At 43.5% G+C, this 72,089-nt stretch overlaps 2 protein-coding genes and 2 long non-coding RNA genes across 11 annotated transcripts; 2 read left to right on the top strand and 2 right to left on the bottom strand.

Moving 5' to 3' along the window:
- The first annotated feature begins 512 nt into the window (after positions 1–512).
- LOC138923571 (uncharacterized) lies at positions 513–6,918 on the top strand. Its single transcript, XR_011437329.1, has 3 exons — positions 513–651; positions 962–1,010; positions 6,778–6,918. It is a non-coding gene; the product is annotated as an uncharacterized lncRNA (long non-coding RNA).
- Positions 6,919–7,990: 1,072 nt separating this feature from the next.
- LOC111772767 (uncharacterized) lies at positions 7,991–10,423 on the bottom strand. The gene is made up of 3 exons (XR_011437330.1): positions 10,301–10,423; positions 9,191–9,689; positions 7,991–8,831 (listed from the first exon to the last, which is right to left on the bottom strand). It is a non-coding gene; the product is annotated as an uncharacterized lncRNA (long non-coding RNA).
- Positions 10,424–22,460: 12,037 nt separating this feature from the next.
- Positions 22,461–37,043, top strand: PRSS54 (serine protease 54). The gene is given in 6 exon segments (XM_014738469.2): positions 22,461–22,499; positions 22,501–22,549; positions 26,426–26,597; positions 31,967–32,225; positions 32,819–32,950; positions 36,285–37,043. Coding segments are annotated over 6 exon segments (1,188 nt in total). The 5' UTR covers positions 22,461–22,463; the 3' UTR covers positions 36,825–37,043.
- Positions 33,688–70,748, bottom strand: CFAP263 (cilia and flagella associated protein 263). Of its 8 annotated transcripts, none has more exons than XM_023637094.2 (9): positions 70,491–70,713; positions 68,748–68,874; positions 67,596–67,757; positions 58,883–59,038; positions 58,030–58,110; positions 55,518–55,673; positions 50,554–50,661; positions 38,354–38,509; positions 33,688–35,138 (listed from the first exon to the last, which is right to left on the bottom strand). In XM_023637094.2, the coding sequence occupies exons 1-9, from the start codon at positions 70,589–70,591 to the stop codon at positions 35,025–35,027; spliced, it is 1,161 nt and encodes a 386-aa protein (XP_023492862.1). In that variant the 5' UTR covers positions 70,592–70,713; the 3' UTR covers positions 33,688–35,024. The 8 variants fall into 8 exon arrangements, with proteins under 8 accessions (XP_023492862.1, XP_023492864.1, XP_023492866.1 ...); XM_023637096.2 differs by having other exon boundaries at positions 70,151–70,688; XM_001494465.7 differs by lacking the exon at positions 33,688–35,138 and adding an exon at positions 37,197–37,344 and having other exon boundaries at positions 70,491–70,748.
- Positions 70,749–72,089: the final 1,341 nt, after the last annotated feature.

Raw genomic sequence — 72,089 nt, 5'->3', positions numbered from 1 at the left:
TGCACAGTGGAGGAGAGCGAATGTGTATGTGATCGCCCCGGGAAAGAATGAGCGCTGCCAACTTGCCCGCTCGAGGAGAGAATGTTCCCATTTCTGTTGCAACTTTCCTGGAGTCCTCTAAGCCTCTGGAACAACTTGTCCAGAACAAATAATGTTTCACAAACTCATCTTGTGAAACAGAAGCTCCAAAAAGATGTACTTTTATTGATTTATGAGTTATTAAATTTTAAAGATCAACCTAACCCATAACTTCTTCACAAATCACGTCGCTCTGGGGGCCATAGGAATGACTAGACCCCTCGTCACAGGAAGTGGGACATCGCCAGTGGCCAGTTTCTACCCAGCACTGTTTGACTCAGTCCTGGGCTAGATGTCGTGAGCCACGAGGTCCCCCGGGTCCTTCGCCTCAAAGACTGCACAGTCTAGCAGTTAGCTTGCATCATGTTCTATTTTTTAAACACACCCAGTGAATATCTTTTTTAGATCCTTCTTGCCACTCTGGGTGGGTACAGCATCTGTGCAGATTACAGGTCATTTCTTTCCCGACATAGATTTTTCATGAGAATATTTGTAATTTAGAGCACACACTCTGAAGTCAGTGAGATCTGCGTTTGCATCCCAGCTCCGCTACCTACTAGCTGTGTGCCTTGGGTGAGTTGTTTAACCTCTCTGGGTCTCAGTCTTCTCATTTTTAAAATGTGGATAATAAATTCTGCCTCACATGGTAGCTGCGAGGATTAGATAAGATAATAATATGCGTCAACACATTGAGCAGAAAGTTTGGCCCATAGTAAAAATAAATAAGTGTTAGAAGTATTTCTGTATCCAGATGAAATGTATTAAACTGGCTTTGCTCCCTGACTTGTGGAGACAAGAGTATTTCTGAAAGTTTTGCCTTTTATTTTAAAGTGTTCGAGCACTTTAGCGCCACTTCAAAGTCTTTGCTTCTCCGGTTTTCCAGGTCTCGGGGAGGGACGTGGCTGCTGTCCCTGTGTAAGAGGTCACACCGGGTAAGTTTGTGAACGCTCACAGAGCTCCCGCGATGTCCTTGAATTTGACACTGGTGCCAGAATTGATACAATTTTGGTCTCCCTGAATAGCCAGTGCCTGAGGACTTTAATGTTTTGAAGGTGGAGAAGTGCCGTTTGAAAGCTGTTGGCAGTTGTCTGTGTCTGGAGGGTGAGGGGTCACGTTTGGCATAGTCTCTGCTTGGGGAAATCACCAGGATGGGCCTTCAGTCATGCACAGGACGGACAACTGTGTGGTCGCTTGTAAACAGGATATACCAACACCTCAGACCAGCATGTCCTGTGGAGCCAGGTGGATGGAGGGGGCATCTATAGCCCAAATATGTCCTCACAGAGTTAGAGGGCTTTGGGCCTTACATGTCGGTTTGGACTGCACTGTCTCTAGGCATGATGATTTGTTCTTAGGGGATGTGGGTGCCCAAGAATCACCCCCAGGAGATGGGGAGCAGAGGCTGGCCCAGGCAGGAAGGAGGAGGAGCATCTCGGCCTCACCTAGAGTGGGCTCCAGAAGAACCAGCGAGGGTCCTGGGGCCCTGAGCTGGGGAAGAGAGGGGCCTCTCTCAGAGGGAAAGGGGGTTCCTGGACGTTAGAAGCACAGATTGTCACAGGCACTCCTGAGCCGACAGGTAGGCTGGCCTGTCGATACAGAGGGAGGAGACACCAAGGAGGAGAGAGGGCCAGGGAAAGACTCCTTGAGTCTAAATCAAACTGTCCTGAGCAAGGCCTGGGAATCTGCTAAACCAGAACCACTGCCTGGGGACCACCGTTCCAGTTCTGTGGTTTGCAACCTTGGCTGCATGTTAGAATCATTGGGGGAGCTTTTCAAAAATATAGATGTCCAGTATATACCCAAAGGATTGAAAATAGATGTTAAACAAACACTTGTGTGTCTGAATGTTCATAGCAGCACTATTCACGTTAGCCAAAAGGTGGAAACAACTCATATGTCATTGACAGATGAAGAGATAAACAAATTATGGTATATCCATACAATGGAATATTATTCAGCCTTAAAAAGGAGTGAAGTCCTGATACATGCTACGACATGGATGAACTTTGAAAATATTACGCTATGTGAAAGAAGGCAGGCACACAAGGTCCCATTGTCTATGACTCCTTTTGTATGAAATATCCAGAATAGTTAAATCCACACAGACAGAAAGCTGAGTTGTGGGTACCAGGGGCTGGGGTAAGTGGGGATGGGGAGTGACTGTTTAATGCATCTAGGGTTTTATTTAGGGTGATAAAGATGTTTTGGAACCGAATAGTGGTGGTGGTTGCACGACACTGTGAGTGTATTAAATGCTACTTTAAAATGGTTAATTTTATGTTATGTGAATTTCATGTCAATAAAAAAATTATAATTATAATGATACTTAAAGAGTATATAAATGCCTAGGCCCCACGGCAGACCAACTAGACCTGAGCCTCTGGGGGTGGGACCAGACGCGGATGTGTTTCGAAGCTCCCAGGCAATCCCAGGCTGCAGCCCAGGCTGAGAACCACATTCGCAGGGGATTTGCCACCAATTTCTCAGACTGGTAGCACTTGGCTCACACCCGGTCTCTCTCTAGGTCTCAATCAGGTGTCCCTTCCTGCAGAAAGTCGTCTTCCAGGGTGCTCCCTCCTCCCGCCCCTGACCAGCAAGATGACAAGCTCTTTCCCCTGATGCTGCATGACACCCAGGACACATTTCTTCGAGAGCACTTTCTGGACTCGGTTGCTAGACTTCGAGCTTTCTGGGGGCAGGCACCAGGCCTTCCTTCTAGCTCAGTTTCCCCAGGGCCCAGCACAGGGTCTGGTACAGACAGGAGCCTAAGAGCTGTTGAGTGAATGAAGGAATGAGTGAGTGAACGAATGAACACTGAGTGGGTGAGTGAGGGAATGGGAGCCTGCTCACCTGTCGCTTGTGTTTCTTCCATGCACTTAGCTTGCCCAGAGCATTCGTGACAGGACCTCTGAGGGGTTCCTTTGGGAGCAGGACTTCCATCTCTCCTACAGGTTTATTCCGGCAACACTGAGTAGCTTCAATGCTGGAGGCTGGAAGATGTTTCGAACTTCTTGATTGTCAGCCTTCTCCGCCACGACATCCTGCACACTGGACTCACCTGGGGAACTTTAACCAGTGATTGAAGCTGATGCCTGAGTCCCACACCCAGCATCTGATTCAGCTGTTCTGGGTGGGACCAGGGCGTGGAGGTTTTTAAAGCCCCCAGATGCTTCTAATGTGCAGCCGAGGTCACAAACCACTGCACAAATGCTTGGTTGCAGCATTCCTGAGTAATTTTATTTCTAAAACTCACAAACCACTCAGACACTGACCATACTATTTCCTTACATGGAAACAGAAGGATGTTTAGCACAACCGTGATAGACCCCTTGACTTTGCTCTAGAATTTGAGGCCATCTCCTTGAGCGTTAGTGGCTCCAGGATCAGAGTGCCTCCGGGGGAGATGACTCGCGCCCGTCCACTGACTGACCCAGGCCATCCTGCGGGTGAGGGACTGAAGCAGCAGCTACTGAAGCAGCAGCTTGTTCTGTCACGTAGCTTAACGCTGCTGAGGGGAGAAATCTCGAGGGACTTGAAAAAGCTGGAGGATTATCTTTCTTTCCTAGCCTGTAAGTAAACAGCGAGAACAAGATGAAGGCAGCCTCATAACCTGACATTCAAAGCGTTTCATGTTCGCTCAGGTGGCATAGTCTATTAAGATGCGACAAAAGCACATTTCATATTTACAGCAAAAACATTTTTAACTCCATATGCTTGTTTTGTTAAGATGATTACACCTTGCTGTTGAAGAAACAAAATGCCTAAACTCCTTGTTTTAATTAAATAAGCTTAAATATTTGTTTTGGGTGATAATTTGCTGGTAGTGTTTGTTTCTCTTAATATAATGTGACAACAAATAATTCACTTAAATATTCATGACTCATTCTCAAGTTAGATACGATCCTGTCCAATGACTTCACAAATACTAGTTTCCCTTAGTTCAGATTTTTTTCTATTATTATGGTAAAGTACACAACCAAATTGGCCATTTAAACCATTTTAAAGTGTCCAGTTCAGTGGTGTTCAATAGATTCACAATGTTGTGCAACCATCTAGTTCCAGAACTTTGTCATCAGCCGCAAATCCATTAAGCATTCTCCATTCTCCCTCTCCACATATTGCAGGATTCCCTTTATATGAAATGTCCGGAACAGAACAATCCAGAGAGACAGAAAGCAGATTAGTGGTTGCCAGGGGCTGAGGGTGGGGTGTTGGGGAGAAATGGGGAGCTCCCAAAGGAAAACCATGCTCCCCAGCCCCGCTTCCTGGGTAAACTGGGTTGACGGCTGTGTTTTGTTTCTCTTTCTCATCCAGGAAAGAGCGTTGTAAGAGCAGGCATTTTCCTCTGAGTGCAGCTCTAGCTCTGTTCATTTTGATATGTAGTGTTTTCATCAGTATTATTTCCCACATAGTTTACAAATTTATTTTTTGTCCCACAGTAGTTTGATAGCACGTCTGGACATTCTCAAAGGGTCGACGTTTCGCTTCTACTTGATAGTTTATTTCTAGGTTTATGGTGTTCTGACCAGAGAATGTGACTTGTACTATTTCTAACTTGTTATGTATAGTGGGTTTTCCTTTGGCTTCATTTTTTGTTTTTTTTGAAAGATTGGCATCTCACCTAACGACAGTTGCCAATCTTCTTTTTTTTTGTTTTTCCCGAATCCCCCCAGTACATAGTTGCATATTTTTTAGTTGTGGATCCTTCTAATTGTGGCACGTGGGATGCCACCTCAGCCTGGCCTAACAAGCCGTGCAAGGTCTGCACCCAGGATCTGAACCAGGGAAACCCTGGGCCACCAAAGGGGAGCATGCGAACTTAACCACTCGGCCACGGGGCCGGCCCCTGGGTTCATTTTTATAACTTCTTCTATTCATGCTTGAAAAGAAGTCTACCCTTTTCAAAAGAGAGTTTAGAATATTGAGTTTATTGTTAATTATATTATTCTTTCAGTTTATTAATAAATATATTATTAATATATAATCTTTACATAATATTAAAATACTCTAATTATTTAAATAATTATAATATTAATTATATTATTGTTATCTTTAACATTCTTACTTTTTCCCCCCTACCTAGCCCCACAAAGACTGAAATCAGCGAGGAGAATCTGCCAGCACTGTTTTACTCCTGTTGGTTTCCCTTAGTTATTGCTGCAGTTTGTCTTTTTTTCTTTTTGAGGAAGATTAGCCCTGAGCTAACTACTGCCAATCCTCCTCTTTTTGCTGAGGAAGACTGGCCCTGAGCTAACATCCATGCCCATCTTCCTCTACTTTACATGTGGGACGCCTACCACAGCATGGCTTTTGCCAAGCGGTGCCGCGTCTGCACCCAGGATCCAAACTGGCAGACCTCAGGATGCCGAAGCAGAGCACGTGAACTTAACCGCTGCACCACGGGCCGGCCCCTGCAGTTTGTCTTTATATATGTAACAGGATGCTAGAATGAGACTCTCATTTCAGCTTCAGCAGAGGCACCAAAGTCGGGTGAGATCAAGGCAACATAAGCCAAGAACCCCATAACCTAAAGTGAGGGGCAAGACTGCCTACGCAGGACAGGCTAAGAGGCTGTAAAAATGTACGGTGTAGAAATTACACTTTAATTAATCTTACAATTAGGAATAGATGAGGTAAAGTATTAAAATAATTTATAGTACATTTATATATATATTTTTTTAAAGATTGGCACCTGAGCTAACATCTGTTACCAGTCTTCTTTTCTTCTTCTTCTTCTTCCCAAAGCCCCCCGGTACATAGTTGTATATTTTACTTGTGGGTTCTTCTGGTTGTGGCATGTGGGACGCCACCTCAGCGTGGCCTGATGAGCGGTGCCATGTCCGCGCCCAGGATCCAAACCGGCGAAACCCTGGGCCGCCGAAGTGGAGTGCGCAAACTTAACCACTCGGTCATGGGGATGGCCCCTGTATATGATATAACTTTATGCTATTGTTAAGATACTAACATATTTAAAATATTTTGATGAATAATGATATGGAAAAGATCATAACATGTTATTAATTCTAACTTTATGAAATAAACACATATACAGAAAAAAGATGGGAAAGAAACACCCTGAGATTCTAGGTACTTTTTCTTTTCTTGACATTTGCCTGAATTTTAGAAATTTTTTACAATGGATATATATTAGTTTCTTTTTTAATCCTTATTTTATTATTGGGAAAAAACAGTTGTTTTTTTTTTAAAGGATAATTCAAATGCCCAAGTAATCACCTTCTATGCTATTGCTCTCCAGCTTAAGACCAACACATGACTGAAAAGCACTTGATTTGGGGGTCCATCTTCCTGTCACTCAAGGCCCCAGAGGAGGGCGGGGCCATGGCCCGGCTTCACTAGCCGGCAGTTTTCAGAGCAGGTTCTATGGCTTGTTTTCCCAGGAAACGGCCGGAACATCCCAAGAGGATGTGGAAAGTTTGCCTACTTTCTCGTGTATTTATTTGGGCCTGATGCTGGGACTAATGCACTAGCTCTAGCTTTATGTTTAATCATGGCTCAGAAATCCAGTTACCATGGATACAGAGGGCCAAGATGATGTCACTGTTGCCATTTGTCTCATGAGCTGGTTTAAACTAACCTTTAAAACTTATGCTTAATTATCGTTACTGCCAAAATAGGCCCCGAGGGGACGTGCCTTAATCAATTCATATTTTGACGATCGTTTCCTACTGTCCTTATCAGGAAAACTGATTTCCTGGGTCTGCTACTGAATCCACACTGGGCCTCTCGGACTTGCACATTTTCCCAATCCACGTAAGACAAAAATCCTTATTTGCATCCTGCCTGCTACCTGGAGGGACGGAGTGAGAGGAGGTGCAGGAAGAGGTGGCCTAGTTCCTTCTCTTGGTCCTTCCACTCTCCCCTTCAGTGGATCACCGTCTGGAGCAAAAGAGGGGGTGAGACGGAGACTGTGCTGATTCAAGGCACGCCCCACTTCTTTCTGTTTCTCTCCTTAACACAGCAATATCTTTTTAAATAAATGCTCTGGAAAGTAAATTCTATAATGAAATTACATCTGGTTTAATTTTTTAAAAAGTAAATCCTCACAAATCACGCAAAGTGTCAGGCATGCGCCACGCTGCATGCCCACAGGCACAGCTGCGAAGCCTGCAGCCCACAGCTTCAGCTGGACACACATCTTCGTTATTCCTTCCTTGAACAAATGTCCTAGAAATTGAGGAACCAGCAGCGAACAAAAGAGACAAGGAAACAGCCTCATGGAGCTTTGAATGGGAAGGCCACAAGGAAACGAATACTCTCAAAAGTACCTCTACCATCCCCTGGTGTCAGGTGCCATGGGGGAGGACACGGGGTGCTATGAGAGCCTACTTCTGATCTACAGGGTGGAGTTGGGGACGGGAGGTTCAGGCAAAGTTTCCCTGAGGAAGTGACATTTGAACTAAGACCTGAACATTGGCCCTCCAGATTTTCCATAGACAGATGATTTAGGACGGTATTCATGTTAGAGAAAATGACAATTGCTCATGTCAGAGAAGAGGAGGTGATGAATAGTGCTCCTCCAAACACTCCTTTATCACCAGTACTGGACATGATGAATGAGGTAATCAATGGGAGCAAGTGCAAAGGCCCTGAGGTCAGTCTGCTAGTGGGACATGCAGATAAAAGATCTAAGCACAGATTATTATCATTGTAAACCAGTGGTTCTCAAACTTCTTGGCCTCAAAACCCTTTTACTCTATCAAAATTACTGGGGACTCCGAAGAGCTTTTGTTTATGTAGAGTCTACCTATCAAAATTAAACTACTATTAGAAATTAAAACAGAAGATTTAAAACTATTATTTAAATGCTAATTCTTCAAAAAATAATAAACCAATTACATGTTGACATAACACATTTTTGTGAAAAATAACTATATTTTCCAGAACAAACACATTTGGGAGAAGAGTGGCTTTATTGTACATTTTTGTAAATCTCTTTAAATATCTGGCTTAATAGGAGACAGCTGAATTCTCATATCTGCTTGTGTTCAAGCTGTTGCAATGTTATTTTTGTTGAAGTAGATGAAGAAAATTTGACCTCCCACAGATAAGCAGTTGGAAAAAGTAGGATATTGTAATGGCCTTTTTAGATAATTGTAGGCATCCTTCTTTGATCCTATACCAAAACTTAACAATTGATAGTTTTCCCTTAAAGGTTAGTTGCAGTGTGGAATCTGAAACTGTAACGATGAATTTTCTGTACTTTGTTATATTTCAATACATTTAAACATAAATGGATTGCTCTTTGCATGGATCTTTCACCCATCCATGATTTTGTAACACCATGTTTTGGTCATTTGGAAAATATTCTTTTTTTGCTTTTAGCAGAGTTTCCAAGTGTTTTCGTTATATAAGATTTAAAAATCATGTTCGTTAATATCACCACCAATGTCGTCAGAAAAGTATTCAAGTGTTGGGAAGCTGTCAAGCTCACAGTGCTCGATACAAGTTTTCCAACTGCTAATTTTCACTCGAAAGCTCAAATTTTATGATTGCCAACAAATATTTCAGCAGTTTTCCTTGAAGGGACAGGCTCCCTTCTTTTATTTTCAAGAAAATGTCTGCCAAACACTCAAGTCTGAATTACCACAGTCAGCAAGTTATTCTTCCAAGTAAAAATGATGCTCCATAATACACACAGGGGCTAGTTTGGCTGGTAACTCAACCATGAAGTGCTTTTCCTTGCGATAACCATGGTCCTCAGGTTTGCAGGAGAAATGTTGCATGCTGACTTCCTATTTCATCAGGCAGAATATTTTAAAAAGCATGTACTCAAAGGCCAAGATTTAATATAATTGATAATTGTAATGGCTTCATCAAAGACATTATTAAATGAAAAAGAAATCTTTTTTTCCCCTAGGAGTGTGTGATGGTGAAGAACCAGGCCAAGTTCGTTTTTAGGTCCCTTTTGCTGTGTTACTTTCAAAACATATCTCAAATCCCACCACTTCTCACTAAACCCCCTCCCTCCTTGCTCTGAGCCCTGCCATCTCCCTAGGGTTGCCGCAGCAGCTCCTAACTGGGACCCCGCTGCCGACCGGCAGCCCACAGCCTCCGCCCTGTGTCCTGACGCCCATCCAGAGGGAAGGCGCACCCCGCATCCCGCAACGGCCACGTGCGTTCTTCCTGGCACTTGTGGTGGACACTGTATCTCGCCCCTCGTGGTTTTCTTTTTTGTCTTCACTGCCAGAAGGTGTGCTCAGCAGGCAGGGACTTGGCTTGGTCGGTGCATCTAGAGCTGCGTCCAGCACAGAGCAGGTGCTCAAGAAGCATTTGGCGGATGAACGAAAAAATGCATGCTCAGAGACGCCAGAGCCCAGCCCTCCCTGACGACCCCCCCAGACCCTCGCCCTCCTTGCCCCTCCTCTCCCTCCCCGCCTTGTGCTTGAGCACCAGGCCCTGTGCTTGACCCTAGAACATAAGGGCAAATGAGACACAGTCTCTCCCTCGGGAATCTCACGTTTCCATGCAGAGGACACACATGTCCACAGATGATTCTCACGTCCCTGAGCGGATAAGAGCCCAGGACTCGAAGTAACAGAGACCTGGGTCAGGGTCTTGGTCTTAAGCTTCCTGAGCCTCAGTTTCCTCATCTGTAAAATGGCAACAACAATAGTACCTAATGCTTAGGTTTGTTGTGAGAATTAAATGAGCTAATAATATAACAATGTCTCACATATTATTAATAGTAGATGTTTTAAGCGGTGAAGGTGGAATTTGAGTCTTAAGGCCTATGTATTAAAAAAATACAGAATTCACCAGAGTCGGGGACAGGGGTCGGAGTGTGTGGGAGGAACTTCCAGGAGGAGGGCAAGTGGGACAGTGCCTGGGGCAGAGCTGACGTGGTGAGAGGTGGTGAGGTGGGTGTCCCAGGTGGGGGGTCATGGGATGATGCTGGAGGGGCATGCAGGAGCCTGAGGGCAGAGGAGTTTGCGACCCCTGCTGCAGCGCTGGGCTCCTTGCCTTGGGCGGGGAGGGGAGGCCTCGACAAAGCTGCCTGATGCAGGACGGCTGGCGCCTGAGGAGGGGGGATTGGAGGAGGCAGGGAGCCCAGTGAGGGGGCAGGACCCACAGGATGCGGTGGCAGGGGTGGGGGCAGAGGTGAGAGGGGCAGAGAGGAGGCTGCGAGGAGGAAAGCCTGCACTGGGGAGGACCTCAAGTGCTGGGCTGAGGGCTCGGGCCACAATTACCACACACTGCTTACTTCTTCCCCATCCCCCAACTGCCAGTTGGGTTTTCTGAGTTGACAATTTCCTGTCCTTCTGTCCGTCTCAGTGAGGTGACAGGGATGAATCCACGGTGTCTGTTTCTGCAGTGAGGAGAATATCTTAACAGCCAGTCTCACAGATGGGTCGCCTGAGTCTTAAATTGTTTTATTTTATACTGAGGGACACTTGGGGTCCTTCCTTAGTTAGTTAGCTGGTGGTTTAGACACATCACATGTTGTTCCCAAAAAGAGCTTCTCATTCTAACTCTTATTCAGTAAGTGCTTGCTGGCCAATGTTAAAGATATGATGAATTTTTTGAAGTACAATAATTTTTGTTGATAACTACTTATAAGAGAATTTTTTAAAAATCACTTCTGCTCCTTTGAGCTCCACAGTCGGGCCGGAAGGACTGGCGCCTGCATTCGGTAAACGTTCCTTACTGCATAAGAGTAACGCGCTTATTCAAGAGAAAGTACACAATTAAATGAAGCCCAGAGCCACCGATTCCCACCTCCTCACCACCCTTACGTTCGTAATCTACTCCTCAGGGGTGTGGACGTGGTCTGCCAGGCATTTCCCGCGCCTCTCTTTTTATAACAGACTTAAAAAACCCAAAACAAGAAGTGAGCTGGCAGTCTACAGCGTGTTTTGTAGCTTGCTTTTCTCCCTCGACAACAGACAGTCAAGGCCTTTTGGAGGCCCAGGCGCTGAGCTGCCTCCTTCTGTGCACTGGCTGGAGAGTCCTGTCCATCAGCATTGGTTCTTAAAGGCATCGGCAGCCTCGAGCACGGCCATCCTTAACAGGAAAAGCAGATCTCAATGCAATGTGCAAGGACTCTTTGGGAAAAAAAGGCAGTTTTGTCCTTTGGAAAGTGCCAGCCTGTGGTTGGACGCCATGTGCCTCGCACTCATGCAAACTCCAAACCTCCCGGGCAGGAGAGGGTTTGGGATGGAGCTGGGCAATGGCTGGCCCCAGAGAGCAGGGGAAGGCGGAGGCGAGATGCGCGGGTTTGCTGCTAGATCAGATTCTTGCTGTCAGGCATCCCAGTGCCCCAACACGGTGTGTGTAGGTCACATTTTCCGTTTCCTTCAGGGCTTTGGTTATTGACATTGAGAACTATCATGACAAGTTGATTTATTTTATGTCCAGGAAAACTAATTGTAAAGTTCACTGAGCAAGTCAAGCAACGAGGTTTCTTTACTGTGGTGCATTAATTCTACGGAACACACAGAAAATCCTTTATGTTTGCACATGGAGACCTGTACAAAAACATTTTCAGCGGGGTTATTTGTTAATATTTACAAAATTGGAAACAATTCAGATGTCCATGAGCAGAGGAAAGAATAAAGAAATTGAGGCATATTTATAGGATAGAATACTTGACGGCAATTAATACGAATGGACTAAACCTTAAAACAATGGCGGTGAAAGAGCAAGCAGCAGAATGCCAGATAAGGAGTGAGACTGTTTAAAAACACACAAGATGCTGCGTGTTGTTTATGGACGTTTGTAATCTGTACTCCAAGTGGAAAGAACGCCAGAGGTCCTGGTAGCGATGACCTGGGTGGAGGGGGAGAGACTGCCTGGCTGGGCCACATAGGGACTTCACGTGCACCGGTGAGGTTAATTTCTTTTTTTTTTTTTTGCCTATTGTGGTAAAAAATGTCTAACAAAATACACCATCTGAACCATTTCTAAGTGGACAGTTCAGGTGTATTGAGTGTATTCACACTGGTGTGCAACAGATCTCCAGAACTTTTTCACCTTACAAATCTGAAACTCTGTCCCCATTAAACAGTAACTCTCCGTACCCCCACCCGCCCAGCTCCTGGCAACCCGTAGGCTTTCTGCCTCTATGATTGTGATTACTCAAGCTACTTCTGGTGGAATCACACAGGAATTATCTTTTTGTGACTGGCTTATTTCACGTAACACAATGTATGCAAGGTTTATCCATGTTGTAATGTGTGACACGATTTCCTCCCCTTTGAAGGCTGAAAAATTTTCCATTGTATGTATATATACCACATTTTCTTTATCCATTAATCCATCGATGGACATTTGGGTTGCTTCTACCTCTTGGCTATTGTAAATAGTGCTGCTATGAATATGGATGTGCATGGCTCTCTTCAAGACCTTGCTTTCAGATCTTTCGGATATATACCCAGAAATAGGATTGCTGGGTCACATGGTGGTTCTATTTTTAATTTTTTGAGGCACATCCATACTGTTATCTGTAGCAGCTGCATCGTTTTACATTCCCACCAATAGTGCACAAAGGTTCCAATTTTTCCATATCCTTGCCAACACTTGTTATTTTCTGGGGTTTTTTGATAGTGGCCAACCTAATGGTGCAAGGTAGTATCTCCTTGTGGTTTTGATTTGCATTTCCCTAATGATTAGTGATGTTGAACATCTTTTAATATGCTTTTTGGCCATTTGCATATCATCTTTGGAGAAATGTCTGTGCAGTTCTTTACCCATTTTTTAATTGGGTTACTTGATTCTTTATTGTTGAGTTGTAGGAGTTCTTCATATATTCTGGATATTAATCCCTTATCAGATATCTGATTTGCTAACATTTCTCCCAATTCTGTAGGTTGCCTTTTCACTCTGTGTGTTCATTTCTAAAAAGAAACAAATATGAAAAAAAAAGAAATACGAAAAAGATTAACTTTTGCTCATGAGTGCTTGTTATATTATCCTTTGTGTTTTCATTTTATTATTTATTTATTTATTGAGGAAGATTAGCCCTGAGCTAACATCCGCCACCAATCCTCCTTTTTTCTCTCTTTTCTTTCTTTCTTTTTTTTTTTTGCTGAGGAAGATTGGCCCTGAGCTAACATCTGTGCCCATCTTTCTCTACTTTATATGTGGGATGCCTGCCACAGCATGGCTTGATAAGTGGTGCATAGGGTTGCACCTGGGATCCGAACCGGCAAACCCCGGGCCACAGAAGCGGAGCATGCGAACTTAACTGCTGTGCCACCAGGCCAGCCCTGTGTTTCCATTTTAAATATTTTTTACATTTAAAAAAGGTGTTGAGAAGCCTTGAGGGTCAGACAGGTTTGGATTAAAGTCTTGGCTCAAGTTACTTATCTCCTGAGTCTGTTTCCTTATTTATAAAATGGATAATAGAATCCATTCAGCAGGAACATTGTAAGAAAATAATATATGTAAACCCCAGCAGACTGCTCTGCTGTCCAATAAATGGTGATTATGATTTCACTGATGCTTGAGGCAGATGAAGGAAGTCTTCTCAAGTCACTTCCTACCTTCCTGTAAGATTGAGGCATCCATTCCACCTTACCCTTCTTTTCCTCTCTCCTCCTATTCCTGTTTCTGACCTCTGCCCCTATCTTCTTCTCTTCCTGTTCCCCTTTACCTCAAAGCTCTGCACACAGGCCCACCATAATGAGCCAAGCTGGTGTAAGATAATAGGGAGTGGTGGGGCCTGTGGCAGTCTGAGAACTCAGCTGGTATGGAAGGGGCAGCCACCCCTGAGCCAAACAGCTGTGCTGGAATGTGGGCCTAATATTGCCAGATCTTCTGGGTTGTATTTTGTGGAGTTTTTTTGAGAAGGAAGTCAGAAATCCATATTTTCATGGGAAATCTTTGGATTTTTTTTTATCATTGGAAATGACTCCAATTTTACCTATCACTATGGGATCCAAACTGAATTCTCAAATGGGCCAAATCAGCAGAGTGCCAGGTGGTCACCTCTGAGTGTGAAGGGGGCATGTACATAGTGGTGGTGGAGGGGAGAGGATTAGGAACGGGAGCTCTGCTGGGTCTGTGTATATGTGTAACGTGTGTCTGTATCTGTGCACCTGCAAGTGTATGCAGGTGTGTATGCCTGCATGTGCATGTGCACACGTGTATGTGTGTGTATGTGTATTTCACCACCACCTCCAGTCCTAAGCAATGAGAGAAGAGTTGGTTATCCTGGAACATTTGGTTTTCATCCTCCTGATTCTCAGTGGCTGATGAAGCATTGGTTGTATGGGACCTGGGCCACTAAACATTTGCCATATGGGGTCACTGCTCTGCTCTTGGAGACCCAAAGCTGCATCAGAGACCCTAACCTGGTCGGGGAGGTCTCCAGGTCCAACACTCAAAGATTAAGTCCGTCTGCCCTACAAATCTTTAAAGCCTGTGTGCACACAAACTCATGTCTGCCTTGGACTTTTCTGTCCTTCTGGGTAGTAGGCAAGATTTTCTTTCCCACACACACTGCAAGCTGGGGGTCACTGATGGAATCTGGCCATGATTGCCCCATTTAAATAGGGTCCCTGCTCTCCAGTCCCTCCAGATCCCATTGGTCCTAATTTATCTCCTCTACAAAGCTGACCAGCACCAGTGGTGTTTTATCATCACACCTGTTTTGTTGTTTTCTCATAGCAGTATTAAGAGGAACATGAAATAGTTTTTGTACACAAGTCTCTCTTAAAAATTAGGAAATGGAAGATCAATGGACAAATTTGCATATTTCATGAAAAATGTGAGGGCATATTTCTTCGTGGAAGTGAAGAAGATTTCTTTCTGTTTAACATGCAGAGTGTATCTGCATCAGAAGAATGCGATTTAAGATTTCACTACAAAATAAACCATAGTAAGAACTATGACCACCATCTATAGAAGATGAGTGATGAAGAATTAATGAAAATAAATAAATACTGTAATTCAGAAAAAGAGTGGCTAGGACTCAAGCATGATTTACTTACTGGGATAAGTGAATATGAGAGTATGATGAGTTTGAATAAGCAGCCAAAAATCTAAGTGAATAAAACTAAACAACAGAAACAATAAAAAGAAAGCCAAAAGTGAAATAGGAAGTACAACAATGACTACCTGGAAATTACATTTTTCTCTACTGGGAATCCATGGGTCCAGTTTCTAATGTGTGGTCTGTTGTAAAGCTCGGTCCCTTTCAGCTCTTTGAGCATCACCGCAGACTAGGTGGTCTGAAAGCCTTCTCAATGCAAAACAGTGCAGAGGACACACCCTTTGAGTTATCTTTGCTCTCGCTAACTTTAGGAGGAGATTCCAGGAAAAGTGAGCTGAGGCCAGAGCTGCCAACAGCTGGGAGAGGAAGGGCTGCCTCAGGGCAGGTGCTCTCAGCGGCACAGCTGTTAAAATACTTACCTAGTGGAGAGGGAGGGAACCAAGCCACAGTCCCGGGTAGTGGCGCCCTCTGGTGACCAAAGGCAGAAGCAAACTCTCAGGAAGAAATGTATCCAATTTAGACCCAAAGGATACGCATAGATTAAGAACAAGATACTAACTCACAACCATTAGAAAGGCACATGGGAAGGCAAGCCACTGTGTGTAAGTTAGTGGATAAAACAAAAAACATATTTAGAGTTCCTCTACCCTTCAAATGGCAGATCTTGGAACTGTCAGGTACCAAATATAGAACAGATATATATGAAATGGTTGAAGAAATAAAGGATGAAATGACAAAGGTGAGGACCAATAAAATACAATCAGAAGCAAACAGGGAGACTTTAAAAAATGGATCTTCTAGAAATAAAAATATTTCTTTGTTGAATTAAAACCAAACAAACCTCTAGAGGATGGTTGAACAGCAAATTAGACAAAGATGAAGAGAGAATTAGTAAACTGAAAGTTATATACGCAGTAATCACCCAGAATGCAGCACAGAGTGACAAAAAGATAAAAATATGGAAGTGATAAGAAGAAATATAAAGGCTAGAATGAGGAAGTCTATTATATGTCTATTTGAAGTCCCAAAAGCAAAGAAGAGAGAGACTGAAGAAGAGGCAATATTTGAAAAGATAATGGCTGAGATAGTTCCAGAATCTATAAAAAAATATATAAATATACGAAGCCAGAAAGCACATCCTAAACAGAATAAATAAAAAGTACACCAAAAACAAAAAGGCCTTAAAAAGGGCAGAGAAGAGTAAACTAGAAAACAAGATACAAAGTAATAAACTATTACTAGTAATTAAAAAACTAGATACAAAAAAGCAAACAAACAAAGATCAACAAAGATTATCCTGAAAACACAGATAAAATGGAACTCTGGAGAAGCTGATAAAGAATAGACGGAGGGATGAATAAACAATATTAGGAATGAAATAAGTATTTAACTTTTTCAATGCAGATTTTAAAAGATAGTGAGTACTACAGTTCTTATGCTAACACATTTGAAAACAAACTGAATGGAAAAGTTCCTAGAAAACGTAATTTACCAAAGCTGCCTCAAGCTGAATAGTCTGTATAGTCCTAGAAGCACTAAAAAAAATCACGCAGCAGTCAGAAATCTCCCCACGAAGTAAATCCCAGGCCCGGACAGTTTTCAAACGAGTTCTGCAAACTTTCAGAGAACAGACCATTTCCATCTCCCCAACTAGGTCCAGGAGGGCAGTAAAACTAAGGATAGTACAAGAAAGGAAAATACAGGCCAATCTAACTCACAAACAGAGATGCCAAATATCCTACATAAAACATCGGTGAATAGCAGTGTACAAAAAGACAAAACATTAATCCTGGAAATTCAAAGTGGCTTACTTGGAGAAAGTCTGTAAGTTTCCTTAATCACATAAACAAATTAAAGAAGAAAAACCATAAGATTATCTTATTTGATGCCAAAAAATTATTTGACAAAATTCAATCCAAGATTTTGATTAAACAAAACAAAATCTAGAAATGAAAGGGGAGTTCCTTAACCTAATTAAGTAAATCTAATTAGCATCTGTGTCATGCATTATTCCAAATGGGGAAGTGTAAGAAGCCTTCCCTCTGACCAAGACAAGGATGCCCACTATTTCTGATTCTGTTCTTTGTACTGGAGGGCCTAGGCCTCAAGACAAGAAAAGGACATGAAAAGGCCTAACAACTGCAAAGGAAGAAACAAAACTGTCATTATTTGCAGGTAAATATGATTCTTTACACGGAAAACCCCAAAGAACCTAAAGATAAATTATTAGAAATAACAAGTGGTTTTGTAAGAAATGACTTAAAAGCATAATAGAAGACATCATTTAATTGCAACCAAAAAGTATAAGATACTTAGAAACAAATTATATCAAAAGATGTACAAGAGCTTTATGCAGAAAGTCATAAAATTTCATTGAAAAGTCTTAAAGGAGACCTAATTAAATTGAGAGATACGTTGTACTCATGAATAAGGAAATTCAATATTGTAAAAATGTTAATTTAGCTACAATTGACCTAGTGATGCAATGCAGTTCTAATCCAAATCTTAGGAAGTTGTTTTATCATGTGTGTGTAAGTTGCCAAGTTGATTCTAAAATATATGAAAGTACAATGAGCCAAGAATAGTCAAGACGTTCCTAAAGAAAAAGAATTAGGTGGGAGCATGTGACTTACTAGTTACTAAGACTTGTACAAAGCTATAATACTTAAGATTATCTCGAATTGGCACAGACAGACAAAAAGACCAGGGTAACAGAAGAGAGATCTCAGAAACAGTCCCAGACACTTACAGAACTTTGATGTATGTCTGAGGTCACATTGGAGACCTGTGAAGAAATGATGCTGGCACAACTGGGTATTCACGGGGGAAAAAGTAGATCCATGCACAAAAAAATTCCAGACAGATTGACAACTTACGTGTGAAGAACACTTTAAAGATTCGAGAAGATAATACAGTGGAATAGATTTCTGATGTTGAGCTAGGGAAAGCGTTCTTGAACAAGACACAAAGAGCCTTAACTGTATAATATTAATACATTTGACTTCATTAAAACTAAAATTAAGACCTCTGTTTATTCAAAAACACCATAAAGAAATCAAAATTGAAAACATAAGCCACAAACTGGTAGAAGATATTCACCACACATATAGTGAACAATATTCAGAATATATTAAGAATTCCTACACATCAATAAGAAAAAGGCAAGCAACCCTACAGAAAAAAAAAAAAAAAAAAAAAAACGGCAAAAGACACAAGCATTAACTCGTACAGTCAACAAACATGTGGGAAAATATCCTCCACCTTATTGGTAATTAGGGAAATGCAAATTAGCAATGAAATAGCATTTTATACCCATTGGATTGGCCAAAAATTAAGGCTGACAGTAGCAAGTGCTGAAGAGGACAAGGATCGGCAGAGACAAATGTAGGTCGCTGGCACAAGGGCACATTGATACAACCACCCTAGAAAACAATTTAGCATTATCTTGCAGAGTTTGGCATATCCTAATATATCCTCTGACCTAGAGATCCTACTCCTAGGTACACACGCCCGAGAGAAACTCTTGCCCATGTACTCAATACATAGTTTAGGCATACACCCCTATGGGTAAACTTATCAAAGAGCAAGAGAATGAGAGAGAGGGTGGAACACATAGGTAGGTGTGGGATAATGGTAATGTTCTAGCTCTTGTGTTGTGCGATAAGCTCGATATGAAGAAATAATTTTGGGGGGCTGGCCTGGTGTCGTAGTGGTTAAGTTCACGCATCCTACTTCGGTAGCCCAGGGTTCGCAGGTTCGGATCCTGGGCATGGACCTAGCACCACTCGTCAAGTCACATAAAAGAGAGGAAGATTGGCACAGATGTTAGCTCTATGACAATTGTCCTCAAGCAAAAAGAGGAAGATTGGCAACAGATGTTGGCTCAGGGCCAATCTTCCTCACATACTAAAAAAAAATAATTTTTTAAATGTTCCTTTTAAAGTAAGTAACTTAAAATAGAAAGTTTTCATTAGGGAACTTTATCTTGATAGACACGGCTACATGTGGTACAAATGTTCTAAAAGATCGTTGATAAGGTAATTTGACCTTCAGGGGGCAGTGGCCAACACAATGCATTTCATTTTGATAAAAATGGTAAAGCTCTTGCACACAACTTCTTTCTTTAGGGATTAAGAATACGGTAAACATGGTATTCTGTTTTAAACCCCTTTAGAAAAATTAAAACATTTTATAGATGATCTACTTCCTGAAAAACTTGCAAATCCAACACAGATATATGAAAATAAATTTCCAAATAATGGCATGAAACAAAGCATTTGGGTCATTTTCAAACAAGTACAACGACCTCTTTGGTAAATAAATTACCGATTTTTCTTTCTAAAATGAGTGCATTTTAATGCTTTCCAAGAAATTATTGGATTTTTTTGCTAAGTGAAGAAAATATCTAAATGGAAAAGAGGAGGCAGCATGAGCTATTGAGAAAATTCTTGTTCAAAAGACTCTAGGACGTTGCATCAATATCAAAGTCGTACCACGCAGAGGAGCGATAACTACGCCATATTTGAGCCAGCAGATATTTTGCCTAACAATTCAACAAACCAGTGATGAGTTGGAAGCAAGGCTTGGAAATGCGTGGTACACAAACGGAGAAGTACTTGATGATTTTTTGTTCCGTTAATTTTGCAAGAGAAGAGATTTTGAAATGTAGTAAAGCTCTTATTGGCATGTTTAAAAACCATCTTCCAAAACGGAACACGAAGAAATATTTCCAGAGGGAAAAGCAATCAAGTGGACGAGAAATCCAACCGTCACTTCTCCCAGGATGAAACTCTCAACTTCCTGGGTTTGGGGACGGTGGGCAGGCCCACGAGCACCTGAGAGCAGCCATCAGTGAAGAAAAATCTCTCTGTGATTTTGGAGACCACGTTCAATTTGAATATCCAGAACTCTCTGACAGGGCCTCCAGAACTTGCTGTGATTTCAAACGTCCTTTAATTGAGAGTTAGGATTTTCTAACTTAATGAAAATAAAGAGTGAAAATTGAAAGTGACAGGTCGAGAAACATACGTTTCATGCTGTCACAATCCTAGATATGGAGCCCTTGGTGAAAGACGGTAAATAAATTTCCTCTCAAAGTATAAAACTATTATTTACTGTTATTATTAACCTGAAAGAATTAAATGATTATTTACAAAATTGTGATGAATCTTTTAAAAATTTACCTAAAGTTGATGGTCTGAGTTAAGTAGCCCAGAGAGGCTGAAAATTTGAGGCCCTCCGTTCATGAGGCCTGCTGGGCCCCTGCAGGATCCTGAGCTTTTCTTATTGCGGGTTATGCTAGATCGTTCCTGGGAGGAGACAGTGTTTCCGGTGGCCTGCATGTAGCTTCTTTTCATGCAGGACTATAAGGAGGAATCTGGAGAGAGCTGGGGTCTTGTGCACTAACCTCAGCATCCCCACTCTTCACGAGCAGCCCCGTGGCCTTGCGCCAGTCATCATTTCTGCTTCCACCCCCTATAAAGGCAGCGTGAGGTCCAGGCTGAGAAACGCACACTTGGAGATGGTTCACCACCCTGGAGTTGGAAGGATCTGTGTTGGAGTCCTGCCCCTGCCGCTTTCGAGGTGTGTGGCTTTAGGGAAGTGACTTTCCCACTCTGAGCCACCACATTTCCATCTGGATCTCTCAGGTAGTTCCTTCATCCTGGCTGTGTGATTGCGAATCGTGAATGAGAACAGGTATGTGAAAGCTCTTTGAGGCCTGCGACGTGGAACAAATTGAAGCATCAACTCCCATTTCTCCCACTGCCAAAAATCTTTCCCATTCCGTTCTCCCAGCAGAAGCCACGCCCTGCTCAGTGTTGGAGGTGATGGAGGATGTGAGGCACGCAGGACGTCAGGGGAACTGAGAGCGGAAGGAGATAGCAGCTCCCTCCTGAGTCAGGTCTCACTTTCCATCCAGCTGTCCTGCCCTCCATCAGCCATTCTCCTGTCCAATAAATATTTTTTATGCGCCTGAGCCCGCAGACTGCGAGCCCTCTGGTTCCATGGAGATACGTCTTACCATGACGTTGTGAACACTTTTCTCGAGTCCTGGCATTTGTGCTGAAAGCAAAGCTGCTCGCAGTGGCTGGAGTGCAGGTCCCATCTGGCGTACGGTTTGGAAGAGCTGGTCTGGTAGCTTCGCTTGGACCTGCAAGTCGAGGGGCTAAAGAAAACTGGGCTTAGCCTCCAAGAAACCACACTGGGAGTATAAGAATGCTGACAGGGATTGGAAAAACCCAGCCCACCCTGGCTGTGGGCTTCTTCTGTCCAGTCTGACAAATTCGTGTAGACACAGGGCAGGTGCTGAGGGGTAGACGGACCACGGCCACAACGGGACAGGACTTTATGATCTAGTGAGAGGAATGTCTTCTCAGCCAGACAGGGGGAGAGCCAGGCTTCCAGAATAGCCCTGCCAAGTTTAGGGAACAGGCAAGCTTTTCATCCTGGCTCCTCCTAAGTCCCCATGTCCAGACGTTTGCTTGGCAACACCATGGTAACCATGATGCCACAATGGAATATTCTTCCCAAGGTGATAGAAGGAATCCCTCTGTTGAGCTCTGCTGTGTAAGGCCAGAGTGAGCTCATTTCTCCTTTGGCAGGAGCAGTTCACAGAAGAATTACGAGAACCGTCCTGACGACAAGAAACATCTGGTGTCATGAACAGAACGTGATGACTGAGAATGGCATGCATGGCTTCCTTAGGCTATTGTGCATTGTTTGAGGCAAGGGTGGGCCTGGTGGAATGGCGGATGGTGAAACACACATGGGCTTTGGATTCAGACACACCTGAGCTCGAATTCCAGCTCCGCAACTTGGCAGCTGTATGACCTTGGGCAGGCTTCTCAATGTCTGAGTGTCAGTCTCTGAATCTGTAAAATGGGCATAACGATAGTGTCTATCCCATAGGGTTACCGTGTGAATTATTGCTGAGGCTGTCACTATGTAAAAGTACAAGCTGTCATCACTTAAAAGAAATCCCAGCATTCGAGCCAGCAGAGTTTGGCAGGAGGGGCAAAACCAGGGTGGGCTTGCACTAAACCCCTGCTTTTTCTTTCAGCAGCATTTTATGGCTACAGAGTTAAGGCAAGGGTTGAATTCCACAAGTCAAAAAACAACCCTTTTCTGAGCCCCAACTCTCTGAGAAGTCCGGGGACCCTGGCTGGATTGAGGAGAAAACCGACCAGCGTGGGCTGCCTCCTCTCCTTGGGCCACATTACGAATCCTAACTGAATACCTGTGTCAGGCAGCTGGTCCATCTCTTTACTGCACAGAACCAAGCACTAGGGACGTGACAGGTCTGTTCCCATGTCTTGGAAACTTTGTCAGTCGAAAGGAAAGAGGCAGGGCCTCTGACACTGGGGGAAATGACCACTTTGGGGAGGAGAGGAAAAAGCCTGTGCGTCTGGCTGTTCTGTTTCCACAGCTGCCCATGGTGTCTGCAGCGGCTCTCTCTGGGGATGGCCGAGATGAGAGGGATGCTCTTATTACTGCTCTGCGTCTCCCACTCTTCTGCCAGTGAGTGCCCTTCTTTCCTGTGTAATGACTTTAGCTGGTCACGTAACACGGCAGGGGGAAGCGTCCTGGAAACGTAAATGGTCGGGAGAGGGACCCAGGGGAAGATGACCCAGCGCTTTGCCTGGGCAGCATGTGTTTGTGGCGGGAACCAGGCAAAGGAGTGGAAAGTGGGGCAGGCACGGATCAGCATGGATCACAGCAGGGAACTGTGGCTTCCGCAGCCTGATGTCAGGGTGAATTCTTAGGTGAGAGTGCCATTAGGAAAATAAGCCTTAGGCTAGGGAGAGGCCCACTGGACAGAGGGGTCGGAGTGAGGCCTGGCTCCCCACTCACAGCCCCTGCCCTGCTCTTCCTGGGGCACATCCCTCCCCCAGGCACTGTCAGGTGGGGGATGTCCTCCCGGCGCCTGGGTGGGGGCCTGTGACGCGTCTGCTCCACCTGGGAACCAGGCCCTGCCTGAGTTTCAGCATTGTGGTTCCAATGATGCCTTATCATTAGACCAAAAGAGTATATGGCTAAACTGCCCCCCAGTTGCAGGGATGGTCCTGGGAGCAGGGAGGTGCCTTGGAGGCTGTCAGGGCCTCAGTCAGCAGAAGCAGCAGCTGCAACCCCCTCCCTCCCTGACATCCAGGTTGTCCAGGACTAAAAGTACAGCCCAGAAAGGGGCAGATGGAGAGGGAGCATCTGACTGAAGCAGACTCTGCCCCCACCTTGCTGCCACCCCAGCTAGCTCTGTCCTGTCTTCCTGGAGTTAGACGGGAGGTATGAGAGCTCCCCCCAGTACACACACACATATACTTACCACACACACACACATCAAGAAGAGAACCCCCTACCTTCCTAGCCTATTCTCCTCCTCACAGCCCCAAGGAGACCCAGGGATGCCCAAAAAACACAGAAAGGGCTTCTCCCCTCTTAAAAGGCCTTGGGCAAGTGACCCAGGGCCAACATCTCATCTCGGGGGCAGAATTCCTCATTACACGCTGCCCTTCCAAGGGTTTATAGGGTCCAATGATCCAGCCATCTAGAGCTTTGAAAAAGCAAAAGTCATCACACACCTCTAAGCTCTTGTTGGGTGAGGAAGGATTGGTTAATGCCTTGTTCACCATAGACTGCTGATGTCCCATGAGAAAACCAATATTCCTGTCTTTGGTGATTCAGAAGCACCTGGAGGCCTTATAGACATCATCTTTCTAACAACCAGCTTTGTCACTGTCCCAGCAAAGTCTCTAACTGTCAATTCATAGAGATGTTTGGTCACACGATGCCCTATCATGGAGAGGTCTGCTGTGGTCCTTTAATGATGATACTGAACGTTACAATCAACTCTAGCCTCATGGTTTGGAAACTGTATTTGGTGCTTGCTCACCTCAAAGGTCACCCCCTGGGAGAAGCCGTCCTAGACTTCAGGCTCTGGGCAGAACCCATGCCCCCTCCTCCGTATCCTCTAGGCACATTCCTGGTGTCACGAGTCTCTCTGTATGGCTATCACTCTTCAGCGTGTCTGCCTCCTCTGTGCACTGTGACCTCCCCCAGGGCGGGGACAGCCTCCTGAAATCCTTCCTTGGAAGCCCAGCCCCTAGCTCAGCGCCTGGCAGGGCTGTGTGTACAGCTGGATGAAGGGTGAAAAAGTAGCCACCGGGGGCCGGCCCCGTGGCTAAGTGGTTACCTTCATGCCTTCCGTTTTGGCGCCCCAGGGTTTTGCCGGTTCAGATCCTTGGCACGGACATGGCACCGCTCATCCAGCCATGCTGAGGCGGTGTCCCACATGCCACAACTAGAAGGACCCACAATTAAAATATACAACTGTGTGCTGGGGGGATTTGGGGAGACAAGGCAAAAAAAATCCCACAAAAAACAGCCACCAATGATCTGACCTAGTCGGCTGTTGGCACCCATCACATGACACCCAGGACTCAGGGCCACCAATTTAGAAACAAGCACTGGGGACTTGTGGTTTGGGATTTACAAACAGCAACCAGAGCAGTGGTTTACACTCCAAAAAAAAAAGGAATCATCCATTCTGCCTTGGCTTTAGCATTATCAGTCATGGGGAAACAGCTTGCAAAGCACCGGCCCGTAACCTCACCTCACATGATCTTTACAACTCCAAGGGGTGCGTTACCCCACATTTCAAAAGAGGAAATTGAGGCCCAGAGAAGTGAAGTAGCTCACCCCAAGTCTCACAGCTCAGGGGCCAACTGGACTTGGGACACTGCATCCAGTGCCTTCCTGAAACACTAGTGGTTCTGAACCCTGAATACACATTAGAATCTACCCAGGGAGCTTTTGAAAAATGCCAGTGCCCAGGCACCATTGCAGGGGCTGGGCGGCAGGTGGAGGAAATGTGGAGGCAGGTTGAGAATCCTTGCACTCCACTCTGTGTAGATGAGTGGACTCATCAGGACAGGGCATACCTGCGGGCGAGAGCAACATGGGATGGCGCGGGGTGTCAGCAGCCAGGGAGAGCAGAACACCCCATGTGGACGCCATCCTATAAGGGTGCCTGGGAAGTAGGAGGCTCAGCTCCCCCACACTGGGGTCTTGACTTTGAAGGGTCTTTCCCATCCTATCATTCTAAGATTCTCCATGATTCTGTGAATATGGAACTTTGAAAAAAATATGGGGCAATACAGCCATCTTTGGCCAACCCAGGAGTGGCAAAGGGAGAGTATTATTTAAAACTTTAGTCAACATTTAACTGTCATTTGAAACAAAGTCCTTACTGCCCAAGAGACTGTCCAGTTGGAGGTGACCCACTCAAGGGCTTGGGAAGGCAAAGGCCAAGCAGGCCTGGTGGGGGCCAGAGGCAGCCTCCACCTGGCAGGACCTCTGAGCCCCTTGACAAGATGTCAGGGAGTGCTGGCGGGCAGAAGGCTGCTGTTCATTTACCAGGTAGCGTACGGGTACCTACTGCGTGCCAGGCCCCAGGCTAACCCCCGGGGATACATCGGCAGGCAAACAGACACAGCGGGGAAGCTGCGCACACCAACAGTCTGAGCCAGGAGGAGCAAGGGCAAATCTGAGCATGTGAAATGCGGCTGGAACACGGACCGTGAGGGGTTCAGAGTGTACGGAGTTTGGATTCATCTGGACGGGCCCCAAATCCTACCAGCTGTGTGACTTTGACAAGCGCTCACCCACTCTCCAATTCAACTTTCTCATCTGGAAACTGAGAACGACAATGCCCACCTCTCATTCTGCTGGAGGAATTGCACGAAGTAGTGTTTATCAGCAGTTCTCAAATTTTTTGATCTTCGAACCCCTTTATACTCTTAAAAACTAGTGAGCACCCTAAAAGAGTTTTTGCATATGGAGCTATATCTTTCCATATTTACCATATTAGAAAGTAAAACTGGGAAAAATTTAAAACACAAGAATACACAGGTTCACACACTCTATTAGCCATGAAAGTGACGACATCACGCGGCATCTGGAAAATTCCACTCTTCACTAGTGAGAGAATGAGAGCGAAAAAAACAAATTCTGTCTTAGTATTCTTATGACAAGAGCTTTAACCTTGCAGACCTTGGGAAGGGTCTTGAGGACTCCCAGAGTCCCAGACTGCACTTGGACCACTGACGTATGTGAAAGGTTTCAGATACCGCCTAGTGTGCACTGCTGAGTGCTAATGGATGTGAGTGATTATTGGTAGCCTGATGTTATTTTGAGATTCAAAATGCCACCTGGAGTCTCTTATGGGGAAGACGACCCACTAGGAAAAGAAATGGGGGTGGTAGAGTTAGTGGTGACCAAGATGGGGAGCCAAGAGGAGGGGGCAGCCAGCAGGAGAGGGGTCCTGAGGTCTGGTGCTGTGGCAGCCACAGGCCACCAACTCCTTGCCCCAACAGTGAGGCCTCCACACCCCACCTGCAGGTTGTGGCATCCAGGATATCAACGTTATGGAAACTTCCGAGGAGGGTTTGGTCAACAACAACGAGTTCCCGTGGGTGGTGTCACTGCAGGATTCCCTGTATACCCACCTGGCTTTCGGCAGCATCCTCAGTGAGTTCTGGATCCTCAGCATCGCATCCGTCTTTCAGAACAGGCCAGTACTCCTGTCTTTGGGGCCCCAACAGCCCCCCTGGGTGGGGGTCTCTGCTTCCTGCTTAACTTGTGAAGGCTGGGAAGGTGGATTCCTGGTGACAGGGCAAGAGGGCTTTTTACCAGATCAGCCCTTGCTCTGCCATGTCTAAGGGTCCTAAAATCACCAACTGCCAAGGTTGGCGCAGTCTGGTGTCTTTGCTGTGAGGACTGCCAGCTGCGCAACTGCAAAGTGAAACAATTGTTCCTCCATCCTCTACAGGAAAGATATTCGTTCTCATTTTACTGCAATCACAAAGGCACCGACTCCTGATACTAGAGGTCTCTACTGTTTATCTTAAGTGAATCAATAGGAGCCCTTATCTTAAAACACTCACCTGGGGCCTTAAGAATGTGACTGCACAAATATATGTACATAGAGAAAAGACTTGAAGGAAATACACACATTTTAAGAGCAGTTGTCTCTGGATGCTCAGAACGCACAGGATTTCTGTTTTCTTCTTTGAATCTCTCTATATTCTCCAAACTCTTTATAATAAATGTGCATCTGGGGCCATCCCTGTGGCCGAGTAGTTAAGTTCGGGCGCTTTGCTTCGTCAGCCCAGGGTTTCGCCAGTTTGGATCCTGGGTGCGAACCTAGCACCTCTCATCAAGCCATGCTGAGGTAGTGTCCCACATAGCAGAGCCAAAAGGACCTCAACTAGAATAAACAACTATGTACTGGGGGGCTTTGGGGAGAAGAAGAAAACAAAAAAGATTGGCAAAGATTGGCAACAGGTGTTCACTTGGGGTCAATCTTTAAAAAAAAATAAATAGAAGAAACACTAACTTAAAAAAAAAAGAAAAAAGTGCATTCTTTCAAACCAGAAAAAAAGAAACAATAAATGTTATTAAAGGAATAACGTTTTTTGTAAAACATCTCATTTTTTGACCCAATGATTTCACTTTTGGGAATCAACATTCAGGAAATAATTTCAACCACTGGAAAAGTTTTATGCACAAAGTTGTTCATAGGATAGTTAATAATACACAAAACACTGGAAACATAATGCCCAATTATCATGGATAAATATAATATAGTATATTACTCTTTTATATATATAACATATAATATATACCACACATAATACATATTATATACAATATGTAGTCTATAAATAGTATACATAATAGTATTTATATTGTATATTATATATTAACTATTACATATAGTATATTATATATTATTTATACACTATATATTATATTTATATACACACAGAGTATGGGGAGAGAGTATAATTACTACAATTGGATAAACAAATTATAGGATAAATTCTATATAATATTTGGCAGCTGCTGAATTTTTTAACATATGATTTGTATTTTTAAATTGAAAACACATGAATTCAAATGAAAATGCATGTACATAGTATAATGTTCGTGAGAAACCAAAGAGTATACAATGAAAAGCAGCTCCTTCCTTCCCCCGCCCTTCAGTCACCAGTCTCCCTCCCTCGAGCCATATTCTGCACCAGTTTCTTGAGTAGTCTTCCTTAAATATTCAACACGTTTATGGATATCTATGTACCTGTAGATCTATCTATATTGATTCTTCTATCTATTGACAGAATTTTCTTTCCCCCTGCATTGATCTGCTAGGGCTGCCCTAACAAAATGCAGACAGGGTGGCTTAGACAACAGAAATTTATTTCTCACCAACTGGGAGGCTAGAAGTCCAAGATCAAGGTGTCTGCAGGGCTGGTTTCTCTTGAGGCTCTCTCCTTGGCCTGCAGACCACCACCTGCTTGCTGTGTCCTCACATGGCTTTCCTCTGTGTGCGTACACTCCTGGTGTCTCTTCCTCCTCTTATAAGGACACTAGTCCTATCGGATTAGGGCTCACCCTTGTGACCTCATTGAATCTCAATTACCTCCTTAAGGGCTATATCTACAAACAGTCACATTGGGGTTTTGGGCTTCTCCTATGAATTTTGGGGGGCACAATTCAGTCTATAACTCCCCCATTACAACTGCTAGCACACCATAGACAGCATTCCACTCTTAGCTTTTTTCACTCTGTCATGAATGTTGGGAGATCTTTTCTTATCAATACATAGAGAGCTACGACATTCTTCTCATCAGCTGCACAGTATCCCATGATAGATGTACCATAATTACACAGTCTTCTAACAACGGAAATTTGGGTCACTTCCAACCTTTTACTAGAACCAAAAAACACTGCAGCAGATATCCTTTTACATATGTTATTTCGCACACATGCAAGTAAACTGTACCATGCATAATCAAGGAGTGGAAAGACTGGGCAGAATCTTGGGAGCTATTGCCAACTAGCCCTCCAGAGAAGTTCTGCTTTTGGGGTGGCGTTTTCATGACGGCTGTTTTCTATTTGGTCTGCTGTCTTGGTTTTGATTTCCTCTTTGACTCTGGGTTTTATTAAAGACAGAGTTTTCAAATATCCAGGTGGTAGGGTGTTTCGTTTGTTTTGTTTTCTGGCATGATTTAACTTTCAGTTATATGACGTGGTAATCTATTAGGAATGTGTTGAGGCTGTCCTTGTGGTCTACCATGTGTGGTCCATGTGAATATTTTCCACAGGTAAATTTAAAAGTTCATTCTCTGTCCTTGGTGTACAATTTAACATATAAAACTGGGGGAGGGAGTCTACTTGATCTGTCCTAGGCTGACCGGGGAGAATTAAAATCTATCACGAACAGGCTTCTGGCTTTTTCTCCTTCTATTTCCTGGAGTTTTTGCTTTGGGAACACTGTGTTGCTTGCTGCAGATATTTATAACTGAGGTCTTCAGTGTAGACTGAATTCTTTCTCATCATTAAACAGCCTTTCTATGTCTTATTTCATGCTCTTTTGCTCTGAATCGATGTTCAGAATGAAACTCCTGCCTCTTGTTTTTATTTTAGGTTATGTTTTCTGTTTTTATTGCTTCTTATTTTTCTTTTTATTACACGGCCTTTGTTTTGTTTTGTATGTCTCTTCTGACAAATTTGAAAAGTTTGAGTTTTCATTCTGGTGTTCATCTTAGAGCTATAATTTCACGGAAAACACCTAAATCTTCTGTTTCATTCTGGGCAGTCCTCTCTAGCCCCACTACTGTGCCCAATGCCAGAATTCCTGTCCACTCACTTCTTCCCTCCTCCTCCTCCACCACCCCCAATTTTAATAGATTATGTGCTTTAATGTTTACAATTCATATACATATTTGCACACCCTATTTCTTCATATATCAGCTATGAATAAATATGTTTAGATTCCTATAAAAGATGAGAAAATTGGTGTATATACCCACCTCTGACTTTCTTTCAGCTTTAGTTACACTATTTGATTATTGCCAGGGTTTACATTTTTACTCCAACCTAAACTTTAAGAAGTTTTTCTTTTAATTTTAGTCCAATATTATAATGAATTCCAAACTTACCGACAGTCCTTTTGCTGGATTTTCTCCATTCAGCTCTAGAATTGGCTAAAATTTGTCTTCAAGTAATTTCTTAAAGGGCTCCCAAGAACTGTGTTTCCTTACATACAGAATTCATGGTTCACATCGTCTTTCCTTTTGAAGACTTCATAGACATTACCTCCTGGCTTCTGATATTAAATCTTGCTGTGAAGTCAGAAGCCAGTCTGGTTTTTTCCTCTATAGGTGGGTGACCCACATTCTAGTATGCCTGAGAGAGACCTGGTTCACACCTATTATCCTAGTATCCTGCTGGCAGTGTCCCCTTTCACTTTCACAAGTTCCCTGGGTTAGACATACGTTAGATGGCCAAAGTTAAGATGACTTAATCTGTTTTTGTCTGGATGTCCAAGGGTTCCCTCTTTGTCAATGAAGTCCAGCAACTTTACTAGCTATACTTGACCTCCCCCATTTGCCCCTCCAGATCCTCTCTCTACCCTTTTCTACCCTGCTGGCTCCCAGGAGGCTGACCTGTGTGGGTTACACCAGTGGTTGCTCTTGCCTTCTGGGTCCAGTTGGGCTTGGCCAAGGGGAGCACAGGCAAGAGATCAGAGGGAGGGAGGAGAGTGAGGTCAGGGTCCTTATTCCTCTGAGGGATACTGCAGACTGCTTGCCTCCTCCAGCCAAATGACCCACTCCCCACAGCTCTGTCTGACCACTCCCTCCCCTCACCTAGAGCCTAGAGTGGTGCCAGCACCCTGTTATTACATCAGCAGGGAGCTGCATATGCCAACCAGTACCCAGCATACTGCACTATCCCTCGTGATTTCCACACATCCGGCCGAGACCTGTGTAAAGAATGCCTTTATTAAACTTTCCTCAATCTACCTTATTTGAGTATGCCATCTGTCTCCTGCTGGGAGATGACAAGGACATGTCTCGGTGTTGATCATTCTATATTGCTACTTCCCTAGGCTATGCAGTACGCTTCCACTGGAAATTCAAGTCTTATTTCCAGAAAACTTTCTTAAATTATATCTTGAAATATTTTTCCTGTGTTGTTATTTTGGTCACCTTCCTTGTGGTCTGCTGACTCTCCATTGACTGCCAGATTTGTCATTTTCCTCTCCAACCTTTAAAAATCTTCATTAAGGTCTATTGCACTGTAGTCACTTTTCTCAGTCCTACTTTCTGTGTCCCTTAGTGTGTTTTCTGTGGTCTCTATTCTCCTTTATGCTGCTTCCATATTGGCCTTCATTTTGGTGATGGTTTTACTTCTTTTCTCTCCACTTCCTTGCTGAGCAGCATGTTTGACCGGCTTTTCTGACTTTGTGGCACCCGGTGTCATCCCAACTCCCTGCAGTCCTGCTGTCTGTCCTTCACTGCTTTTGTCAGCCCTCCCTCTGGTTCTGAGGTTTGGGTTCTCCAGTTTCTCTTAGTTTTGTGGTGTTTGCATCTGTTTCTTCTTCTCATGGGTTTTTGGGTGATTCTCAAGAGGAGAAAGGGAAAACACCCAACTGAATTGCATCATTATTAAAATTAGAATTTCTCAGAAGTGTATTTACAGAGTATACAACACGGAAAGATGCTTGTATTAAATGTTAACTGCTAAAATCAAGAGTCGAGATTGCGTCTTTGGTATGACTACAACTATGTAAAAAAAGAGAAAACTATGCATAGAAAAAAAGATAATCAGCCATAACATAACAAATTATCTTTGGGTGGTGGGACAAATGATGTTATACAAAAGAAACCCCTAGATTCTACGGGCTCACAAAGGAGGTCACAAGCCCAGGGGTTCAGAGATTTCCTGGGGACTGGATCCAAAGGGGTGAGTAAAAATTAGCTCAGGAAGTTGAGTTAGATGAATGTTCCAGGCCAAAAAATAGTAAATATGAAAACAGCAATGTGTGAAGCTTCCTTGGTAGCTTGGCTTCTCAAGATTCCCCTGCTCTCTTTCTAGGAAGGATGCTGTCGTTATAGTTGGAATAGCTAATATGGATTCCAAAGTGATTGCTCACCAAGAGTATCCAATCAGTACCATCATCATCCATGAGGACTTTGATAATAAAACAATGAGCAATAACATAGCCCTCCTGAAGACAGACACGGCAATGGAGTTCAACAACCTGGTCCAGTCCATCTGCTTCTTGAGCAGCGAGATGCATGAGCCACCAGCCTTGTGGAACTGCTGGGTGGCAGGATGGAATCCCACATCTGCAGTTAATGCCTTCCTCCTTCTAGTGGAGGCTGTGTGTGTGCTAGCAGTGGGGGTGACCTACATGAACCGTTTTAGGCGTTAGTAATTCAGGTTGCTCGAGGTTCTAGAGTTGGGCTGGAACTCTCACCTAATTAGTCAAGATTCCCAGTGCTTGCCCTTTCTTTGGCCATTCTTATATTTGGTCCTTTTTCTTCTAGTCCTACATCAAAATTGGAAGTACACAGGCAGCAGACAGCCTGAAATGAGTGCAAGGTTATGGAGGGGCCAGGGGACATTATTCCCTGAACTAGAGCTGACTATCCTGTTGTCCAAGCCTTCCTTGTGTTCTTTTATGCCTGGGTAATTAACAAGGAAATGTATTCTCTATAGATGTGGAGGAAAGGTAAATATGTTCTCTGCCTATTTTCACATTTAAGTTCAAAGCAAAGGTAGTTTTCAGTAAGAACTCAGACACAGGATCTGATTTGTATGGGGAAAAGGGGTTTATCAGAACATTTTCTACTCAATCCCATCTGTACACATGAGTAGTCGTTGAGTTGACTCAGGGGATGTCGTCTTGTTAATAATTCTTGGGCTCTCTGTTGCATGGTCCAGACAGGAAAACACATGACGATGAGTATCCTGAGGAAAATCTCTGTGAAAGACACCTACCCATGTCCCTTACAGAAACTCCAGAAAACAGGATGTGGCAATCACATGGAACAGGAAACAGATGACGTCTGCTTGGTAAGAACATGATGGAGTAGAAGCTAAATGCTGGGAGTAAGCAAGCAGTGGTCACTTCAAGGGGATCATGAACTCCATGAGGGCAAGGACTGTCACTTGGGATTCATGGCAGTCTCCAGGGTGAATAGCACTTGGCAGATAGCAAGGGCTCAATAAAATGGGACTAACCAGCCCCATTTTCAGTGTAACATGATTAAGCATGGCTAAGTCAAAGATGTTTTTTCACTAGCTGACAGTTTGAAAGTGTGAGTCCAAACCAGGCATGCAGATACACTTTGAGCATGTCTACAGTGTGGGATCACTGTTTTCAGCTTCTATGGAACCTGGACTCTGATGCTATCGCTCATCAGTTACTGAGGGTTTTTTTTTTTTCCCCCTGTAAGAAGCCCTGCCCTCCACCTGGATGAGGACTGTACAGATGTGGTTATCCTACCGCCTCAGGAAAATGTGTAGAACTCACAAACACCTGTCCAGGCCCCCTCATATCCACACCTGGAGAGAGCGTGGCTTACCAGGGTCACACAGTTATTTAAAGTTAACAAAGACGAGAGAACCCAGGTCTATAGATTTCCAGGCAGAGTTTCTCTCCTCTGCTCTAAAATTGTCTTTCCAAGATGCTGATCACCCACTCTCTTCTGAGTAACCCTCAGGATTCTCTGACGGGGAAATATTTTTTCCAGAGGATCTAGGGAAAGTGTTTCCAGAGAAAAAGAAAAGGAATACATATAGGCAGACAATTCTTTCTAAAAGTCATTTTATTCTGAAAGCATGAAGGACTGCCTTTCATTAAGCAATAAGCCTGCCCTTCCAAAGCTGGTTCAAATTTACGGAGCACCTACTGTGTCCCGGGCTCTCTGCCAGGTGGAGGACTGTACAACTTCTTAAATTAGACAGTGTGTTAAAACACAGAAGATGTCGCTATTTAACAAAATCCTGCCATCAGCCATTCCAACCATCTATTATCATACTATACCAAATCTAAAATGCTGTCAGTTGTAGAAGCCACCATATTTTATGTAATACCAAGAAAGAAAAAAAACTCTGCTAGTTAAACTCTGATATCAACCAATTAAAAGACACATCACATCTCAAAGATGTTAATTTTTTAAGAGCGTCTTAGATTCAGTGGAATATGGTGAGCTGCTTATACTTAAAATGATCACCTCTTTAAATCCACCTGCAAAGTTCAGATTGGTTTTTAACTTTTTAGCACACATGTAGATAGTCCTTTCTTTTGAAATGTGCTTGCAAACTGTCTCAGACAAATAAACGGAGACTAGTCTAGCTAGGATCCTTCCCTCTCCCAGAAAGGTGTTCTCATGTCCAGAGGTCCCCAAAGCCACACGCCTAACACATGGAATAAACCTCCCAGGTTCAGTATCTGCCTAAAGGGTCCCCAGAAACCCAAGAGCAGAATTGCTCTGGACTCACCCCTTTTTTCCCCCGACAACTGTTAGGGCTTTTGTTGAATGAAAGGTTGAGGATCACACAACAAAAGAGCCCCTCTCTGCTGAGGCTGCTCCCCTGGGAGACAAGACAGGGCTGCTCCAGAGGAGCATCTGGGACTTTTTGTCTCAGCTGCTTGTGCTTCAGAAGTTGTAGCCCCACAGGTTATGGGGAAGAGGAAAAGCAGCGTATTCTGCACGGCATGGAATGGCAACTTGCAAAACCATGCAACAGCCGGAGACATCTACCACACAATCATTCATCAAAATATTTGTCCTGAATTGCATTCTTTTTCTCCCTCAAGCTTATAAAACCACAGTTAAACTGGGAATGGGACTGGTGAAAGGAAGGGAGATCATGCCATTCTTGGCCAAGGAGCCTCTCTGCCCCAGGCAGACATAGTGGGGTGCAGACAAGAGCCTGTTCATCAGGCCTAGGATAACCAGCCAGAACTCTGGGGTGAAATCTACCCTCTGCCATGTGGGAGCACTGGGGTGAAAACAGTAGATTGTGAAAAACTGAAAAATCAAGAGTTCTACACTAAAACATTCCTTTCCATCTAATGAGAAGCACAGAGCAAAGTCCAGAATGTCATCCTCCTGGGTCTGGCCACGGGACTACCAGGGAATTATGGCAGCCTTGCAGAGCAGACTTTCCTGCTGCCCTGCTCGCAGAGTCGCTCCTTTCTTCTCTCATTCACCTGCATTTCTGTTCTTGTGTGGCTCCTTCTGAAAAAGGCAGGCTTAGAGAAAGAGGATGGGAATGGGCAGGGGCCGAGGCGGCCACTCCTTCGCCTCTCTGCTTCTCATTGTGGAGTCTGTTCAGATTCTTTCCCATTGTCAGGTGCAACCCCCACACACACACCCCCATACCCCAGTCCAAACAGCGAGAGCAACTAGGTCTTCTAGCCAGGCAGCCACACAGGTCAAAGGCGGCTCGCCAGCATTTGAATGACAACCCCCCTCTTGGACCAAGATGGACCATGGGAAGGGGGTATTCCTTTAAGAAAAGACCTGAGGGACGAGGAAGGTAAGGTAAAATTATACCTAGTAGTTGTCTTGTTGCTTTTCCCATATTTCTCAACTTTTCATATAAAAATGATGGCCTGTTCTAGAAACCAAGATAATAATAGCTAAATCTTTATTGCGTGCATACAGTGTGCCAGGCACTGTGCTGGCAGCTCTGCCTGTGTTACAGGAATTAACTGTATCCCCACTTTAGCTCAGAGAGAATTAGGTAAATTGCTAGGGTAACAAATCTAGCTTAGTGTGCCAAGCTTCTATGCACTCACTGGAAGGGAGAGAAGGTCTGTGTGGCAGAGGTCCCGAGTCCCAGAGGACCACTCCTATGGACGCAGGGAAGGCCGAGAGCCTGGGCAGGGGCTGGCGAGCAGGCACACTCACAGGCAGCTGCTGGGGTGGAAAAGCTGTGAAGCGCCCGTGTGCCCCCAGGGAAGTGTGACTCTGACTCTAGCAGGACTGTGAGTGGGAAGGAGCAGCTTAAAGAAAGGATGGAAGCAAAATAGAGAGGAGAATGAAAAATGTGAGCATTCCAGGCCAGAAAGGAAAGACATATCAACATTTGAGGAGTGACAAACCAAAAGAGAGGGAGGATTTAGTCAAAGTACTGGGAAGAAAATGAAAGGTGAACCAGGAAGCTACAGGCAAACTCCAGAAGCCTACAAATGATCTGTATAATAAAAGGAAAAGTCATCTCCTTGGAATTTGTGGTGGTGGCTGCCTAGATTGGAAAACAGTATCCTATAATTTACCCTATTTTCTGTGAGAACCAGTGTAAAACATTTCTAGAACAAACAGTAAATTGCACAAGGATATATTAAAAAAGAAAAGTTTTTCTGAGACCTCAAGCCTTCTGTCCTCTGTCACAGGGAGACCCAGGAAACCCAATGATGTGCCAGCTCCAGCATTTGAATCTGTGGGTGCTGACAGGAATCCTGACCCAAGGTGGGGAGCAATGCCCTGGCCTCTTTCTGTACATCAGAGTGGAAGACTACAGCGACTGGATCATGACCAAGACTTGGGGGACCAGCCTTCCCCTGTCTTCCCTCCATCCCCGGGAGAATTTGATTCCTTTTTCCAGCCACTCCTCACGTGCCGCTGTGACACAGGAAAAACATTCTGGGCAGGAGCAGGTTGGATGGTCCCAGGCAAACTCCCTAGGACAAGAAAGTACCACCATATATTCATGGCCAGCAAACAGCTCTGGAGAGAGTCTAGACTTTAGGGAAAAGGGCCTAAGGGAATCAGTTGGCTCTCCTGACACGGCCGGACAATCCATGTACTACGACTATTACGGTGGGGAGATTGGGTCTATTTCAGGTCAGAATAGGTTATATCAGCCCCAAGAAATTATCTTGTTTTTCTTTGTGCTTGTTTTCTTTTGCAATGCTATCTACCCTAGGAGCTAACTCTCCAAACTGAGGAATAAGCTCAGAATGCTGAGTGCCAGGCATTCACCGTGCTGTTTGGTGTCTGTTTTTGACAGTTATATAACGGGGCTGCCACAGACTGGCCCAGGGCACATACTGGGCTGGCTCTCCCTCCTCTGTCCCACTCCCCCATGCAGGAAGGTCACTTTCATTTGTGCTTGTGAACTAAATGTGGGCTAACAAGTGTCAAACCATGAGAGTGCCCTGTGGTTCTTTGAGTATTACCCGTTCCAGGGGCCAGGCTGTGAAAACACTCCGCATGGGCAGACATGGCCTGGGAGGTGACTGCCTGCCTAGCTGGAGAGTTGGGGATACCAGCAAGCAAAGGAAACAGTGAGAGGACCCCTTGACTAGAGAGAGTTAATTACTTTAATGGATCACTTTTTGGTCTGCAGCTGTGGCCTCCCTCTGGCTATTTCCCAGGGAGGCAAATTGCCTGCAACTGCTCATTGGTTGTTTTCATTTTATTCCAAGCCTTGCGGTAGCCTTTTAAGGACATCTGAAAAAGGGAAAAGGGGCAGGGGGAGGGGAAGACAGTCATTTGGGAAGAACCGATAGTGACTCTTCAGAATGCAACCCACATCTAGCCCCATGATGGTAACCCTGTGTGGGGCAGTGCCCGCCATGTGTGCTACGGGGCCAGGCCACCTAGGGGCATCCAGAAGATTCTTCTGAGGAGCGTGTTTCTGTTTAATGAAGTTCAAAGGTGCAGGTTCCTGCTGTGATTTCTACTTCTCAGCTCCAGATATGACCGGCCCAAATTTGGATCCTAATTTACTCCCTGCCATCAAGGGACCACGGGAAAGGCAGGAGGAAGTTCCGTGGGATGTGGAGCAGGGGTCTAGATGTGAAAATGCCAAGCTTCCCAGGTAACCTGACTGGGTTTTGAAGCTACTGTAGTGACATCTTAGTGCCCTCATGATGCCACCCAGCCTGTGGCCGTCCCGGAGCTTTCTTTTCTTCTGATGCCAGTGGATCATTGGCACATTTCCCATTCCTTTTCCACAGCTCACAGCGGGCCAGGGTGCTTCTGTGCACTCTGCGTCATATGAAAAGGCTGTGGGGTTAGTCAAAAACAAAAAGGCCCATGGCAACTATGTGAACACATGGAATCGGGTTGTGAGTAATATTAAAAATCTGGGATTATCTCATTTTTTAAAAAACTGGCTTCTCCATGTATAAAGCAGCAATCACTAAATTATCAATGGTCGGGGGAGGCATTCGGGAGCTTCTAGAATTCATTAAGACAAGCAACTAAAAACACACTATTACTACAAAATCTCTTCCTGATAACCTGAAAAGAGCTTGTCCCTAACAAGGAAAAAGAAGCTTTAAAAAAAAAAAAAGCAAGCCATCCTTCATTTTCGTATAAGAGATGAAGCAACCACTGAGATTTCTCACAGACGTTAATGTCCAAACACCTGTATTCTTAGCTCAAAGAACAAAATCCTAGACCAAGATGTGAAGGGCATAAAAGACGGCCGGCCTCGGGCTTCTCGGTGGCTTACCTCTGCAATCTCCACTTTCCTTTCCCACATCTTGATGGACTTCTCCAGGTCCCCATTTAGGATCTTCTCGCGGACGTACCCCATCACCTGCGGCGCTCGGAACTCGGCCAGCTGCTTCCGCAGCTTCTTGTTCAAAGCCTCGGCTTTAGCCCGGTCCTGGGTCGGGAGGGACCGATGAAACGGGAATGCTGCAGTTCTGGCTTACCGGGACTCACTGGCCCTGGCATCGCTCCCCTGTTTCAGTGAAGTTCTAAAACTAATGTTTAAATCTTGAAAGGAGTGGAGGAATCACAAGATTCTGATTTTTACAGATTGTGATTTTTTTTAATCCAGTTCAGAAACTCTAAGTGCAGGCTAGTCTTTTCCCTTTCCTTCCAGCCTCTTTACTTCCGTCCTTTATTAAGGAATATATTTTACTTATTTTGATTTCTTAGGCTTTTTTTTTTTTTTGGAAAATCTATGAATTTAAGCACACTTTGATTTAATCAGTCTCGATTCAGCTTCCAGTCTTTTTTTTTCATAAAATTTCCCGTCTTAACCATTTTTAAGTGTACAGTTCTGTGGCATTCAGTACATTTACATTGTTGTGTAACCTTCGCCACCACTCGCCTCCAGAACTTTTCCATCTTCCCCAACTTAATCTCTGTATCTGTTAAACATTAACTCCCCAGACCCCCTTCTCCACAGCCCCTGGCAATCCCCGTTCCACTTTCTGTCTCTATGGATTTGACTAGGAACCTTATATAAGTGGAAACACACAATATTTGTCCTTTTGTGACCAGCTTATTTCACTTAGCATAATGTCTTCAAGGTTCCTCCATGTGTCAAAATTTCCTTCCTTTTAGGAATGAATAATATTCCATTGTATACATATATCACACTCTGTTTATCCATCATCTGTCAATGGACACTCGGGTGGCTTCCACCTTTTGGCTGTTGTGAATAATGCTGCTATGAACATGGGTGCACAAATACCTGTTCAAGTTCATGCTTTCGATTATTCTGGGTATATATTCAGAAGTAGAATTGCTGAATCATAGTTATCCAATTTTTTGAGGACTCTCTTTTTAAATTTTATTTCTTAAATTATCATACAGTAAAATTAACTAGCCCTTTTCTTTTGAGTGGATTTCTTGAATTAGCATTGTCCTTTTTAATTTTTATTTTAACAATTGTTTTGAGTAGGCAATACATGCAACTCAAATGGTATAAAAGCACAAAGCTCCCATCCCATCTCTTCCCCCAGCCACACAGGTCCCCTTCTCAGAAGCATACACTATTTTTAGGTTTTGTGCATCCTTCTAGAAATCTATGGCCATACAAACATGTTTCTTTTTTGCCTGAAACAGTAGCAAATTCTATTACTTTTATTCATCCAGCTTTGTTTTCACTCAACAAATCTTGAAGATCCTTCTGTATCAGCACATAAAGAATTTACTCATTCTTTCTAATGGTTGCATACTTTTTCCACTGTATGGATGTACCATAATTTGACAAGTCCCCACAAACAGTCACTTAGCTTTCCAATTTCTTGCAATTTACACCAAACAATGCTGTAATTACTTTTCTTCTGGGTATACATCCTATAGTAAATACATACGTGTATCAGTAGGATAAGCTATTGAAAGCGAAATTGCTTGTTCTAAGGCAGTGGTTCTCAAATGGAGGTTATTTTGCACCCTGGAAACATTTGGCAGTGTGTGGAGACATTTTAATTTGTCACAACTAGGGTGGTGCCACCAGCATCTAGTAGGTTGAGGCCAGGGATGCTACGAAACACCCTATGATGTACAGGACAGCCCCCATGGCAAGAAGTATCTGACCCACAATGTCAGTAGTGCCTAGGTTGGGGCACGAGCATGTTTGGCGCATATGCTGACTTGCCGTCTATCGATCAAGCTGATCCGGCCAGCGCAGCAGTGCCGGAGACTGCCTGCTCTCCCATTCTCAACACAGTCTTACCGACTTACTCATCTCTGTCAATCGAAGAGAGGAAGAATGCTATTTCTTTAGAGCTTTATTTTGCATTTCTTATGAGTGAGGTAGAACATTTTTCCCATGTTTGAGAATTTTCAGCTTTTCTGTAAACTGTTTAAATCTTTTGCCCATTTTGTCTATTTTCTATTAGATTTTTAAAAATTAATTTATAAAAGTCATTTATGTTTTAAGAAAATTAGCTCCTTGTGATGTTAGATACAACTTTTTTCCCGTTATTTATCATTTGGCTTTGCTTGTGATGGTTTTTGCTATGAGGAAAAATTTTCATTTTTATATAACTGACTTTATTGATTTCATGGTTTCTCAGTTTTATATTTTAAAAGTCCTTCCCATTCCAAAATTATAATAAAAATGTTCCCACTATTGTCTTTTAGGACTTTAAGTGTTTTATAATTTCCATTTAAATCTCTGATACACCTAGATTAATTTCACTGTAACATTTAGTTCCAACTTAATTCTTTCCTAAATGGCTACTCAATCATCCAAAATCATTTATTTAATAATCCAGTTGTCCCTCACTGCAATGCCACCTTTATCATAAACTAAAAGTATCAATATCAAAACTTTGTCAGATTCTTGATCATATGTGTATCATATACCATCTGTATTGGGGCTCATTACAGGATTTATGTGTTTTTCTTTGGTCTCCTAGTCTATTCATGAGCTTATTTTAAATACTGTAACTTCATAACATGTTTCAATATCAGGTATGTCTAGTCCCCTCATTTACTTATTAAGAATTTTGAAGATACTCTTATTTATTTTTCCAAAAGAACTTTTGAGTCAGTTTATTGAAATCCTTAAAAAAAAACCTCCTTGTTATTTTAATTGGAATATTATTTCACAGATAAACTTAAAAAGAACATTTTTATGATGTTGAATCTTCCTAACCTGGTATTGTCTTTTAATTCCTTGCTTCACAAAGTATAATCTCTGGCACTGGCATCACCTGGGAGCTGGGTAGAAATGCTGGGTCTCAGGCCACCCTAGACCTACCCAATCAGAATCGGCATTTTAACAAGATCCCCAGGTAACTGGTTAGCACCTTCCAGTTTGAGAAGTGCTATTTTAGTTCACTTTGAAGCAATCCAACAAAATTATTTTTTTATTAACTTGTTATCAGAATGCAATAAAAACCTGTCAAGAAGCATTCAGTGAATATCTACTCTGTCTAGCATAGACATACACCTGAGGGGAGACCTAAAGATGTACCCAGAACCATCAGTGGACACTCTTGTGAGGATGACAATTAGAGAATACCTACGATAAAATAATGAGCAAGAATCGAAGCATTAAAAAATAAGTACCATGGTGCTGGCCCCGTGGCCAAGTGGTTAAGTTCGCGTGCTCCGCTGCAGGTGGCCCAGTGTTTCGTTGGTTTGAATCCTGGGCGCGGACACAGCACTGCTCATCAAACCACGCTCAGGCGGCGTCCCACATGCCACAACTAGAAGGACCCACAACAAAGAATATACAACTATGTACCAGGGGACTTTGGGGAGAAAAAGGAAAAAAATAAAATCTCTAAAAAATAAATAAATAAATAAGTACCACAACTATGAGGGACATGCTGAGAAGACCAGAGACTGCAATCCCTACCCAGCCCCCGACTTGGAGAGCAGGGGTAAAACTACAGGACAGGCAGGCCACAACCCACCCCAGCTCCAGTGCAGCGGTGCAGAAGAGAGGCTGTAAAAACAGAGAGCTCTGGAATGCTGCCTGAAGGGACTGACTTTATTTGTAACAAAGTGTGGGGAGTTCATGCCTCAGGAACTGTGGAAAACAATGGAGATCTTTGGGGTGAGCAATTAAGAGGAAGCTGGTAGCTCTATGCTATTAGTAGCAACAAGCAAAACAGTACACCAGCTACATGTTTAACAGAACCAGAGAAAGACCATTAAGAAGAGTGCTTTCTTAGGGTTGGAGCAAGCCTCAAAGACTGGCAACACTTTGCCTATGCAAAGGGGCCTTACTTTAATTGGATCAGAAAGTGGAGCAATTAATGGCTCAGGATGTCCTTGAAAGCAAGAGAGCAATCAGCTAGCAATTAATGGAGGCTAATGCCTGAATGGGATACCAATAGAGGTAGACCAGCCAGAGGCTTAGCTGGAAGATGAAACAAAGAGAATTCAGCTGAAACACTCACTAATCATCCTTGGTTGTCAGGGAGATTGCATCCATGATCAAGGCTGCACCCTCTGAGGAGCAACATCAGAGGCTACTAAAAGCAGGAGAAATAGTCTGAATTATTCCAGCCAAATCACTAAACAAGCAACAAGCAAAAACAATGACAAGTCCAAGAAAGGGGCGGATGGATTAGTGTCCAGAGTTGCTACAATATATTACTCAAAATGTCCAGTTTTCAACAAATATGAGATAGGTAAAGAAACAGGAAAGTGTGTCCTGCACAGGGAAAAAAAAGGTAACATAAACTGCCTTTGAGGGAATCCAGATGGTGGACTTAGCAGACAAAATCTTCAAAGCAGCTATTATAAATATGTTCAAAGAACCAAAGGAAACCATGTTTAAAGAATTGAAGGAATATATGATGATGATGATTGTCTCCTCAAATAGAGAGTATCAATAAAGAGGTAGAAATTATTTTTTTAAAAAACCGAATGGAAAATCTAGAGTCTTTTCAATGCAATAACCAAAATGAAAAATTCACTAGAGGGGATCAACAATATATTTAAGCCAGCAGAAGAAAGAATCAGTAAACTTGAAGGTAGATTGATAAAGATTATATGATATGAAAAAGACTGAGGAGAAAAGAACAAAGAAAAATTAAATCTCAGAGAAATGTGGAACACCACTAAATATACCAACATGCATGTAATAGAAGTGACAGAAGGAGAAGAGAAAGAGAAAGGAGCAGAGAAAATATTCAAGGAAATAATGGCTGAAAACTCCCCAAAATTGATGAAATATATTAATGTATACCTCTAAGAAGCTCAACATACTCCAAGTAGAATAAGTGCAAAGAAATACATACCTAGATACATCATACTCAAACTGTTGAATGACAAGGCAAAGAGAAAATATTGAACGCAGCAAAAGAAAACAATTCATCACATACAAGGGAAGCTAAATAAGATCAACAGCTGACCTCTCATCAGAAACAATGGAAGCCAGAAGGCAGTGGGGCGACATTCTAAGTGCTGAGTGACAAAAACTGTCAACCAAGAATCTTATATCCAGAAAAACTATCTTTCAAAAATGAAAGCAAGCAATGAGAACATTCAGATCTTGGTTTCTAATGCTATTCTCAAATAAAAGGGATCAGGACTACTTGGAGAAATGGCTGATTCTGGGATTGGGGTAGGAAATAAGATGAGCCTGGAGCATCTTCTAGTGACAGACAGAAGTGCTTAAAAAAAAAAAAAAAAGAATAGGGATATGTCCCAGGGACACGGAAGCCAACTGAAAGAGCTCCCAATGGCCAAGCTGGAACAATGTGAGCAACAAATAAATAATATTAGATTATAACCCAACATAGAAAATAAATATCCATGAGTTGATACTGCTATAAATAAGTGATTTTAAAAATAAAAAATAAGTGGAGGAGAATTGACAAATCATCATATAGAAGAATTCCAAATAATTTATAACTCCTCACTTCTTAGGTGTGGGCTGCACATAGTAACTTCCTTCCAAAGAATACAGTGTGCAAAGTGTGAGAAAGAGTAACTTTCCAATGGAGAAACCTGTAGAACACCACCTTAGCCAGGGGATCAAGGTTAACGTCAGCAGGGATAAGTCATGTTGACAGTATGCTCCCTTGATATGATGTAATGAAAATGGCACTTTACCTCTGTGGTCTTTATCCAAAAACCACATAACCCCAGTCTCATCATGAGAAAAACATCAGACAAACCCCAGTGGAGGAACATTCTACAAAACACCTGACCAGAATTCCACAAAACTGTCAAGGTCATCAACAAGTACAGTCTAAGAAACTGTCACAGCCAAGAGGAACCTAAGGAGACATGACACTGAATGTAATGTGTTATCCTGGATGGGATCCTGAAATAGAAAAAAAGGACACCAGGAAAAAACTAAGGAAATATGAGTAATATTAACTATAAATATTAATAATAATGTATCCGTATTGGTTCATTAATTTTAACAAATGTATTCCACTAATTTAAGATGTTAATAATAAGGGAAATTGGGTGTGGGGTATTTGGAAACACTCTGTACTATCTTCACGATTTTCCTGTAAGTCTAAAATAGTTCTAAACACAAAGTTAATTTTTTTAAATGAAGGAAAAATAAAGACATTCTCAGATAAACAAAAACTGAGAGAATTCATTCCTAGCAGACCTGCCTTACAAGAAATACTAAAGGAAGAGATTGCTGGGAAGATGGTGGCTTAGGCAGACTCTGAACTCACCTCTTCCCACGGACACAAAAAATTTACAACTACCCTGGGAACAATTACCCCTGAGAGAGAACCAGAAACTGGACTAAAAGAATCCCCATGACAAGGGACAGTGCTGATTGAGGTGGAAGAGGCAGAAATTCCTTTCTGGAGAGGAAAAAACCACATTCTAGCAGCGGTGCTTCATGGCCAGGAACAATCTTAAGATACAAAGCTTTTCCTGGGGAAGTGGGGATCTGAACAGGAGAGCTTTGCCACAACAAGCAGCTTTTGGACTCAGCAGAACTGAGACGAGTGTCATAATATCCAGCTTTGCTGGCTATTAACAACAGGGAATACCCCCAGAAAAGTTATCAAACATAATATAAAGAAAAGCCTGCTCTTAAAGGGCCCATGCATGAATTCACCCATTTTGGAAAGCAACACATAATCACCAGAAAGAAAGGTGCACAATCCTTTGATGAAAAGAGACTCACTTGAAAGGTTCTGGGCACATCTCACGGAGGCAGGAAGTGGCAGGAACCACCTCCCCAGGGACTGAGATATTGGAGGCAGCCATTATTGTGACCTAGTACAGGCATGCTGATACAGATGCTGGCAGACACCACTGGAGTTCTTCCCCTGGCCTGTTAGCACAGGGGTCTGCTCCACCCACTAGAGCACTGATTTAATCCAGCTCAGCCAGGGCAGGCAGCCTGCCATAGAGAGAGGCCCCACCCACCAGCAAGCCCTCAGGCAACTTGTGGACCGGCACAGGTGGAGTGTGTGGGACCTCTGCAGAAGGATGTAGCAAGTGGGTCCACCTTTGCAGGGCAGGACATGTGTAAGAGGTGGACCTATGGAGTGTGTGGGACCTCTTCAGCAGGGCAAGTGGGTCCACTTTAGTGGGGCAGGGCATGCGCTCAGGGCAGGACTAGTGGATGGGTGTGTGGGCCTGCAAGCAGTGGGTCTTGTCAGCTATAACAGACTAGTGCTTCTCAAATAGTCACATAGGGGATCTGCCCCACCTTCCAATGCCTGAAACAATTGTGTGCTGCACACTTGGGGCCAGCCCCACCCAGCTGCTTTATTAAGAGAGCTGACAAGAGCCTTGCAGGCTGGAGGACTAAAGCAATTGTGAGCCCTGAGCCTAGCATCCAGCCACACTGGAGGCCTACTCACTTAACAGAAAAACTGCAGCAGGAATGTACTATTACACTTTGCAGCCAACTGTGCTGGGTCTCCCCCTGCCCAATAAACTGACTGAAGGGATGATAGCAGCCACACACAGATGAGCCTCACAACCAGCTGGCCCGGGGGACAGCCTAGTCTTCCCATGCACGTGCAGTAAGAACAACCCCACCACAACAGAAGGACATGCGTAGCTCACAGAGGGACTCTCCTGGAACATTTGGAATTGGTGATGAGAAGGAAGTACATTACTGGGCCTCATAAGGCATCTCTTACATAAGGCCCCTTCTCCAAGATCAGCAGACACAGCTGATCTACCTAAAACATAGTTATAAGCACAGAGAAACATGAGCAGAGAAAGGAATATGTTCCAAATAAGGGAACAGGACAAATCCTCAGAAAAAGAACTAAATGAAACAGATAATCTACCTGATAAAGAGTACAAACTAATAGTTATAAGGATGCTCACTGATCTTGGGGGAAAGAATAGATGAATACAGTGAGAACTTCAACAAAGAACTGGAAAATACAAAAAAGAACCAATCAGAACTGAAGAATGTAATAATGGAAATGAAAAATTCACTAGAGGGAATCAATAACAGAGTAGATGATACAGAAGAACAGATCAGGGGTCCAGCCCCATGGCAGAGTGGTTAAGTTCACGCATTCCACTTCAGCAGCCCAGGGTTTTGTCAGTTCGGATCCTGGGTGCGGACATGGCACTGCTCATTAGGCCACATTAAGGCGGTGTCCCACATACCACACAAGGACCCACAACTAAAATATACAACTATGTACTTGGGGGATTTGGGGAGAAAAGGCAGAAAAAAAAAGAAGAACAGATCAGCGAGTTGGACAAAAGTCTAGAGGAAATCACCCAAGCTGAACAGAAAAAAGAAAAAAATTAAAAAGAATAAGGACAGTCTAAGGGAGTTCTGAGACAACATCAAGTGCACTAACATCCATATTATAGGTGTCCCAGAAGGAGAAGAGAGAGACAATGGGGCAGAGAATCTATTCAAAGAAATAATAGCTGAAAACTTTCCTAACCTAAGGAAGGAACAGACATCCAGGTACAGGAAGCACAGAGAGCACCAAACAAGATGAACCCAAAGAGGCCACACCAAGACACATTATAATTAAAGTGTCAGCAACTAAAGACAAAGAGAGAATCCTAAAAGCTGCAAGAGAAAGGCAACAAGTTACATACATAGGCTATCAGCTGACTTCTCAGCAGAAACCTTACAGGCTAGGAGGAAGTGGCACAATCTATTTAAAGTGCTGAAAGGAAAAAACCTACAGCCAAGAATACTCTACTCAGCAAGGTTCTCATTCAGAAGGAAAGGAGAGAGAAAGAGTTTTCCAGACAAGCAAAAACTAAAGGAGTTTATCACCAAGAAACAAGCCTTACAAGAAATGTTAAAGGGACTTATTTTAGTGGAAAAGAGAAGACCAAAAATAGTAATAAGAAAATTATAAATAATAATAATAAAATCACTGGTAAAGGCAAATTATAGAAAAGGTAGGAGATCAACCACCTATGAAGCTAATACGAAGGTCAAAAGACAAAAGTACTAAAATTATCTATTTCCAAGATAAGATGTTAACAGATACACACACACAAAAGAAATACTAAAGGAAGTTCTTCAGGCTGAAAAGAAGTGACACCAGACAGTAACTTGAAGCCACATGAAGAAAATAAATAGCACAAGTAAAGGTAATTATGCAGGTAATTATAAAAGCATAACTGCATATTCTCCTTCTCTTAATTAATTTAAAAAACAATTTCAGGGGCTAGCCCGGTGGCACAGTGGTCAAGTTCGCATGCTCTGCTTCAGTGGCCCAGGGTTTGCCAGTTTGGATCCTGGGTACGTACCTAGCACCACTTATCAAGCCATGCTGAGGTGGCATCTCACATATAAAAGAGAGAAAGATGGGCACAGATGTTAGATCAGGGCCAATCTTCCTCAAAAGATAAATAAAAAATTTTTAAAAACAATTTCATAAAATGATATGTATATAATTGTATTTTGGGCCTACAACATATAAAAATGTAATATATTTGACAATAGCAGCACAAAGGAGGCAGGCTGAAATGAAGCTGTATTTAAGCAAGGAAATAACACCAGATGGTAACTCAGATCAGATCCACAGGAAGAAATGGAGAGAACCACACAAATGGTAAATAGGTAATATAAGAAACTCTATGAATATACTTCATCTACTTTCTTCTTTCAGTTTTTGGACCCCTTCCTCACACCATTTACAAAATTAACTCAAAATGGGTCATAAACCTAAATGTAAGACCTATAAAGCTCTTAAAAGAAGACAGGAGTAAATCTTTATGACACTGGGTTAGGTAATGGTTTCTTAGCTACAATGCCAAAAGCACAAGCACGAAAGAAAAAATAGATAAGTTAAACTTCATCAAAATGAAAAACTTCTGTGCTGCAAAAAATACCATCAAGAAAGTGAAAAGAAAACCCACAGGATGAGAGAAAATATCTGCAAGTCATAAATCTGATAAGAGATTTGAATCCAAAATACATAAAGAATTCTTACCACTCAATGATAAAAAGATAATTCAATTAAAAACTGGCTGAAGGACATCTATAGACATTTCTCTGAAAAAGATAGATATGTAGCCAATAAGCACATGAAAAGATGCTCAGTGTCAGTCATCAGGGAAATTCAAATCAAAACCACAATGAATATCACTGCATGCCCATTAGGATGGCCATTAAAAAAACACACCTGAAAATAACAGGTGTTGGTGAAAACATACAGAAATTGGAACCCTCACATATACGTTGTTGGTGGAAATTTAAAATAGTGCAGCCACTCGGCAAAGAGTTTGGCAGTTTCTGTAAATGTTAAACACAGAGTTACCATATATATAGCCCACAATTCCACTTTTAGCTATATGTCCAAAAGAAAAGAAAACATACATTCACACAAAAACTTGTATATGAATGTTCATAGCAACATTATTCGTAATAGCCAAAAAGTAGAAACAACCCAAATATCCATCAACTGATGGATGGATAAATAAAATGAAGTACATCCATACAAGGAAACATTATTCAGCTATAAAAAGAAACAAAGGACTGATACATGCTACATGAATCTTGAAAATATTACTAAAATTAAAGAAGCCAGTCACAAAAGACCAGATATTATGTGATCTCTTTTGTATGAAATGTCCAGAACAGGCAAATTCACAGAAGACGGTAGAACAGTGGTTGCCTAGGGCTGGAGGGTGGGAGTGGGGTGAGGTGGGGAATGGAGAAGGATTCCTAACGGGTACAGGGTTTCCTTCTGGGTTGACGAGAATTTTCTCAAATTATTGTGCCGACGGTTAAACAACTCCGTGAATATACTATAAACCATTACACTTCAAATGGGTGAATTATATAGTGTGTGAATTATATCCCAATAGAGCTGTTAAAAAAATTAACAAGAAAACTAAAATATACTAAGTAGTGAATGCTGGACTTTTAAAAATTGATTTCATGTTTTACTTTTAATCTAATGAATATCAACACAAACAAATAAGAGCCACAGAAATTCAGCAGGGAGAGAGAACATGGACTTTTTGCTGTAACTTTCTTCCTGGCCACCCTGTACTGAGACAGGCTGTTTTGCAGAGCCCGTTGGCTCTCCATCAAGGATACGATGCAGAAGCCAGAACAAAACTGAGTTGAATGTAACAATCCTCTGGCTTTTGGGCCATTGTAGGTAGGTCTGGGGCCACACACACTGCCAGGCACATTTCAGGCCCATTCAACACAATGACACTAATAACTGTGCTAGTGGCTTTAGAGGTTGACAAAGTATTGCTCTACGCGGTCCTATCTGATCACCACAACAAGGGCTGTGACGTCTGGTTCACAGATGTAGAAACTGAGTCCTGTGTAATTAAAAGGCTTGTTCAAGGCTAGAAACTGGAAACACCAAACCTGATGCCAGGGCTTCCGACTACAAGTCCAGTGCTCTTCTTCCCCTACCTTCCAAAAAACGTTCCCTTTGAGTCACATCCTAGGTGCATTTAACTTGCGGAAATTCAACAAAATTCTCCCAAAGGATGAGAATGTTAAATCGCAACGTAGATGTAAGGAACTCAGATGACGCCATACATCTTTTCACACAGTGACCACAGGCCCTGGAGTGGGCCCAGGACAGAGGTCACAGGTCACAGGTCTGCCATGCCAGCATCAGGGTACCAAGTTAGAGTTACCCGTGTAAAGAGCTCTCTCTCCTTTACAGAGAAGATTATATTTTGGCGTGCGTACTTTTTCTCATATCAGTTAAGTTACTACATTCATTACGCATTTTTTGTGAGGTTATGCAACCAACACTTTAAATATTGTACTTTATGGGTCACTTAAGGAATTACTGAGGGTGATTTGGACTTTGCATGCCTTCTCTTATGAGCTGACTCTAGAAGCTAACCCAGCAGTGAAAGGCAGCACCGCTGGATGTGAGTCTCCAGGCGCCACTTCCTCCTTTGGTGGCCCAGAGCTATTTTTGGTTTTTATGGTCTAAGCTTTTCTAGATAAAAACTAAGGTGGCTTAGATCTTGGTGAACATTCACTCAAGCCCTTGCAGACAGAAAGAGACACCAGAAACACCATGTTTTACCCTCTCCTACCTCCTCCACTTGTATGGTTTCTCTCTCAATTTTTTCAAGTAACTCATTTCTCAGCAAGATCTCTTTGTTCAGACTGCTGGACATTTCCATTGCTCGTTGTAGCTTGCTCTGAAATAGAACAACACGGCAAGTCTTAAGCAAAGATGATTGCTCAGGACTACAAGGAGGATAGATAGTTCTTTATCAAGCAGGAGAAACGTGGGACCGTCCAGGAACTTGGGCCTGCCCTTCTCACAGCTGCCCAGATTTTCAGAATTCTGGTGCCTAACTTGCCCGGGGGGAGAGGACCTCAGGAGTCTTGTCCTCACCTGCGGAGTGGCCAGACACACCAGGACCCAAATCCTGCCCCGCCACTTACTGGGAGAAACTCTGGACAAGTCCCAGGGTCACCTCAGAGGGTGGTGGAGAGGCTTAAAGGAGATAATCCTGGTAAGGCGCATAGCACAGTGCCTGACACATGGAAAAAGTGCAAACAGCTGCCATTACTACCTCCCTCAGATGACGAGGGAGGAACAGCCCCCAGGAGGCAGGTGCTACTGCCATCCCCACTTTACAGGGAAGGGAACTGACTCTCACAGAGATGAAGCAATTTGCCCAAGGTCATAGAGACAAGGGGGAGCCAGGATTTGAATCCAGGCAGTGTGATTTCATCGCCCACAGGCTCCACCACTGTCTGCAGTGCCCATCAGGGCTGGGCCCATTGGTGTGGGAGGAATCCTCCAGGAGGTGCCCTGCCGTTTCCTGTTGCATCATTTGCTGCTGCCCTTCACCAGCTCTCCCCGGATCCCTGCTTCTTAGACTTGCCCCCTTTGGACATCTGTCTCCCAGTGGGGAAGAGTCAGCCTAGAGGAGCTGGGATATGCTCTGCTTGGCTGAGGAGTGGGCCAAGGCACAGGAGTCTGACTTCAGGGAGCTTGTTCAACAAACCCTGACAACCCAACCACCCTAAACCAGGCACCGGTCAGTGAAACAATGCAGGTCCTGTCACCAAGAGGCTGGCTCACAGCCAGGATGGAGGTGCAAGAAGAAATGTAAAACTGCCTTTGTGCCACGCACTAAGAATGCAAGGACGTCGTCGAGAGGGTTTCCTTGGGGGAAGGGAAGCAGGAAAGAGCTGAAAGGTTAAGTCAAGTATGTCTAGGTGAGAGGGAAGGGAAGAACATTCCAAGCTAACGAAAGGCCTAGGAGAGCAGGGTCCAAAAGGAGTTGGGGGAGGAGGGTGCTGGCAATGCCCCAGGGTATTAAATCTTAGACCAGCAGAAAAGCCTGGAGGCACCTGCCTGGGGGATCTTAGGGTACCTGGGGGTCATCCCCTCCCCAACCCCCTTCTCTCCAATCCTCCCTGTTTTAAGGCTCATGTCCTGCTCCACGTCCTGTGTGAAACTGCTCTGCTTAGGAAAGCAAAAGCAGATAAGAGACCAGACTGAGACGTTGGCTGCGGGGAAGGGAGGCGGGCAGGACTTCACTGCAAACCAGCAGCTCAGGTGGGAGCAAAGGAGGACGGAGAGAAGACATTCACCCACAACTTCAGAGAGTCGGGGCAGGAAAGACGGGAACTGCTAGGGCAACCTCGAGATGTCACTGGCTTTGCGGGGGCTGGGCCTTCGCGAAGGTGTGAGGGGCACTATCTGTGATTCTGAACAGGACATCGGTCACTTGAGGCGGCTACTTCTGAAAAGGGAAGTATTAGCTTTCTCTTGCATAATAAATTACCACAGATTTTGTAGCTTAAAGCACACACATTTATTCTCTCACAGTTTCTATAGGCCAGAAGTCCAGGCACAATGTGGCTGGATTCTCTGCCCAGGGTCCCACAGGGCTGGAATCAAGGTGTTGGCCAGGATGGTTGGTCTCATCTGGAGTCCTCTTCCAAGCTCACGAGTTGTTAGCAGAATGCGTTTCCTTGAAGCTGTAAGACTGAGGTCCCCGTTTTCTTTCTGGCTGTCAGCAGAAGTTGGCCCTCAGCTCTTCAAGGCCACCCTCAGACCCCTCTCATGTGGTCCCTCTCTCTTTCTCTCTCTCTCTATATACTTTTTTAGTATGCTTTTGGTGAGGAAGATTGGCCCTGAGCTAATATCTGTTGCCAATCTTCCTCTTTCTATTTTTTCTCCTCAAAGCCCCAGTTTGTAGTTGTATATCCCAGTTGTACATCATTCTAGTTCTTCCATGTGGGATGCTGCCACAGCATGGCTTGATGAGTGGCGTGTAGGTCCACACCCAGGATCCAAACTGGCAAATGCTGGGCCACTGAAGCAGAATGCCGAACTTAACCACCTGGCCATGGAGCCAGCCCCTGGTCCCTCTATCTTAAAGCCAGCAATGGAGAACTAGCCCAGAGAATTCCCTTCATGCTTCAGATCCCTGACTTCTTCCAGCGAAAACTCTCTGCTTTCAAAGGGCTCGTGTGGTGTACAGCTATACCACCCTGAATGTGCCCGATCTCACTGAAGGGCTCATGTGATTAGGTCAGGCCCACCCAGATAATCTCCCTCTCTTAAGGTCAACTGTGCCATTTAATGGAACACAACCCAGTAACAGAACCTGTCCTATCCACAGTCCTGGGGATTGTACACGGTGTACTCACCAGGGGCAGAGAGACTTTGGGGACATCTTAGAATTCTGCCAACCACAAGGCACAAGATCACCAGTCTAAAGTCAGCTAAGAGTGACACATCACAGCTGCGGTCACATGCTTGTATTCTACCAGACTCCACCAGGCAGGGCTTGGGGGAAAAAGGTCAGAGAAAAAGGTGCCCCCTGGACTGAGGCTTACTCACAAAACTCACAGAAAAGAGGCCGGTCTGTCTCCTTCACGGCTGTACCCTCAGCACTCAGCCGTGTGCCTGGCACGCGGTAGCTACTTGGTATGTTTGGTAGTGGAGGAAGTTATGCTGCATGCTTTTCACAAGGTCTCACACTTGGGTGTTTGATGGTTATATGAAAGCGGCCCCTCCTGCCGCCCTCATCCCCTAAGCACACACCTGAATCGCTAGCAGTTCAGTCAACAATAGTGGCTGAGCACCTGCTTTAGCCAGGCACCGTCCTCAGTGCTGGGGACACAGCACACACCAGCCAGATCTCCATCCTGGTGGCGAGTCACAAAAACCTGCCTCCGAGGGGTGAAGCATCATGCCCAGGGGCCCCAGTGCAGCCCCCATTCAAACCCAAGTGAGGCCTGACTCCACAGCTCACAGTTGTTCTGCCTCCGTTTCCCCCAGGAGACCTGAGAACTGAGACATACAAGAAGCGAGTCTGCTTCTCCCTCAAGCCCTCACCGCGTCCACCCTGAAACTCTGCGGGCATCTCCTCCCCATCTGCTTACTACTATTCGAAACAGGCCTACAGGCATGAGGGTCCCCAAGACTCCGACTGGAATGGCTCCTGTTCTGCCTGCTGTGGCGTGTGTCACTGCTGCTCGGGTATCGCAAATAATCTGCACTATGCATTCAGACCTGTCCTAAGGAGCTCAAGCCGTGAACCTGGCAGTTTCATTTTATAAACCACTAGCTCCACTCCAAACCCCTGGCTTTTCCCCCAGAAGACCAGACAGGCCCCGTGCTACTTAGTTGATTCCTCAGGGTAAGATTAAGGTCCAATGTGATGTAACCATGCGGTGCCCAGCTCTCCGGGCAGCAAGGGCCTGGGAGTCAGGGGCCTTGGCTTCATCTTGAAATAACAGTGATCAGATAGGCTAACTACTGATGACGTAAGATCAAAGTGGATGATCTGTTGGACGTTCACGACTCATGAATTTCAGACTGCCAACACAATATTGTCTACATGCTTCACTGTGGGGAAGGCCATTGGGTTAGGGGGACACATACTGGACTAGGAGTCCCAGCTCAGTCACAAACTTGTTGCTTTGAATCTGGCAATTACTCTGCCTCCTTGGGCCTCAGGTTTTTCATTTGTAAGAGGAAAATGTTAGACAAACATGAGCCTAGTCTAAACACATTCACATTTCTAAATGACACTGTGCGGGCCAAAAGAAGCCACCTGTGACCTACCTCAGCCCACTGCCCCCTGGGCACTAGGCCACAGGTCAGGGACCTTGCTCTGTAAAAGGCCAGATGGCAAATATTTTAGGCTTTGCAGACCAAGAGGCAAAATTGAGAATATTATGTAGTTACTTATATTAACAAGAAAAAAACAAATTTCTGCAAATGTTTTATTGATGAAATTCAAAATATGATAATTAAGCACAATATTTTGGAATACAGGTCTACTAATGAGAAGAATGAAATTTCTGGGGGGAAAACCAATTTTGCTTAATTTGGTTTCAAAGGTAATGTAGTCTTATCAAATCGGTTGCAAATGTTCTTCTGTAAAAGCCATTCTTAGCGCATCGGCTAGTGGGCAGCTACACTGGCCCAGTTTGCTGACTATCGCATTAGATGGTTGCTAGCAGGGGGACCGGACAGCCTGGTCTGCTGGGGACAGGTCCTGCTCATGCCTACAGTCCTGCTTAATTGCTAATAGTGTCTCTTTCTCTCCCGAAAGGGTTCTGTGTAGATGAGGCATTGGCAGTAGTTTTCTCACTTACAGCTGAGACGGTTTTCCCTTGCAGGGTTCTAAGCAGGGAAGTGCTTATTATATGCCTGAATTAAACAGGGCCCTAAGTGTCATTAGTTCTCAAGCTCATTGTGCATAAAAATCATCTGGGGAGTTAAAAAAAACCCTATGCATAACCATCACCCCCTAATTCAATTGCTCAGGATGGGACTAGGGTGTCTGTATATCTATGAAAGAACAAAAAGCTCCTGCTTTTGATGCACAGCCAGGGTTGTGGGAACATTCAGGGAATTTTAGGAGACATGGCTTTGTCAAGAGAAATCGGGGGGCAGTGGAAGAGTGAAGGACAACTAAGCTCTCTGTGAAACTGCAGTGGTGCACGGGAACCTCCCTGTGGCCAGGAGGGTGGGTGCAGGAAGCCTCAGGGACTTGGACATTGGGGTGGACCTTACTTTGTATGTGTTGAGGACTTGCAGGGTATTTCCAGATGCCAACTTTAGCTGGATCAGTTCTTGATTCCTTGTTTCAATCGCCTCTAAAAACTGAGCATTCTCGATCTTCAGCTGCTGAAAATCAACATCGTGTAGGGCCTCACCCACCTCTTCCTTCTACAGCTCAGAAAGAAGACAGAAAGGATGTGAGGTTGTGACTTTGGAACGTATGGCTCACACCTTGCAACTCATCATTCAGTCATTCAATGAACATGACTGGTGCCAGGCATGGTGCTAGGCACTAGGGATAGAGATTTGTATAAAAGCAATACTCCTTGGCCTCAGGGAGCACACACTCAATGAGTGTCCACAGACAGGTCACAGGTATTTACTCAACAGTGTGACGTAGCGGGACGTGCAGGGGCTGGGGGCACAAGGAAGCCCCTCAGCTAGGCCAGGGGAGAATGGAAGGTTGGGCCAAGGGAGGCTTCCCACAGGAGGGCGTGCCTGAACAAGGCTGTGAAAAAAGAGTAGGAAGAAGGCCTTTTAAAAGTGGTTTTAACCTGGAAAGCCCAGGACAAGAAGCCCATAAATTCCCCTCCTTTGATCACATGCCACTTCTGCACTGCAGGTGTACGTGTTAGTATGGAAGGTGCTCTCCCTGACCCGGCCCCACGTTACCTGCACCACCAGTTCTGTGCCAACTTACATTCGTAGTAGGCAACAGCCAAACTTGGGGACTGTTCCCCAGCCCCACTCTGCTCACGCTGTACTACCTCCTGGGAGCCCTCTTCTTCCCACAATTTCCTTAAGCCCAATATGACCCATTCTCCAGCTCAAATGCTCCCAACCCGTCTCCCACTCGGGGGGGTACTCCCTCCCTCCACTGAGCCTCTGCTGGCTGTAGCTCCGTGGTCCTTGTTGCTGTCACCTTTGCAGAGCAGTTACACATCCATGCCTTTTCTCACCATCACCACTCCCCGCTAGTCTAGAGCTCGTGAGGGCGGGACAGTGTCAGTGTCATCTTGATGCAGCAAGGGCTTTTAGGTTAAAAGTCATCCATCTACCCCACATCTCACGCTTAAACCTCCTCTTTGGGATGCCTCAGCTTATGTGATGCCCGGAAGACCCGGAATTCACTATCTGGAGGCAGCTCATCCCTATCTCCGGCAGCTCCACTGGGGCCATGTTCTTTCTTACACTGAACTCAAATCTCCTTCACTGACACGTCCACATTTGGCCCTAGCTCCACCCTTGGGGTTCTCTCTCAGAGACAGCAGCCATGGCCCTCCTGGGCCCATCGGTTCCAGGTCCTCTGATGTACTTTCTGCTCCCCTTGCTCTTGGCTCCCTCTCCTATCTGGCTTCTGGTTTACCAATTCTTTCAAGTGTGGAGCTCTCACTCAGACACAGTGCTCCAGGTCGACCTACTCAGAACAGAGCAGAGCAGGACTATCCCCTTCTTGGTGGTGCACTGTGGTTCTCCGAGTACAGCCTAGGCCACAGCATCACCTCCAGCTGAGCTGACTTTATCAGGTAGTCTACAGCTAAGCCATGTGGTACCTGTGCAGATATTTTGGGAGATCCAAGTGGACGATCTTACATTTGTCCTTAGTCACTTCATGTTAGAGCTATCCCAGCTTGTTGAGTCTTTCAGGATCCCAGGTCAATTGAGCAATAGTCGCCAGACATGTTACTGCTCCTGCCCAACTTTGTGTCATTGTCAGTGGCCACCTCTGATGCACATGGCATCACTGCGCATACTCAAGTTAATAATAAAAATATTGAGTTAGGAAAGGATGGCGCCATGTAACCAATTCTAGAGGACCTGTGCCATGTCTGCCTGACTGCCTTTAATCAAGAGACTTTAGGGTCAGCTGTTCAAAGAGTCACCAAAGCATACTATAACTGTGCCACGCAGGTCACATTCCCCAAGAGGGTCAACAAGGATGTCATGAGGATCTTTTAAATTCAAGCCAACTCCATCTACAGATTTGCCAGCACAGTAACTATATGAGTTTCCTACTGTTGTAACAAATCACCACAAACTCAGTGGCTTAAAACACCACAAATCTATTATCTTACAGCTCATGAGATCAGAAATCTGAAATGGTTCTTTAGGCTAAAATCAAGGCGTTGGCAGGGCTGCATTCCTTCTGGAGGTGCTAGAGGAGAATCTGTTTCCTTGCCATTTCCAGCTTCTACAGGTGGCCTGCATTCCTTGGTTCATGACCTCTTCTTCTGTCTTAAAAGCACATCCATCAGATCTGATCTCTGCTTCTTTTATCACGTCTTCTCTGACTCTCACTCTCCTGCTTCCCTCTTATAAGGACCCCTGTGATTACACTGGACCTACTCAGATAATCCAAGATAATCTCCCCATCTCAAGATCCTGACTTAATCACACCTGCAAAATTCTTTTGCCATGTGAAGTAACATAGTCACAGATTCAGAAATTAGGATGAGGATGTCTCTGGGAGGACATTGTTCCACCTACCCCAGTAACCTTAAAAAAAAAAAAAAAAGCCACATACCTGCCTCAATTGTGAAAGCACCTTTTTCCTCTGGACTTTGAGGGAAACGTTTTTTAAACGTAATTTATCCTTTATACTATCCTAAAAAAATAAAAGCAAATTTTAATACATTTCTCTTCATCTTGCTTGTTGGTTTGAAAACTTGGTAGATCTGGGGCTGCAAACCAAACCTTGAGCCTTAAGATTCAGTCGTTTATTTTTAGTTCATTTTACATCTAGCCAAGCTAGTGTTGCTATAGCACCTCACTCATGACCAAGAAGCAGAGAAAATTGGGTCTGCTCCATGTAAATTTTCTATTGCTTTTAAGTTCAAAATAATTTCAGTAACGGGGCCTTTCCTGACAAAATGATCTTAGGATTCCTTGGTATTTTATTCTCTTGGTAGTTTACATAATTTTTATTACTTATAACACATTAGGATCAGTAACCCTACCTATCTCCAAGATCCAAAGCTTGACATGCTATAAAATCTTTAAAAGTGAAGGACCATTTTATGTCTCCCTCTTATAATAATGGCACTCAAAGAGCCTGAGATTTACCTGTCCCACTCCATGAAGTCTTTGACTAGACAGACTCACATCTCTCTCAAGAAAATGCATCAGATCTTGAAACAAATAACAATAAGAAATAAGTCGATCTGAGATACTATTAATATTCACTCTGCCTGATTGATTTTAGCCTTGATAAACCTGAATTTTAAGACACACATTATGGGGGGTGCAAAAGATCTGTATATCTAGGCAACATTTATGGTGGACCAAACGGAGTTAGGCTGACTCACCTGGATCATCTTCATGTCATCATTCTATGAATCTATTCTCCCTTCCTAAGTTCTAAGCTCCTGCCAACTCACCCTCCGGCGGTTCATATCCTCAATGTACTTCATCACCTTCTGAGTGGCCAAAATACTCCCTTTCTTCTTGGATATGGTTTTTACAACATCTTTTTCAAACTCATGCACCTCTCGCTGAACTTCAGCCCATCGAATTTCTGCTTCCTCAATGATAGCCTGGGGGAGTCAGCACAAAGAGAGAACAGAGTTTCCAAAAATTCTCAAGGATATATCCCTCTAAGGAAATCTAAGTTCTCAGGCCTCTTTGTGTCCCAATGCATAATGGTTGTTCTTAGTCTTTGAAAGACATCCTTAAGATACAAACTTGACTATATGAACGTTATTTTTAAGAAGCATGCCTCCCAGGGCCCACTGTGCCATGTGAGCCCTGTCCGTGGGAATTATCCACACTGGTGGCAGCTGAACACTCACAAAGGAGCCCCACCCACCAAGCACAGCAGCTTGGCCCATCTGCCCGTGAGCACACAGCCAGCCAGCTCATGAAAGAAAGCAGCCCTGCCATCTAATGCAGCAGCTCAGCTGGTCCCCCACTGAGTGCAGTGGCCCCACCTGCATGAGAGCAACATGCCATCAGAGCACAGAGGCCCCACCTGAATGCGCATGTGTGACCCACCAAGCAGCTGCAGACAGCCCTCATGAACGTGGAGCAGCCCTACCCACAAAACTTCCAGCAGACAGGGTGGGATCACAAAACACAGCTCCTGCTCTCTCCCAGTGGCAGCAGGTAGAATCTGCAACCTGATACTACCACAAAGGCACCAACAAAGGATCATTCATCAGACACCATGAAGAACTACAGTAACAGCTCAGAGCAGAAGGAAAATGAAAAGTTGCCAGAAACCAATCCTGAAGTCACAGAAATTTACAATCTATATAGTAGAGAATTTAAAACAGTTGTCATAAAGAAATTCAACAAGTTACAAGAAAATTCAGAAAGACAGTTCAGTAAGCTCAGGAATAAAATTAATGAGCAGAAGGAATACTTTGCCAAAGAGACTGAAACTCTAAAAAAAAACCCCAAACAAACGTTGGAGATAAAGAACACAATTATTGAGATAACAAATAATCTAGAAACCATAAAAAATAGAGCTGATGTTATGGAGGACAGAATTAGTGAATCAGAATAAAAATATAGAAATGCTCCAGGTAGAGAAGGAAAGAGAATTAAAATTTTTAAAAAATGAAGAAATTCTTTGAGAAATATCTGGCTCAATTAGGAAAGGCAACATAAGGATTACAGGTATTCAAGAGGGAGAAAGGAGCAGAGAGCTTATCCAAAGAAATAATAGCTGAGAACTTCCCAAACCTGGGGAAAGCAGTGGACTTACAAGTACATGAAGTGAACAGAACTCCTAATTATATCAATACAGAAAGACCTTCTCCAAGGCATATAATATTAAAACTAGCAAAAGTCAATGACAAAGAAAAAATATTAACGGCAGTAAGGCAGAAGAGAATAATCTACAAAGGGACCCCTATCAGGCTTTCAGCGGATTTCACAGCAGAACCCTTACAGGCTATGAGAATATGGAATGATATATTCAAAATACTGAAAGACAAGCACTTTCAGCCAAGAACACTCTATCCAGTGAAACTATCCGTCAGATACAATGGAAAAATAAAAGCTTTCACAGATAAACAAAAGCTGAGGGAGTTCATCACCATTAGGCCTGCCTTACAAGAAAAGTTGAAAGGAGCCCTCCCATCTGAAACTAAAAAGCAAATTTTTACAAAACTTCAAGCAAGGAGATAAAGAGAATCAGAAAATTGCAGCTCTATATCAGAAAAGGTTAGTAAACACTTAATTATAACATAAAAGATAAAGGAAAGGAAAGCATCAAAAATAACTTAAAACACTTCAATTTAGTCACGAACTCACAACACAAAAAAGAATAGTTTGTGACAACAATAACTCAGAAGAGGAAGATGGAAGAGATGGAATCTGCTTAGGCTAACGGAGAAAAGAGGCTACCAAAAAACGGACTATCTCATCTATGAAATCTTTCATACAAACCTCATGATAACCACTAAAAAAAATCGGAGCAGAGCCACAAATCATAAATAAGGAGACAACTAAGAAAACCATCACAGAAAACCGTCAAACTGAAATGGCAGTCAGAAATACAAGGAAAAAACTGTGGAAATAGAGAATAACTGGAAAACAAGTGATAAAATGGCAGTATTAAGCCCTCATATATCAATAATCACTCTAAATATAAATAGATTGAATTCTCCAATCAAAAGACACAGAGTGGCTGGATGGATTAAAAAACATGACCCAACAATACGCTGCCTCCAGGAAATACATCTCAGCTGTAAAGACAAATACAGGCTCAGAGTGAAGGGATAGAAGACAATACTCCAAGCAAATGGCAAACAGAAGAAATCAGGTGTTGCCCATAGACAAAGCAGACTTCAAGATAAAAAGCACAATGAGAGACAAAGAAGGGTAATATGTAGTGATAAAAGGGACATTCCACCAAGAGAACATAACACTTTTGAATATATATGCATCTAACACAGGAGCACCAAAGTATATAAAGCAATTATTAATAGACGTAAAGGTAGAAATTGATAGAAACACAATAATAGTAGGGGACCTCAACACCCCACTACATCAATTGTTACATCATCCAGACAGAAAGTCAACAAGGAAAGAGTGGCCTTAAATGAAACACTAGGCCACACAGACTGAATAGATACATAGAGAATACTCCATCCAAAAACAGAAGAACACACATTCTTCTCAAGTTCACATGGAACATTCTCAAAGACAGATCATATGTTGGGAAACAAGGCAAGGCTCAATAAATTTAATAAGACTGAAATCATATCAAGCATCTTTTCCAACCATAATACTATGAAACTAGAAATCAACTACAAGAAAAAAGCTGGGAAAGCCACAAATATGTGAAACTAAATAACATGCTACTGAACAACCAATGGATCAATGAAGAAATCAAAGGAGAAATTAAAAAATATCTGTAGACAAAGGAAAATGAAAGTACATCATACAAACTCATGAGATGCACCAAAAGTGGTCTCTAGAGGGAAACTCATAGCAATACAGGCCCACCTTAACAAACAAGAAAAATTTCAAATAAGTAATCTTTAACTACACCCAACAGAATTAGAAAAAGAAGAACAAACAAAGCCCAAAGCCAGCAGAAGGAGGGAAAAAATAAAAATTAGAGCAGAATAAATGAAACAGAGACTGAAAAAAAAATAGAAACGATCAATGAAACAAAGAGCTGGTTTTTTGAGAAGATAAACAAAACTGACAAACCCTCAGCCAGACTCAATAGGGAAAAAATAGAGAAGGCTCAAATAAACAAAATTAGAATTGAGAGAGGAAAATTACAATGGATACCACAGAAATACAAAGGATTATAGGAGAAGACTATTAAAAACTATATGCCAACAAATTGGACAATCTAGAAGAAATGGATAAATTCTTAGATTGACACAATCTCCCAAAACTGAATCAAGAAGAAATAAAGAATCTGGAATAGACCAATCATAGTACAGAGATTGAAACAATAATCAAAAACCTCCCAAAAATCAAAGCCCAGGGTCAGATGGCTTCTCTGGAGAATTCTACTAATCATTAAAAGAAGAGTTAATATCTATCCTTCTCAAACTGTTCCAAAAAACTGAAGAAGATGGAATACTTCCTACCACATTCTACAAAGACAATATTACCCTGATCCCAAAGCCAGACAAGGACAACACAAAGAAGGAAAACTACAGGCCAATATACCTGATGAATATAGATGCAAAAATCCTCAACAAAATATTGGCAAACCAAATTCAGCAATACATTAAAAGAATTGTACACCGTAATCAAGTGAGATTTATATCAGGGATGCAGGGATGGTTCAACATCTGCAAATCAATCAAGGTGATACACCACATTAACAAAATAAGGAATAAAAATGACATGATCATCAACAAACAGAGAGAAAGCACTTGACAAGATCCAACATCCATTTATAATAAAAACTCTCAATAAAATGGATACAGAAGGAAAGTACCTCAACATAATAAAGGCCATATATGACAAACCCACAGCCAACATCATACTCAATGGTAGAAAATGAGAACAAGAACAGACAAGGGTGCCCACTTTCACCACTCCTATTCAATATAGTACTGGAGGTTTTGGCCAGAGTAATTGGGCAAGAAAAAGAAATAAAAGGTATCCAAATTGGAAAAGAAGAAGTAAAACTCTCGCTATTTGCAGACGACATGATTCTATATGTAGAAAACCCTGAAGAATCCATCAGAAAACAATTAGAAATAATCAACAACTACAGCAAAGATGCAGGGTACAAAATAACTTATGAAAATCAGTTGCATTTCTATACTCTAATAACAAACTAACAGAAAGAGAACTCAATAATACAATCCCATTTACAATCATAACAAAAAGAATAAAATATGTACGAATAAGTTTAACCAAGGAGGGAAAAAGACCTATACACTGAAAAGTATAAGACATTATTGAAAGAAATCAAAGAAGACAGAAAGAAATGGAAAGACATTCCATGTTCATGGATTGGAAGAATAACATAGTTAAAATGTCCATATTACCTCAAGCAATCTACAGATTCAATGCAATCCCAATCAGAATCCCAATGACATTCTTCACAGAAACAGAACAAAGAATCCTAAAATTTATATGGAACAAGAAAAGACCCCAAATAGCCAAAGCAATCCTGAGAAAAAAAGAACAAAGCTGGAGGCATCACAATCCCTGACTTCAAAATATACTACAAAGCTACAATAATCAAAACAGCATGGTACTGGTATAAAAAGGGACACACAGATTAATAGAATAAAACTGAAAGCCCAGAAATAAAACCACACATCTATGGACAACTAATCTTCGACAAAGGAGCCAAGAACAAACAATAGAGAAAGGAAAGTCTCTCCAATAAATGTGTTGGGAAAACTGGACAGCCACACACAAAAGAATGAAAGTAGACCATTATCTTATACCATACACTCGAAGTGGATTAAAGATTTGAATGCAAAATCATAAAACTCATACAGGAAAATATAGGCAGTACACTCTTTGACATCGGTCTTAGCAGCATCTTTTTGAATACGATCTCTACTCAGGCAAGGGAAACAAAAGAAAAAATAAACAAATGAGACTACATCAGACTAAAGAGCTTCTGCAAGGCAAAGGAAACCAGGAATAAAATGAAAAGACAATCCACCAACTGGGAGAAAATATTTGTGAATCATATATCTGACAAGGGATTAATCTCCAAAATATAGAAAGAACTCATACAACTCAATAACAAAAAAAACAACCCAATCAAAAACAGGCAGAGGATATGAACAGACATTTTTCCAAAGGAGATATAAAGATGGCCAACAGGTACACGAAAAAATGTTCAACATCACTAATTATTAGGGAAACGCAAGTTGAAAATACAATGTGATATCACCTCACACGCATCAGAATGGCTATAATTAACAAGACAAAAAATAGCAAATGTTGGAGAAGATGTGGAGAAAAGGGAACCCTCATATACTGCCGGTGAGAAGGCAAACTGGCGCAGCCACTATGGAAAATAGTATGGAGATTTCTCAAAAAACTAAAAATAGAAATACCACATAATCCAGCTATCCCACTACTGGATATTTATCCAAAGAACATGAAACCAACAATACAAAGAGATTTATGCACCCCTATGTTCACTGCAGCATTATTCACAATAGCCAAGATGTGGAAGCAACCCAAGTGCCCATCAACTGATGAATGGATAAAGAAGATGTGATATATATACAATGAAATACTACTCAACCATAAAAAAAAGACAAAATCATCCCCATTTGCAACAAGATGGATGGACCTTGAGGGTATTATCTTAAGTGAAATAAGCCAGACAGAGAAAGACAAACACCGTATGATTTCACTCATATAAGGAAGATAAACAAACACATAGACAAAGAGAACAGATTAGTGGCTACAGAGAGGACGGGGGTAGAAGAATGGGCAAAAAGCGTAAAGGGGCACATATGTATGGAGATGGATAAAAACTAGACTATTGGTGGTGAGCACGACAAAGCCTATACAGAAACTGATATATGATAATGGACACCTGAAATTACACAATGTTACAAACCAATACGACCTCAATAAAATACTTAAAAAAAAAGCATGCCTCAAAAAAGTTATAGTATCGGGGCCGGCCCAGTGACGCAGTGGTTAAGTTCACACGCTCTGCTTCTCAGCGGCCCGGGGTTTGCTGGTTCAGATCCCAGGTGTGGACATGGCACTGCTTGGCACGTCATGCTGTGGTAGGCATCCCACATATAAAGTAGAGGAAGATGGGCACGGATGTTAGCTCAGGGCCAGGCTTCCTCAGCAAAAAGAGGAGGACTGGCAGTAGTTAGCTCAGGGCTAATCTTCCTCAAAAAAACATAAATAAATTAAAAAAATTTTTTAAAAAAGTTATAGTATCCATAAAAAGGGGGAAAATAAACAAAAACAGGGCCTCAGGTATTTCTATAAATATGTATTTCCATATCTGAAACACTGTTTACTTAAAATTATGTTATAACATATATAGTATAATATAATATAAAAAATATCTGGAAGGATATTTCACCAAAACATCAACCAGTCACATCTGGAGAGATGGCTTAGTGAGGAGACAAAGAGACACTCTTACTATACACTTCTTTAATTTGAAAAAAGATGTTATAAATGAATATATGTATTGACATAGAAACATTCTATTAAGTGAAATATATAATTTACAAAATAATATCTTTTTATAAAGAAATTCATATATGCCTAGAAAATAATCTTAACTCTAGAAGGAGCTAAATGCAAGAGTCAACAGTAATTACCTCTAGGTGGCAAGATTGTGGATGTTTTCAAATGTTCTTCTTTTAGCTTACCTGTATGTTTAAATTTTGCTAGAACAAACTTAGATTGCCTTTCAATAAGAAAACACACACACACATTATTTTAAAGAATAAAATGAGAAGGTAGCCGTAGCTGTAGAGCAAATCACTCTTGTTCAGGCTTTTTCACTGGGCACCAAGAAGCAAAAGTGTCCTCCTTCACTGGCTGGCCTCTTCCTTCCCCATCACATCCACATGCTGGAACATCAATCTGCCTGAAATGCCACGGGCAACACGCCGCTCTCCTGCTCAGTTACCCTCACTGGGGTCCTGCTTTCCAAAACATCAAAGAAAAACTCCTCCGCCTGGCTTTCAAGGTCTCATGGACCTATGCAACCTGATCTCCTAACAAAGCCCCCAAAGCACCCTCTTCTTTAATCTCACTGGCCCCCTCAATGTCGTGAACTTGCCATGTTCATTCCCACCTCCACTTCCTTGCTCATGTCATTCACCTCACCTAGGATGCCCTTTTTTCCCTGTTCCTTAAACAAACGCCACCATTCTTCAAGGCCATGCCACGGCCTATATCCAGCCCCACCTCCTCAACAAAGTCTTCTCTGACCACTCTCGCCTACACTGTGATTTTCACATCACACGGTCTAGCATGTCAGGACAATGCTACCACATCCTGAGCTCCTTTAACATGTTAGAATTCAACAATGCATTTCTGGAAAGAGAGGGAAGGAGGGGCAGGGCAAGGGGAAAAGAGACATGGAAGGAAGGATAGGTTTATGCAGTACAGATGGTTCCATCAATGGAGACATGAGTCCACTGATTTGTCCCTCTCGACGCAATGAGCGTGATTCTGTGTGTGCCCACATTTGGAAATAGAAAAATTTAGAAACGCAACAGAAATATCTATTTTTCTTTTTTTTTTTTTAAGATTTTATTTTATTTTTTCCTTTTTCTCCCCAAAGCCCCCCGGTACATAGTTGTATATTCTTCGTTGTGAGTCCTTCTAGTTGTGGCATATGGGACGCTGCCTCAGCGTGGCTCGATGAGCAGTGCCATGTCCGCGCCCAGGATTCGAACCAACGAAACACTGGGCCGCCAGCAGTGGAGCGCGCGAACTTAACCACTCGGCCACAGGGCCAGCCCAAGAAATATCTATTTTTCATACAACATGGCTCTCAACTGCAAGCCAACAACTTCAGCCCACAGGCAACCGAATTAACAGTGATTTCCTTCTCTGGAAGAAAACTGACCATGTTGGTTTCCAACAAGACACGGACCATGATCATGCACGCTGTGTATGGAGGGTGACTAATGGGATTTTTCACCCACTCACTGACTTAAACCTCAAACCCCTGGTATTAAGGAATTACTGAATTTTTAAGGGCATTTATGGTTATTATGGTTATACCTTTTTTTAGAAGAATCCATGTCTTAGAGACATATACTGAAATATTTACAGATGAACAATATGTCTAGGATTCACCTCATAACAGCCCAGTGGCCTATTATGAGGAGAGAGTTGGTAGAGATATAGAGAAAACAAGAGTGGCCATATGTTGATGATTGTTGCATGCGGGTGTTAAGTACATAAGTGTTCAATGTGCTACCCTCTCTACATTTGCATATTTTTGAAATTTTCCATTTAAAAAAGATTAAAATTTGTTGTCTCCTCAAGCAGGTGGTAAGTTCCTTAAAGGCAGGCCCTCACTTTGTCTTGTCCCACTTGTGTTTCTTTCAAAGTACCAACAATTATATGAACATACTATAGGTACTTCCTGACACGGCGGAAGTGGGGACCCAGGTAGGATGGCCTGCAGAGAGAAAGGCATACCTCATGATGCTGCATATCCCGTTCAGCATTCGCTCTCATGTGCCGTATTTCTTCCTTTGTGTCTTCCAGTTCCTTCTGTACAAGCTCACATTTTTGGTCGACACTGAGGCCTAGCGCACGGTCTATACCTATGCGGGATTTGGACCTACGCCTGCCTCGTAACTGTAACGCAAGAAAAACAAAGCCATTGTCACATAGGAATTGGTAATAAAGCAGCCCAACGTGGGCATCAAAATGACCACTCAGACCTGCTAGAAGTTACTCTGAATGACGGGCAGGAGAACAAACTCAAAGTGAAAGGATTCTGGATGTCAGGCCTGAGGTGATGTTTATTTCACAAATCAACCTAAGGCCCTGTGCTAAATACTTCAAAGGGAGGGCTAGGCTTGACAATAAACTGAAAATATATAAGGGAAAGCGTCTCAAGGTGGAAAGACAGTGACCCTGCTATAGACTAGCATTCAAGTCAGTGTCAGGGAAGGCCCGGGGCTCAGTGCTTTCCGAGCTGAACACAGAAGAGAAATCGCATCTTGGGCACAGTGTTCAGCAACAAACAAATAGTCAAAAATTTTCTATTTCCCATGCATTTAAGCAAAATGTCACAAGCAGGTGACCTAGGGAATGTGTGGGCCTGAAATGGGATTGTTTGGCCCTCAAAGACAGACCTATACACAGTTCTAAATTTAAAAAACTTAATTACTCATATTTGGAAATCAGGAGATTCCACCAAAATAATCCAGATTTCCAGCTTCTCTTGAAAAATCAGCTGCTCTGGCAACACCAGGCCGCCTGGCTGGCCCTTTTAGACGAGGGAGGAACTCTGCAGTGCCCACAACAGGCCCACTTCACTCCTTTATGTGGCTGGCTGGGCCTTGTAAACGTCTGAGTCCTCCAATTTAAGAATTTATGAATTGAAATAATTCATTTCAAACAAACAAAGATATTCTGGGAGAGTCGCTCCATTATTAATTGAACCTAATTCCCTTCATATTCACTTGAAAGAGAAACCTTGAAGGGGAAGAAAGAATCAAAATAGAAAGAAGGTCATATGCTACTTGGCCAAAGAGGGCACGCCACAGGCAGATACATAAAGACCACTTCCACCTAAAGGGACAAACAGAATAGAAGAATTCTTACATCTCCATTGTGTACCTGTGCAAATTCTGCTCCTGATATTTTAATTTCTGATAATGGTGGAAGTCGCTGATCCCTGGGCTCCAGTTTATTGTAATATTTCTCAAACATCTCTGTCTCAGTTTTGAGAGCAGAGTTTCCATAGCTGCAAGACAGAGGGTACCTGAGTGAGTTCTACTAACAGGAGTTTAAACCCCAAATAACTAGTACTTAACACTTACTAGCTATGTACGACCTTCTGCAAGACACTTAACCTTTTGGTACCTCAGTTCCCTCATCTGTAAAATCGGAATAACAGCACCTATCCTTTAGCACTGCGATAAAGAATGCAAAGCCTTGAGGACTTTGCATTTAGCCCGGCACACAGTAAGTGCTACTTAAGTATTTAATATTTTTTAATACATCTAATCAACCACAAAATTCAGAACACTGGGATTATATTGAAAATTGTTGCTGAGCTGAAGCTACGATTTCATCTTCAAGTATCTTCTAACCCATTTGTGAAATTCCTTCTGGATTACTACATTCTTGAAGTCACACACATCCACAATCTTCAGTTCTTTCCTCTGGGTTATGTTTCTCAAGTTCTTTTATTTCCAGCACCCAATAAATGAAGCATCCACCATAAGTTTATTATAAATGGTGAAAAACCTTTGAACAGATGGCTTTTAAACAACTAGAAATGAAAAACCTAGTTTATCCTGTATATGCCAAGATTAAGACCTTTTTAACTTCATCTATATATAACAAACATGTTATATACGTGTGTCTATAACACACATATACGTCTGCGTGTATATATATATATATATATATATATATATGAGAGAGAGAACAGCTTTGATATTTTCATATATTACTGAGCTAATTCTTGTTTGGTGGAATTTTAAGATTAGTGGAAAAAGCTCAGTGGAAAACCCAATAAATTACAGCGTCTTTCTTTTTCAGCATATTCAAATGTTCTGTGTGAGACCAATAAATTGTACAAATAACCTCAAGTACATCATGGACTCTTGATACCCAATTTATTTGCTATAGTAGATGCAGAATATTGGGCCAGTCACTCTTTGCCGTCCACCTCCATGCTTATACTCTGGTTCAGGCATAGATTGCCTCATACTAAAAGCATCTCAATTGCCTCCTTTCTATCCAGCTGCCACATTAATTTGGGAGGCGGGGCGGGGTGAGGAAGATTGGCCCTGAGCCAACATCTGCGCCAGTCTTCCTCTATTTTGTATGTGGGACGCTGCCACAGCATGGCGTGATGAGCCGTGTGTAGGTCTGCGCCGGGGATCTGGGCCCAGAAACCCGGCCGCCAAAGAAGAGCCCGCACACTTAATCAGTACGCCACGGGGTGGCCCCTGGCTGCCACATTAATTTTATCATAGAATGTTAGCATTGGAAAGGGGCTTGGAGGTCACCTGGTCCAACCTGCCGCCACACAGGAGAGGAGCGACCAACTACACAGTCTGGCCCCAGACGGGCCCACTGGGCTCCAGCTCCGGCTTCACCGGCTCGCCTCTGGGCTTCCCGCCAGCGGCCCCGCCCCCTCGCCCCTCCACCCTACTCCGACTCCATTAACGGCTTCTTAGCTCAGCGGCGGCGGACACACGTGGGGTAGAGCAAAGGCAAGTTCCGTCCCCGCTTTGGGGGTCTCAGTTTCCTCAACGTTCAGCGCGGACTTGGACGGCCTCCACGCGGAAGCAAGGTCCGAGCGCACAGCGGGCGGAGGGCCGCCCCCAGCAGCCGGCCGGCCGGTACCTGAGCTCTTCCACCAGCCCGCACAGCTGGATAACAGGCAGCTCGTTCTCGTCCTCGACCTGCAACTCGGACGCCGGGGTCTCACAGGCTTCCCCCGCCATCACCCTGCCCAAGCGGCCCCTGCCAACGCCGAGCGCGGCCAAGAGCGCCGGGTACCAGCGGCCCCGCGTCACTCGAGCAGCAACCTAGCTGCGCGTTGCTGGGGCGACCCGACGCGTGCGTGGGGGCGGGGCTTCGGGAGGCCCCGCCCAGCGCTCCCACGCGCCCCCCTCCTCCCCGCCCACCGCTCCCACGCCCTCCCATTCTGCCCGGCCACCTCCGGGCTGACCGGAACGAGGTGGCTGTCCTTGACCAGAACCGAAGCGCGTTCACTTTCACTTTTTCAACAATAGTTCTTAAAATGATAGTAATAGCGGCTGTTGTTTGTTCAGCACTTACACTTGCTTGGCACCGTGGTAAGCATGGTTTATGAACATCCTTGCAATAACCTTGTAATAATATCGATTATTCTCTTTATTCTCCAAATGAGGAAACTGAGGCCTGGAAAGTTAATTCGATTTGTCTGATTGTCCTCCTTCCCCTACCTCACTGTGAGGGCTCTACTCTGTGCACCACCTGGTGCTTCATACACGCTAACTGCAGTTTCTCTCAGATACCAATATCCTGCTTTCCTGGAAGAAAAAAACCTGGCTGATTATTAAATGGGTGTAAATTCAGGAGGCATTCCTAAATAGACGCTGAACATCTACTGTGTCCTGAGTATCCTGGGGGGATGTATGGAGCAGGTCATTCTGGCCCTCAAGGAGCTTGCAGTTAAATGAGGGAAATAACCCCTAACCAGCTGTTGCAACCTGGAGTGATGACAGTCACGTCATGCCTCACACTGTTTCATAGTCATCATCTCATTTGATCCTCAAACAGTCTTATGAAATTAGTATTATTGTTTTCATCTTACAGATCAGGAAGCTGAGGAATAGGGTAGCTAGGGTGAGTCACCTGTGGCCACACAGGAATGGAGTCAAGCTCTAGGGGAACCCAAATCCACGCTGTTAACTTCTACACTAATGTGTGTCATGGCAGGGATCCTCGAGGCAGCAGGGTAGCTGTCTGTCTGTTCCCATCAGGATGGGGGAGGGCAAAGAGCAGGATGGGAAACTTCTCTGAGGAAGAGTGGCCGCTGGATGTGGTTAGAAAGCAAGCTATAATAAATTGCTTGGGGTGAGGGTCAGCCACCGCCTCTGTGCCCAAGGGACGTGCGTTAGTATCAATGTATAGTCACTAAACTCCAAAGAAGGACTTTTGTTTTACTGCTGAGGGTGCACAAGTTTGAGGCCAAAGAGGAATTACTGGAGATGGTAGCAGAGAGCCCAGGCTCTGCCACCACTTTCTTCTCTCTGCTGGTGTGCCTCTGTGGGCTCCGGGAGCAACATAGACCATATTTAGAAATATTTAATAAGCTTGTATACCAGGTGATACTATATGTATGCTAGCCCCAGGAGGGCCCACAGCAAGAAGTGGCTCTGCAGCATGTCCAGGCTATGGTGCAAACAGCCCTGTCAAGTAGGCTATGTGATACAGGAGACCCTATGTTGTTGGAAA

Source organism: Equus caballus, chromosome 3 (genome assembly GCF_041296265.1).
Source record: "Equus caballus isolate H_3958 breed thoroughbred chromosome 3, TB-T2T, whole genome shotgun sequence".
In the NCBI taxonomy this organism is placed as follows: domain Eukaryota; kingdom Metazoa; phylum Chordata; class Mammalia; order Perissodactyla; family Equidae; genus Equus; species Equus caballus.
Note: the sequence above shows the minus strand (reverse complement) of the source record. Positions and strands in the feature narration are given on the sequence as shown.

Excerpts from the sequence above, each read along its gene's own strand:
- CFAP263 (XM_023637094.2), bottom strand. The coding sequence starts at position 70,591 with ATGGCGGGGGAAGCCTGTGAGACCCCGGCGTCCGAGTTGCAGGTCGAG. Across the intron at positions 58,111-58,882 it reads AGGATATGAACCGCCGGAGG|GATAGTATAAAGGATAAATT; the intron begins GTGAGTTGGCAG and ends TTATTTTTTTAG. Across the intron at positions 38,510-50,553 it reads AAACCATACAAGTGGAGGAG|GACCGGGCTAAAGCCGAGGC; the intron begins GTAGGAGAGGGT and ends CTCCCGACCCAG.